Source organism: Schistocerca serialis, chromosome 1 (genome assembly GCF_023864345.2).
Source record: "Schistocerca serialis cubense isolate TAMUIC-IGC-003099 chromosome 1, iqSchSeri2.2, whole genome shotgun sequence".
Lineage (NCBI taxonomy): Eukaryota > Metazoa > Arthropoda > Insecta > Orthoptera > Acrididae > Schistocerca > Schistocerca serialis.
This window is the reverse complement of record NC_064638.1, coordinates 355,374,632-355,446,720: the sequence shown is the minus strand read 5'-3', so window position 1 is coordinate 355,446,720 and position 72,089 is coordinate 355,374,632.

Below are 72,089 nucleotides of genomic sequence, written 5' to 3'. Positions count from 1 at the left end.
CCGGCTGTACGTGGGGTCTGGACCCCTCCACCATCCTCCACACCTCTAAATCCCTCATCCGCCCTATCCTTTGTTATGCCCATCCGGCTTGGATCTCCGCCCCCCCTCCCTTTTATAAATCCCTCCAAATCCTTGAACGCCATGCTCTCCGCCTCGCCTATCGCATCCGTCTCCCCTCCCCCACGCGGATCCTGTATGATCTCATCCCCTTCACCCACCTCCTCCTTTTCCTTGAAAGGATACGGATCCTGTACACCTCCCGTAAACTCGACCCTCCTCACCCGCTCGTCTCCCCGATCCTCACCCACCCCCGCCCGCTGCCGCGCCTGTATTCCCATGTCCCACCCGGTCTCCATCTCTCAACACTCCTTACCCTCTCCCAAGGTGGCTTCCGCCAGCTCCCCCTCCCTGATGATGTCCTCCTCCCCTGCATCTACCCCTCCTATCAACTTTGATCCTCCCCCCCACCTCCTGTGTCCTTTCCTTTAGGCACCCTCCCTCCCCCCTTTCCCTTCCCTTCTCTTTCCTTTCCCCCCTCCCTCCTACCCTCTTCACCGGGCTTCCCCTTCCCCTTCCTCCCTCCCCCTCTCTCCTTTGCCCATGGCATCTCTGCTCTCCCCTCTCCCATTTCCCCTTCCTCCTCCTCCACCTCCTCTCTTGGCAGGTCCCCGGACTCGTACACGCTCAGTGAACATTCGCGTGCCGGAGATCATCGCCATCAGTGTGTAGTGTGTGTGCATCGTTTTGTGTTTCGTTCAGTTACAACTCAACTGTTCACATGTGCCGTCGCCGTTCTCCGTGTTTTGTGCGCCGTGTCTCGAAGTGTTAGTGTTTTTTTCGTCCAACGTGAACGGGTTCTTGTTTATTGTTTTTTTGTATCTCCATTTTTTGCCCGCCGTTTTTTGTATTGTATATATCACCTCTCTGTCATGTTTATTGTTCCACTTAAGGCTGAAGAGCAGCGTACTATGCTGCTGACAGCCCGCCTGTATAGGTGTTTAAAATTACAATAAAGGAAAAAAAAAAAGTCTTCGTCAGTCCTCGTTCGGCTCACCTGAAGATGGCTGGCAGTTGTCCAGCAGAAATATCGTGCAATGAAGCATACGACGACTGGCTGCAAGCCCGAAATCTTTTTGAACTATCTAGATATTGTTGCATCTATCGCCAAAACTGTGATATTTCAAAAAGTTTTAAGACAGAGCCCTGCAGTAGACGGCTACTGCTTTTATACAGTGACGAAACTGGTACACCTGCCTAATATCGTGTAGGACCCCCGCGAGCATGCAGAAATGCTGCAACACGCCGTGGATTGGACTCGACTAATGTCTGAAGTAGTTCTGGAGGGAATTGACACCATCAATCCTGTAGAGCTGTCCATAAATCCGTGAGAGTACGAGGGGGTGGAGATCTCTTCCGAACAGAACGTTGTAAAACATCCCAGATGAGCTCAATAATGTTCATAACTGACGAGTTTGGTGGCGAGCGGAAGTGTCTACTCATAAGAGTGTTCCTGGAGCCACTCTGTAGAAATTCTGCAAGTGTGGGGTGTCGCATTGTCCTGCTGGAATTCCCCAAGTGTGTGGGAATGCACAATGGACATGAATCGATTCACGTGATCAGACAGGATGCTTAGGTACGTGTCACCTGTCAGAACCGTATCTAGACGTATCAGGAGTCCAGTATCACTCTAACTGCACATCCCCCACACCATTACAGAGCCTCCACCAGCTTGAATAGTCACCTGCCGACATGCAGTCTCCTTGGATTCCTGAGGTTGTCTTCATACTCATACACGTCCATGCGTTCGATATACCGAGCGAGGTGGTGCAGTGGTTAGACACTGGACTCGCATTCGGGAGGACGACGGTTCAATCCCGCGTCCGGCCATCCTGATTTAGGTTTTCCGTGATTTCCCTAAATCGCTCCAGGCAAATGCCGGGATGGTTCCTTTCAAAGGGCACGGCCGACTTCCTTCCCCGTCCTTCCCTAATCCGATGAGACCGATGACCTCGCTGTCTGGTCTCCATCCCCAAACCAACCAACCAACCATGCGTTCGATACAGTTTGAAGCGAGACTCGGCTTGCCAGGCACATGTTTCCAGTCATCAACAGTCCAATGTCAGTGTTGACGGGCCCAGGCAAGGTGTAAAGCTTTGTGTCATGCAGTCATCGAGTGTACACGAGTGGGCCTTCGGCTCCTAAAGCCGATCTCGATGATGTTCCGTTGAATGGTTCGCACACTGACACTTGTTGATGGCCCATCATTGAAATCAGCAACAATTTGTGGCAGGGTTGTACCTCTGTTACGCTGAACGGTTCTCTTCAATCGTCGTTGGCCCTGTTCTTGCAGGATCTTTTTCCGGCCGCAACGATGGCGGAGATTCGATGTCGTACCGAATACCTGAAATTCAAGATACACTCGTGAAATGGTCGTACGGGGAAATCCCCACTTCATCGCTATCTCGGAGATGCTGTGTCCCATCGCTCGAGCGCCGACTATAACAGCACTTCCAAACTCACTTAAATGTTGATAACTTGCCATTGTAGCAGCAGTAACCGACCTAACAGCTGCGCGAGACACTTGTCTTATATAGGCGTTGCCAACTGCAGCGCCGTATTCTGCCTGTTTACATATCTCTGTATTTGAATACACATATACTAGTTTCTTTGGCGCTTCAGTATATAATGTATTTTAAATTATGTTTAAATGGATGACATGTACTAGACAGAGTCAACGCAGCCCACGATGGCTATAGATATGTGACTCTACGAGAGTAGGCTTCACTAAAAAAAATTTTGTAAACATTTCCTGTAATTCTGCTTCTTGTAATGTTACTATCCTTGTTCTGCACACAATGTGGTGATCTTGTTAATAATACATCTTCTGAAGAATGCGTCTTCTGAAGAAGACGTTTTTAAAACCGTGGAAACCATGATCAAGGTTCAATAAACCTATACTTTGCATTTGGTTGGCTGTTATTTCTAATCCATTGAAACGGAGATATAGAAATGTCACCACTTAAGAATGACAAGAGGAAACAGAAAAACTCTTTTAGAAGATAGTAAGTCTTCATTATACGAAAGCTGTGTCACCTTTTCTTGGTTACGTATAACCCATAGTGTAGAAATATATACTGAGTGAGCATCCCTGTAGGTGGTTAGGGGTTTTTACCCCCAGAGAAACATTCGTGGGCGTGCCCATAATAACTCGCTGGAAGTTTTATCGTAACAGGACGAATAGCATATGAGACGAAGAAGCAAACAAACAAGCACATATTCATTTTATGTACTAAATTCCTTGTGAGAAAAGGAAGAAGGCACAGTGAAAACAGCGCTAAGAAAGAAACTAACGCATTAGTTGATTGGGGAATCAGGACCAGTAAAAGGTAGTAAAAGCAAAAAGTGGGAAAATTTGTTTGTTAATCGAAAATTTGTTTTTATTAAAAAGGGTATCCAGTTTGTTATGAATAAAGTAAGAGGAGCAGCTAGGAAAAGATTGTGTTTTGCTGATTCGAGGCTTGCTGCTTCGGGATGGTAGATCCGCAACTGTATAATATGGAAGCAATTCGATATTTTTTTATTTTGTCCATCTCAGTTGCAAGAATATTCTATTTTTTGCTGCAGTGGTTACCGGTTAGGGGTTGACACAACCATTTTCGAACCACACACCGTAACTAGTCATACAACGTAGTGCCAAAAGGCACGAATATCTTACGTACAAAAATCAAACTGTGTGGAATGAGTACTGTGTTCTATTGTATTTTAATCGTCGGATAATGATCATGTGAAACAAAGTTAATGGACGATAACTGAAAAATGTCTAACGTCATTTGATCAAGGATTTTCAGTATATCTGGAAAGTCCACGCTTTTTCAGATGGGGTGGAATAAAAAGAAATGCGCTGGCTGGAAGAGGGCAAGGAAAGATAGTTCCGGATTAGTGGGCCACAGAGAGACATGAGGCTTCTCACAACGGTACTGGAAGCGAAGAGCCAATAGCAAACGCCACAAAGGAAGTTTGCAGCCGTATCGTCTGCAGCAGATATTGGGGAATGTAGGGGGAATAACCTTCACTGGCGGAATAAGCTTTGCTGGAGTGAGGAAAGGCAGATGGGGAAATGTAAAAATTAAACATTCAGGAAGGAAGGAAGGTTCAGTAAAGGATGAATCGATTGCCGTCTACAGTACTGAACTTGTAGTAGACTTACCACACGAGATATCTTCAAACGTTTTAATTTTCGTGTTTCAACTGCTGCAGTATTATACCTATTTTCCCAGTTGTCATGTCTCTACTGTCTCTATGACGATCATACTTTCAGATAGTTTTTGCTACCTTTCTGCTGTGCAAACTGTGAGCCAGACACGCACCGCCAGCACGCATGCGCTGTAAACGAAGCGGCCGCCCAAGGCCGGCGGCGCGGCACACATATCAGCCACTAGCTGACCGCACGTTGCGCAACCTCGCCGGCGTCGAGCGGTTGCCCAAGTCTGTCGATAAATCCGCTCCCGTCGCGACGATCTCAGATCTGCGTGACTCGCTTCTGACCACCCACTGCTCCGCTGCGCTCGACGAGTTACTTTCCCGTCACAGACCGAGTTGGCACAGTGGCTACGCCGATGCATCCGTATTCTGGTCCGACAACGATTTCGCTAAGCTGCTTCTGGCGAATGATACGGGGCGGTTATTTCGACGAGTCCTCTACTGGATGTGCCAGTGGACCGTCTCTCATCATATCATATCCTTCGATGAGATATTACGCAGAAAAGTACTTTCCGTATTTTTACTGTTTCAAAACATGCGTCTGATGTTTCAAACAACAAGAGAGTCATGAATACTCGGGAGCACACTGGACAAAAGTCATAACTCCAGGAGCCACCACCACAATACCGAGTAACGCAGCCTCTATAGCCCTGATAATGGCTTCATTTCCGCCAGATGCAGCTTCCACAAGGTTCTTCAGGTGTGCCACATGCAGCTGAAGTCACTGATGATTAGGTACCGTAGAGTTACCAAACTACGAACATGTCGATTGCTATGTTTCACTCGCTCTTCCAAATCGCCCCACAACTTTTCTTTGGGACGAAAATCGGATGAATTAGCGGGACAGTCGAGTTGTGATGCGGCGCCTGAATGTTCGTCAAACCACGGACAGATGAGTGATGCCCAGTGTACACGGTTGTTGTCATCATGAAGAAAGGCGTATTTATCACGAAGATGTTGTAGCTTTTAAGCCATTCCCTTTCAAATGCAAGCAGAAAATCGCACTAGAAATACTCCGAGCCAGAAATCGCACTTTAATTATGACATTTCTCTTCGAATGTGTGCTGGTACGCAAATGAAATGGACGGAAACACGTTTTGTAGTGCTTACTCTGCTATAACTAGAAAGTAGTGTCGAGTGCTGAAATGATGATCAGACACGCTACATTCAACTAAGATAAGGGACGCAGCTGTCTCTTTTCGACTGGCCATTCTACGATGTGGCACCATCCCTGCTGGCACAGGGTTTGCTACATTGCTCACAGCACCAGGTGTCCTAGTTAGCTAGTTAGTATTTTTCTTTGAATATGCGTGCAAAGTATTGTGCAAGCACAAGTATGAGGCATTTTAGAGGACCAGCTGACATCACTCATGAAAGACAAGATATCCTCAGCAATAACTGGAAAAGAGAAAAGTCATTGTCACTTATATATTTTATTTCAAGTTTTATAATAGCTATTGCTTGATAAATTCATTTAAAAAATGTGGTGAAGAGGACTAATTGGCAGTTTGTCAGGTCCAGTTTGACTCCCATATATATATATATATATATATATATATATATATATATATATATATATATATATATATATATTACTTTATTCATCATAGTGTCAAATTTTTTAGTCTTAATTAATATATTCAATTTAGTTACGATTACCACCCTTATAAGTCAAAAGGCTATATGTGGTGATAAGAAATCCCAGTATACGAGGCAATTTACTATGAAAGTATATGAAAAGAATTGGATCCATGAATATGATCTTCACAATGAACTCTTTTGCTTTCCATTTTTGTTATTCAGGAGCAGTGATGAATGGGGTACAGGAGGACTGAAACGTCTAGGATAATAATGCATTAATAAAATATTGGCCAGCTGTTCCAGACGAACTATGTACATTATGTTGTAGCTGAATTATATACATCAATGAGCCAAAACATCATGGCTACCTGTTTAATAGCGTGTTGCTCAACTTTTCAAATACAGTGCAACAGAGATTCTGCCTGGTATGGATTCTACAAGTCCTTGATAGGATTCTAGAAGTATGTGGCACCAGACGTCTAGGCACAGGTCAAACAATACTCGTAAATTACGGGATGGTGGTTTACGGGCACACAACTGGCGCCCGATATGTGTTCCAGTGGGTACAGATCAGGCACATTTGCAGGTCAAGACATCAAAGGGAGTTCGCTATAATGACCCTCAAACCACTGTAGCACGATTCTGACCTTGCAAAATGGACAGTTATCCTGCTGGAAGATGTCATCGCCATTGGGGGAGACTTCAAGCATGAAGCGATGCAGGTGGTCCACAATAACGTTTACATACGAGGTATGACAATAAAGTAATGAGACTGATTTTCTTTGCAAGATGTGGCAACCCTGCAGGCTTGCATAGGCACAACATCTTTGACCTTGGTCTATAAGCTGCTCCTAGTCCAAGCGGCACGTCGATGCAACTGCTCAGTCGTGAGTTGTGCTCTAATAAGTTAACATGTGTTGGTGTCTCTTGTCACGGAAATGGAACCGCATATGCCATTTCTTTTTGTGTTAAATAAGGTGAAAACGCGACGACAACTTACAGTAAGCTTCAGAAGGCTTTTGGAGAGGAGGTTGTGTCAAGAGCTTAAGTTTTTCGTTGGCATAAAATGTTTAGTGAAGGCAGAACGAATGTTGAATATGAAGACCGCAGTGGACGACCATCAACCTCGCGGACGGATGTCAACTTGGCCAGGCTGCGTGAACTCGTACGATCAGATCGAAGATTGTCCGTGAAAATGATTGCGGAAGAACTGAACATCAATCGAGAAACGATTCGTCTAATAATAACTGAAGATCTTGGTATGAGAAAGATTTGTGCAAAAATGGCCCCCAAAAATCTCACACCACAACAGTGAGAAACACGGAAAGATGTGGCAGCCGATCTGTTAGAACAAATGGAAGTCAGTCCTGAATTGTTGAGCCGAGTTATCACTGGTGTTGAAAGTTGGTTTTTTCAGTACGATCCGGAGACAAAACGACAAAGTTCGCAGTGGTGCTGAAAGGGTTCACCCAGACCAAAAAATGCTCGCATGTCAAAGTCAAAAGTGAAAAGCATGCTTGTGTGCTTCTTTGATTCCAAGGGAATTGTTCATAAAGAGTGGGTGCCTCCTGGACAAACAGTTAACCAATATTACTACAAATAAATTTTAGAAAATGGTTCAAATGGCTCTGAGCACTATGGGACTTAACTGCTGAGGTCATCAGTCCCCTAGAACTTAGAACTACTTAAACCTAACTAACCTAAGGACATCACACACATCCATGCCCGAGGCAGGATTCGAACCTGCGACCGTAGCGGTCGCGCGGTTCCGAACTGTACCGCTTAGAACCGTTTCGCCACTCCGAAATTTTAGAAAGACTTCGTAAAAGAGTTCTTCGTGTCCGTGCCAATATTGCTGATAATTGGACTCTGCATCACGATAATGCGCCATCCTATACTGCCCTGTCAGTACAGCAACTTTTAACCTCAAAACAAATTTCAGTACTACCACACCCACCTTATTCACCAGATATCGCTCCATGACACTTTTTTCTATTTCCAAGAGTCAAAACGGCGGTCAAGGTACACCATTTTCAAGCAACACAAGATGCCCAAAAAGCTGTGACGAAGGTCTTGGAGGATATTACAGAAGATGAGTTCCAGAAATGTTACCATCAATGGCAGAAGCGCTGGAAAAAGCGTGTGCAATCAGAAGGGAACTGCTTTGAAGGGTCCGCAGCTCGTGGTCGTGCGGTAGCGTTCTCGCTTCCCACGCCCGAGTTCCCGGGTTTGATTCCCGGCGGGGTCAGAGATTTTCTCTGCCTCGTGATGACTGGGTGTTGTGTGATGTCCTTAGGTTAGTTAGGTTTAAGTAGTTCTAAGTTCCAGGGGACTGATGACCATAGATGTTAAGTACCGTAGTGCTCAGAGCCATTTGAACCATTTCTTTTTATTTTATTTTATTTATTTATTTATTTTTTTTTTTTGAAGGAGACAACACTAAACTTGATTAAAACAGTAAGGAACATTTTTTTCACATCAGTCTCATTACTTTATTGTCACACCACGTAGTTCGCTACTGTCATGATGCCTTCGATTACCACCACAAGTCCTATGGAAGCCCAACTCAATGTCCCACATAGCATAACTCTGCCCTCACCGGCCTGCATCTGTGGCGCAGTGCATGTTTTGTGCAGCCATTCGCCTGGAGACAGCTTGTAAGGGCCCAACCATAGACCTGGCGTGACAAGAAATGCGATTCATTCAACAGGCGACACGTTTCTATTGATCCACAATAAAAACCAAGTGATGCTGTGCCCACTGCAGCCATATTATGTGGACAGCACATCGTGGCAATCGGCCGCACCGTAAACAAATGAGGACTTGACTTCCCGAGGGGCGAGGAGTGGTGGGGGAATAAGCCCCGCCTCCCTCTCGAAAGGGCTGCCATCCGCTTTCTGTGCTTCCACGAAACATAGGGACAGCTGATTCCTTTTGTTGCGGTGAGAGACGCATTCGAATCCCTTTATACACTAGGATTAGTCTCTCTACTCGTTTCAAAATAAGAAAAGAAAGCTAGCAATTCACAACACAAAATAAACTGGAGTGCACAAAGTTTTGGTAGTGGTTACAGCGCAATTGTTTTTGCTGTGGTTGGCATTGGTAGTTCAGACCCGAACTCTACCGTTATCTTACGTAACCGTAGTTCAAAACACTGTCTACCTAAAACGGTCACGATATCGTGTCCGCATCACAATTGAGATGTCGGTGCGTCAACACAGGAACAGGTAGGAATCGTGTAATATGGAGCTACACGTTCAACAACAGTCTCTGAACGGTGTGCTCCGAAACGCTTGGAACTGCACCAGCATTGTACTCTGTTGTCAGCTCTACCACAGGTCGCTGCCTACCTGGATTACAACGACTGAAGAGAATCATTCAGCGTGACAAAAGTGCAACCCTTCCGCAAATTGCTGCAGATTTCAGTGCTGGGTCATCAACAAGGGTCAGTGTGCAAATCATTCAACGAAACATCATCGATACGGGCTTTCGGAGCCGAAGGCCCACTCGTGCACTCTTGATGACTGCATGCCACAAAGCTTTACGCCTCGCCTCGGCCCGTCAACAACGACATTGGACTGTTGACGACTGGAAACGTGTTTCCTGGTCGGTCGAGTCCCGTTTCAAATTGTATCTAGCGGATGGACGTTAGGTATATGGAGACAACCTCATGAATCCATGGACCCTGCATGTCACCAAGTGACTACTCAAGCTGGTGGTGGCTCTGTAATGGTGTGGGGATGTGTAGTTGGAGTGATACGGGACCCGTGATACGTCTAGATACGACTTTGACAGGTGACACGTACGTAAGCATGCTGTCTGATCACCTGCATCCATTCGTGTACATTGTGCATTCAAACGGACTTGGGCAATTCCAGTAGGACAATGCGACACCCCACACTTCATCATTTCTACACAGTGGCTCCAGTAACACTCTTCTGAGTTTAAACATTTCCGCTGGCCACCAAACTCTCCAGACATGAACGTTATTGAACATATCTAGGATGCCCTACAACGTGCTGTTGAGAAGAAATCTTCACCCCCTTGTACTCTTATGGATCTATGGACAGTTCTGCAGGATTCATGATGTCAGTTCCCTCCGGCACTACTTTAGACATTAATTGAGTCCATGCCACTTCTCATTGTGGCACTTCTGCGGGGCCCTACACGATATTAGACAGGTGTACTAGTTTCTTTGGCTCTTCAGCGTATAATTAACTTTTTATTTTTCTGCCAAAGCAATAACTCTCATTATTTGAGTAAGTAAGTACATTAGATAGTGCTAATTCGGTGAGTAGAACTACAGAAAGTCTTTTAAAATGAAGATGAGATCCCTACAAGTTCACCAAGGTACTGTCGGTCCAGATTGTCATACTCCTCAACGGCGATTCGACGTAGATCCCTCAGAGTGGTTGGTGGCTCACGTCGTCCTTAAACAGCCCTTTTCAATCTATCCCAGGCATGTTCGATAGGGTTCATGTTTGGAGAACATGCTGGCCACTCTAGTTGAGCGATGACGATATCCTGAAGGAAGTAATTCACAAGATGTGCACGATGGGGGCGTGAATTGTCGTCCATGAAGACGAATGCCTCACCAGTGTGCTGCCGATATGGTTGCACTACCGGTCAGAGGATGGCATTCACGTATTGTACATCCGTTACGGCGCCTTCCATGATCACCAGCGGCCTACTTCGGCCCCACATACGTAATGCCACCCAAAAACATCAGGGCATCTCTACCTTGCTGCACTCACTGGACAGTGTGTTTAAGGTACTCAGCCTGACCGCGTTGCCTCCAAACACGTCTCCGACGATTATCTGATTGAAGGCATATGTGACGCTCATCGGTGAAGAGAACATGCTGCCAATCCTGAACGGTCCATTCGGCATATTGTTCGGCCCATCTGTGCCGCGCTTCACGATGTCGTGGTTGCAAAGATGGACCTCGCCAAGGACGTCGGGAACGAAGTTGCGCATCATGCAGCCTACTGCGCACTGTTTGAGTCGTAACACGACGTCCTGTGGTTCCACGAAAAGCATTATTCAACATGGTGGCGTTGCTGTCAGGGTTCCTCCCAGCCATAATCTGCAGGTAGCGGTCATTCACTGCAGTAGCAGCCCTTGGACGGCCTGAGCGAGGCATGTCATCGACAGTTCCTGTCTTTCTGTATCTCCTCCATGTCCGAATAACATCGTTTTGGTTCACTCCGAGATGCCTGGACACTTCCCTTGTTGAGAGCCCTTCTGGCACAAAGTAACAATGCGGACGCGATCGATCCGCGGTACTGACCGTCTAGGCATGGTTGAATTACAGACAACACGAGCCGTGTGCCTACTTCCTCGTGCAACGACGGGAACTGATCGGCTGTCGGAGCCCTTCCGTCTAATAAGCGCTGCTCATGCATGGTTGTTTACATCTTTGGGCGGGTTTAGTGACATCTCTGAACAATCAAAGGGGCTCTGTCTGTGATACAGTGTGACACACGGGAGACGGACGGTTTTTAATGAAATAATACTCAGCCAACTTTAAAATTAATGCATGTTTATTTATACAAAATCAAAGCTCATTATTTGCCATTTTAGTTAACAAAGTTCTTTGTGAAAAATAATGTCGTCAAGGTGATGTCCATCATTTCCAATGCAGGACTCAAGTCTCGTCTCAAAATCCTCCATCACACGGACTAAAATCTCTGTAGGGATGGCAGCAGTTTCTTGAATGGTTGCATTCTTCAACTCGTCCAAATTTCGTGGTTTGTGGTTATAGACACAGTTCTTAAGGTACCCCCCACAGAAAAAAGTCACATACCGACAGGTCGGGAGACCTGGGAGGTCAAGGAACATAGCCAAAACGTGAGATAACCCGGCCAGGAAACATGCGTCTAAGAACTGTCATTGAAGTGTTTGTAGTGTGCGATGTTTCCCCATCCTGCTGGAACCAAATGCGTTTTAAAGGGATTCGTCGTCTTCTTAGTTTCGGTTTCAAGAATGTTTCAAGCATACGAATGTAACGAACCGAATTAACGGTAACGGTAACTGTGGCGCCGTTCTCTTCAAAAAAATAAGGTCCAAACAGAGCCAAGAGCACACCATACTGTTACTTTTTCTGAGTGTAAAGGACTCTGGTGGATAAGGTGGGGATGCTCTGGAGCCCAGTAAAGTAGGTTTTGCTTATTCACGGTCCTGTTTAAATGAAAATGAGCTTAATCACTCACCAATAAAATTTCATTTTCATTTGATCCCAAAATCACTTACATTCTGTAAGCGAAGTCTTCTCGTGCAGCAAAACCAGTTTCCTTAAGTTGTTGGACAATGAGCATTTTGTAGGGATGGAATTTCAATTCTTTATGCAAAATTCGTCTAACCGATTCACGATTGATTCGTAACTCATTAGCATGACGTCTAGCTGACCGTCCTGGGCTTCTGACTGCCGCTTGCCTTACCCTTTCAACATTTTCTGATGTCGTTACTCTGCGTCTCGGGCCAGGATGCTTCTTATCCAGTATGTTTCCAGTTGATCTGAAGTTTTCCACCCATCTGAGGATTGTGTTACAGCTCGGAACAGCTCCATGTCGACCGACATGAAACTGCGCACGAAACAATTGCTGCGCAGCAATAATAGACTCAGAACTTTTCACGAAACTTCCATAGACAAACACTCGACGTTGCAAGTCCCACTGCTCCATAGTGACAGAGTAAATGAAATGCCGTCTTGTGTGGATCAGAACTATCCCCACCACGACCACCTCTCACCACCACGCCCTCAGTACTACGCAATTCAAAACCATCTGGCTCTCGTGTGTCACCTTTTATAATATCCACAGTCAACGTCTATCTTCAGGAGTTCTGGGAACCAGGGTAATGCAAAACTTTTTTTCATGTATGTAAATTAAGTGGCAGCAAGAAACGGAGGTTTTATTTACAAAACTAGTATTTTTGTGCTTACTGCGGAGGATGGCAACATAAACAAACTTTCCACCTTAGTCAGTTTACCTCCTAGTGTAACCAATGGCTCTTTAACATTAATCCCTCCAAAGCCCAGGCAATAATTATAGGATGCACCACCCACCTTCCGTTTCCACGCTTTCTACCTCGCTATTTATGACCGTCCCATGCCGTTAACTAACACACTAAAAATACCTTGGAATAACCATCGACTGGCAACTAACATGAAAGCCTTACTTACTCACAATCCAACAGAAAGCTCACAATAGACTAAAACTACTGAAACTACTAACTGGCTGAACTTGTGTATTACCATCTTCCACTGTCCTTCACATGTACAAATCCTTGATGCACCTCATCCGTTGCTATGTAAATACTACAAGGGTATCTGCCCATCCCAATTTCTGTAGGTCCCTTCATATTTTCGAACACCCACTCTGCCTCATGTTCCACATTCATTTACCTTCCTCTGCTAGAACTCTTTACCAACTCATCAAATTCCCGCCTCTCTTTACTCACATTGAACACTTCTGAGCTATCTACACTATTCACAAACTCGATTCAAGTAACCCTATCGTTTTCTCTCTACTTTCCAATCCTCATATGCTGCTACACCTTTACTGGCAACCCTACACCTACACACCCTACACCCACTATACCAAAGAAACGTCAACCATCTCCCCCTCCTATATCATGAACTTCGCTCTGACATTTACCTGTCCTAACAGCTATAAGTCCACCTCACCAATTCCACGAGGGCTTCCTCTCCCCACATTTCCTTACCACTTTTTTCCCTCCATCTACATTTCTTTCCCCACCTCCTTTCCCAAACAGCTATTAGCATCACTAATTCCCCCCTGTACTCCACCCTTTCTTTTGTCTGAAGAGCGACTCCTACCCCATTGCTGTTATGCACCAGTCCTTCTTTTTAGCACCACATTCCTACCTTCGTCACCAGCCAACAATTGCCCCTTCAACAACCGAGTCCCTATTCCAGGGCATGTCCTTCCAGTTTTAATCGCAGAAAAGTGCTTCTTTTAAATATCAGTGTTTCAGCATATGTTATAAATGTTTTTAAATGTGCACTTATTATGTTTCGATTTACCTTTTTTATTACTGTTTTTAACTAGCAATGCAAGGGTCATATATCTCATTTCTCCCCTATTTCTTTCTTTCTCATCTAATTAAATTTGTACTGTCAGTTGGCTAATGAATGGGTTGCTTGTACTGCTGACAGTCCCCACCCCCGCCCGTAAGGAGGGTGGGGGGATGAAATAACACTGAAGAAAGAAATGTCGTGAGCGTTAGTTACCTTTTAGACTGTACGTGATGAGTTGAGGTTAGTCAAGAATGCCCTTAAGGCGACAAAGACGCCATTATCAACACCTCACTGAGTTTGAACGACATTGTGTGACTGGGCAACGAGTAGACAGATGTTCCTCCGGTGACACTGCAGGAATACTTGGCAGGAATGTAGCCACTGTACATGATTCCTGGCAGCGGTGTCACGAGAATGAACGGTCGCAAGAAGACTGGACTCCAGACGACCACGTGGCACTACCGCGAAAGAAGACCATCATGTTCAGAGTATGGGTGCAGTGCATCGTACTGCATCTGCAGCAACAATTTGACCAGCAGTTGCCACTGCAATAACACAAAGATCTGTTACAAATCGGTTACTCCACCGACAGCTCCAAGCATTCCAGAGGGTGTTTTCCAATAGGATAAATGTTCGCCCACATACCGCTATTGTAACCGAACATGCCCTACAGAATGTCGACATGTTGCCTTGGCCTGTTCGATCAACAGATCTGTCTCCAATCGAACGCATAGGGAAGAACATCGGATGACAGCTCCGGCGTCATCCACAAACGGTATTAACCGTCTCTGTATTGGCCGACCACGTGTAACAGGCATCGAACCCCATCCCACAAACTGACATCTGGTACCTATACAATAAAATGCATGGACGTTCGCATACTTGCTATCAACACTGTGGCATTTACATCGGTCATTAATGTACCAGCATTTCGCATTTGCAGTGGCTTACCTCGCGCTTACATTTTCCTATTATCTTGCGTTGTTAATCACTTAAATATGTTACCTAAACAAATGTAGTCCCGCAATTTCATTTCTACATTAATTACTTTTTGGTGTTGTAGCTTTTCTCCCGTCAGTGTATTTTTAAAAAAACGATTAGGTGCACCAGCCATGAGATATTGGAATAGATATAGATTAGAACTAAATTTGTTGATACATTAATAATGTTGATTTGAACTTTCATGTTATAAAATTTAAGTTTTTATTGCGGTAGACATATTTTACAGCTAGTAACATAATGAGTACACTACCTTTAAATTATACGAAGGTCATGAAACTGCATTTAAAATAAATTAATATTTATTTAAATTGTCCACACTACTAAAGCTTCCTAGTGTAACACTGCCTAGGTTATTTATGCTTTCAGGCTTCGGAACATACAACTGCAACAACAAAAGGCTGATTGACTCACGTTTACGAGCGTACGTGACAGCTGCTGTCTGCGCAAGGCTGCCATTACAGCATCTTAGAGCCGGCCGCGGTGGCCGAGCGGTTCTAGGCGCTCCAGTCCGGAACCGCGCGACTGCTACGGTCGCAGGTTCGAATCCTGCCTCGGGCGTGGATGTGTGTGATGTCCTTAGGTTTAAGTAGTTCTAAGTTCTAGGGGACTGATGACCTCAGATGTTAAGTCCCATAGTGCTCAGAGCCAGAGCATCTTATGAAAGGACACGACGTCGTTTCGAAATGAATGTTTCGAAAAGAGGTGCTCAGAACAGATCCCAGTTGTCATCAACGGCAGAATTTGTCTCGGTCGAAGTCTTAAGCGAAAGGTTTGCAGAAGCGCGCACCCAGGAGCATTCGAAAAGTGGTCTTATACCCTTTCCAGCTAGACCCATCAAGCCTTGCACTGGATGTGTCTTGTTTAACTTAGCCAATACGTCTCTTTAGTTATGCAAACCAGTCATTTGTTGTAAAATGTCATTAGGTTGTGGGACTCCAAATGCCAACAGTGACTGTTTCCAACACATTTTCCTAACCCGTCCTTCAGCGACATTAATATTTTCATTTTGATCGTCATTGTAGTCAGAACTTGCGCATTGTAAACAGGTGGTCAGGGGCATAAAACATTTCAAAATACCTCATAGAAAACTTCCATGTATCTTCAAAGTCACTGTCCTCCCAATTTGTCATTTGTCATTGTTTAGACCCGATAACGATGAGCAGTCTCTGTTTCTTTTTCCAGGAAACTGTGATCTATCAAGCGTGTCACGCACGTATATGTAGCGATAGTGATTGACAGCCTTTCTATTGAGTCTACCTCAGTACAGAACCATTGCAGCTGTGTACGTCATACAACGAAAAAACAGTTTGCAGTACAGAGTCCAATTTGCATTCTGTCTACTACCTAGATTATTGATTGCTGTTCTTCCGTGACATAATGACAAATATTACTAAAAGAATGAAATTAATTTTAAAAATTCCTGTACACAATAAGAGAGAATTACAGTGAGTATCTTAGTTCAGGTGCACAAATGTTATGACCAGACAATCTAAAATGGATGATTCAGAATCATGTATCACTTTCTAGCAGAAGTATAGTTAAATAATGCATGCGCAGATTTATTTTATGACATGTGTGTTGTATTGAGGCTTTTCGTTTTTCTGAACTGGTTTTCCTGATTTCACAGTTAGAGGCTATTACACGGTTCACTGACGCTGCACGTTATTCTGATAGCAAATTACAGAGGGGAAAGCAGTGTATGATTTAAATGAGCTCCATTAGTGAAAGTCGCGTTAATAATGTTGAATATAGCGACTAGGAACATTGTGAGCTCATTTTTGGTATCGGCTGAATGTAAACCTTGACATCTGCTTTGTGATACTGCAATGGCAACAATACATTAGCATCTCCAATGACAAGGCACAAAAGTAGAAACTGCTCATAACGAGTTTTGATCCACCTTCCTGAGCCGCATAGCAGTTTATTCTTTGATCGGATGCCTCTTCCTCCGCACTCTTTTGAACACAGAGAATCGCTACCTGTGTAACAGAGGAGAGAGTGAAATTGCTTTCTCATAGCACATTAGTAGCGCCGCTGTGTTATCAAAGTCGGAAACGTGATGGTACGCATTTCTCCTCCTTACACGGGGCATCACAACAACGTTTCTCCAGGCAACGCCGATCAACTGCTGTTTGTGTATGAGAAATCGGTTTGAAACTTTCCTCATGTCAGCACGTTGTAGGTGTCGCCACCGGCGCCGACCTTGTGTGAATGCTCCGAAAAGCTAATCATTTGCATATCACAGCATCTTCCTCCTGTCGGTTAAATGTCGCGTCTGTAGCACGTCATCTTCGTGGTGTAGCAATTTTAATGGCCAGTAGTGGTAAATGTGACTCAGACGATCGCTTACTGAAAATATTCGTTCCTACACGACTAAGAAGTGATACGTTATAGCAATTCACTCTCAGTATGTTATGGAGAAAATAATGTAGAACATTCTGTATGTTTCTACAGTATTCAGATAAATTGCGAAACAACGTGACTATAGAAATAATAGACGGTGAAAGAAAATCTGAAAACCCATTATCTGAAGAAGAGACGTGTTAGGACCGCCGCGGAAGACTGGTGCAGGTTTCAGCAGCACAGCCTCTGCCTCGAGCATCTCGCTGAAAGCGCGCCAAAGCGGACTCAATCTTTGTACAATGCTGGGGGTGGAACAATGTGGTACTGAATGCTGCCCAGCAGAACGTTTTGATATCGCTTATGGGCAAAAATGCTGCCGTTGTTTTCTTGCGTTATATTTCACAGTGAAGTTATTTTTCAGTCTGATAAAACTTATTTTTTTATTCCCTACTCCACTTGAATTTAAGTCCACTAGTGTTCACAGATATGCAAGTGGTCCATCTTTTTTTTTAACAAAAAGAAAAAAAGCAGTTTATTTGCAGACAGTTTGTTTTAGTCAGCTTGGAGGGGCTACTACACATTTCTCCTTTTTTTCAGTGATCATATGAATACATGTAATAAAGAAACGCACACTACAAGATACAGATTGAGTTTACAAAATAACAGCAGATGAGCATTCTGTCAATAATTTTGACATCAGAGGACGTCTGATATCAACTTTTAATAGATGTACACTCCTGGAAATGGAAAAAAGAACACATTGACACCGGTGTGTCAGACCCACCATACTTGCTCCGGACACTGCGAGAGGGCTGTACAAGCAATGATCACACGCACGGCACAGCGGACACACCAGGAACCGCGGTGTTGGCCGTCGAATGGCGCTAGCTGCGCAGCATTTGTGCACCGCCGCCGTCAGTGTCAGCCAGTTTGCCGTGGCATACGGAGCTCCATCGCAGTCTTTAACACTGGTAGCATGCCGCGACAGCGTGGACGTGAACCGTATGTGCAGTTGACGGACTTTGAGCGAGGGCGTATAGTGGGCATGCGGGAGGCCGGGTGGACGTACCGCCGAATTGCTCAACACGTGGGGCGTCAAGTCTCCACAGTACATCGATGTTGTCGCCAGTGGTCGGCGGAAGGTGCACGTGCCCGTCGACCTGAGACCGGACCGCAGCGACGCACGGATACACGCCAAGACCGTAGGATCCTACGCAGTGCCGTAGGGGACCGCACCGCCACTTCCCAGCAAACTAGGGACACTGTTGCTCCTGGGGTATCGGCGAGGACCATTCGCAACCGTCTCCATGAAGCTGGGCTACGGTCCCGCACACCGTTAGGCCGTCTTCCGCTCACGCCCCAACATCGTACAGCCCGCCTCCAGTGGTGTCGCGACAGGCGTGAATGGAGGGACGAATGGAGACGTGTCGTCTTCAGCGATGAGAGTCGCTTCTGCCTTGGTGCCAATGATGATCGTATGCGTGTTTGGCGCCGTGCAGGTGAGCGCCACAATCAGGACTACATACGACCGAGGCACACAGGGCCAACACCCGGCATCATGGTGTGGGGAGCGGTCTCCTACACTGGCCGTACACCACTGGTGATCGTCGAGGGGACACTGAATAGTGCACGGTACATCCAAACCGTCATCGAACCCATCGTTCTACCATTCCTAGACCGGCAAGGGAACTTGCTGTTCCAACAGGACAATGCACGTCCGCATGTATCCCGTGCCACCCAACGTGCTCTAGAAGGTGTAAGTCAACTACCCTGGCCAGCAAGATCTCCGGATCTGTCCCCCATTGAGCATGTTTGGGACTGGATGAAGCGTCGTCTCACGCGGTCTGCACGTCCAGCACGAACGCTGGTCCAACTGAGGCGCCAGGTGGAAATGGCATGGTAAGCCGTTCCACAGGACTACATCCAGCATCTCTACGATCGTCTCCATGGGAGAATAGCAGCCTGCATTGCTGCGAAAGGTGGATATACACTGTACTAGTGCCGACACTGCGCATGCTCTGTTGCCTGTGTCTATGTGCCTGTGGTTCTGTCAGTGTGATCATGTGATGTATCTGACCCCAGGAATGTGTCATTAAAGTTTCCCCTTCCTGGGACAATGAATTCACGGTGTTCTTATTTCAATTTCCAGGAGTGTATATTAGTTATGTATCAAATGAAATATATGAAGCGTCTGGCTCACAATACCTTAATTGTATCATGTTCCAGACGTAAATCACGGTAAATCTAAATCGAAAAGGCCAGACTACGATGTGTATCCAGTTCTTGCCGAATATTTGTCCAGCGTTCCCACCCTGCACCACATTGAGAGTCTTGCGACTTAAAGAACATGTCAGATTGCGTTACCAATGCCGCGGGAAATATTAGAATATGGAAATGCCACTAGAGACACCAGTGTTGGCTACACGAATATCTTGCGCATGGAATGCGTATCTGAGATGGCCTGCTACTCCTGCATAAGTAGCGGGGAATTAGTCTAAAATGAGAATTAATAGACCGTTGGTCAGACGGACTTCCGTCAGTAGCAGATCAGGCAGATGTAGATTCTTCTTTTTTCTTGGCCTTATCCTGTCTCTTCACTGGGCGGCTTACTATTTGTTGGATTTGGCAATGTTGGTGGTAGAGGGTGGTCACATGCCCTGGCTGTCGCCACTCCTTATCCCCCGGAAAGGAATTTTGTGTGCCCCATCTGTTTGTGTCCAGTGTTGCCCCATTTGTCGAAATGTCTGTGTATCCTGTAAAGAGGCGGGTCGTGGGTATGAGCCCGGTATTCACATAGCCGGATGTGAGAAACCGCCTAAAAACCACATCCAGGCTAGCAGGCACACCGACTCTCGTCCCTAATCCGCCTGGCGAATTCGGTCTCCGGCCATCGCGGCACCCCGGATCCCTGAACTGGTGAGCTACTGCGCGCGACTATCCGCGCAGGTTAAAGCAGGCAGCTGCAAAGCAGGTGACGAATCACGAAAGCGAGATATGCAACTCTTAATCCCAGTCTTCCTCTCCGTTATCTTCCCAAGTTCTTGTATTTCTTTCGGACTTTGCTGACGTCTGTGTATAGCTGTGATCTCGCGATAGCCGGTTAGCAAAAGAACGGGTCGAATTACACCTCTCGGCGACTTTGTTATTTTGTTTCCAGCGGAAACTCTGTAGGTCATGGTGTTGAGAGATTTGTCCGATACCAGGCTAGCTCACCGTAATAACTCCTCGCTCACTCATTCGGGCTGTATCCATGTCCGATACGAATCTCCCGAGATTGCGGCCAAGGAAACTGATCAAGAAAATCGTTGAAAAGCTGGTTGCGATTTCTTTATGCATGAGTGGTGGCAATTAGAGAGTAGGAGCACATCGTATGTGGCCATAGATCATAGAAAGTATGTTACAGGACCATTTGACTTACGTCTGCGATCATTAACATAATGGTGTCTTGTTCCTTACTGCTGAGCAAACACGCTAAGACGAAGTAAACTGCGTCTGGCGACTACAGGAGAGGGACATCGAATCCGGTGAACAAAGAGTACTTAACGACATCTCACAGAACTTTAGATATAGAAATTATATTGAGATAATGACAACATAACGGAGAGCATGTCTACGTCTAATATAAGACGGTAATTTTAAAACAGTGACTGCACTACAAAAATGCAGCGTATTTGTGCAAACAGCACTGTGATGAGCGGTTATTTTGTGCTCAGATATATTCTACTAAACAAACTTCTGCGCACACTTTGCCCGCGAATGAAACGGAAATTATCCATAACACACGGAATAAAGAAAGGTACACTGCAAGATACATACTGAATTTACAAAATAACAGCCCAATCCTTACTCATACGAGCATTCTATTAATAATTTTGACATTAGAGAACGTCTGCTATCAATTTTTAATAGTTGTAGATTATTGTGTAGCAGATCAAATATATGAAGTGTCTGCACGTCAATACCTTAATTGTATCACGTTCCAGAATCCAGACTAATGAAGATGCGGACGTTCAACTCATCCACATAATTCATATGGGTTTGAAGTTTGTTTTCGGGACTAGAGTAATCCTTCAAGGTGGACTCCTTCGGTTGTTGAAGGATGCCCAGTCCGCATTCAATTTACAGTCACGTCGATTCCAAAAATTTGAGAGTGATAGTGCTGGTGGTGTCAACAGTCAGTCTTGGTGGTCTCGAAAAGCGAACAGTTTAGTGCTGTTAAGTGTGGTCCTTCACGCAGCCTCTGAAGAGGAAATAGAGAGTCGTGATTTCTAAGGAATAAAATGGCTACAGCAAGTTTCAACCATCCTGGAAGTATTTCTTCAAGAGCATCTCCTACTGTCAGCGTCCAGTGGCTTTTGGGACCACTATGCGAACCAAGTCCTCGCCTGTAGGTGTGTAAACTGTGGATCGGTAAAAATTTGTTTTTGGATAGGTTAGAAAAAACACAGTTTCTTCTTCCTTCGTTCCCAGATATGTTTTGCTGAACTTATAGTATCATCAGTGGGTTTCTTGTTTGCATTCTATTAAATATGAACAGTGGCAGGCCATTTGGCATCTCCATTTTCATTTAATATGAGAATCGCACTCTACTTAGAGGATAAAGAGAGAGCAGAACATGATAATAATGTTTTAGAAAAGCGAACTGGATTGCAATGGCTGTGAGTACTGACTTCTAACTAACTTTATTATCTCAACTACATTTAACATACTGCAGCTCTACTTTTTCTTTTAACTTTCTGAGAGTGAACGGGAAGAGAACACATGCTGGGTCTGGGAAGGAAAGGCAGTGTCTGACATAGCAAAAAGAGCAGGACCGAACAGCCAGCGGGGCCCCTGGCAGTCACAACAGTCAAAGTAAGGTGTTGTCTTCGTCGAACTAGCCTCGCCATGGGAGAGCTGGGAAACCGGTTCTGGTTCAAATGGTTCAAATGGCTCTGAGCACTATGGGACTTAACATCTATGGTCATCAGTCCCCTAGAACTTAGAACTACTTAAACCTAACTAACCTAAGGACAGCACACAACACCCAGTCATCACGAGGCAAAAGCGGTTCTATTGGACATTTACGACTGATCTCCAGCCTAGAGAACAAGCAGTGGTGACGGGAGGCATTTTATCAGTAGAGGCCCTGCGCTTTCCCGTGTTCTGGAGAGTGCCTTCAGCAGATATCAATATTACGCATTCCTAAAACAACACGGCATGCGAAATATAAGGCCTACCCTGGGAAGCAGTTTTTTACTTCCTGAGTACCTCTGATGTGATGTTCATTGCTGGGCGCAAAAATGAATGATTGGTAAAATGGCTAGTGATGTTAGGAAGTTGCACCATAAGCAGCAGTCTTTTTTTTTTTTTTTTTTTAAAAAAAAAAAGAGGGTGGATCTTTTTAAGTCATTGGATTTTGTCGTAATGCATTTTTCTTAGCTCGATACTTGTGGAAGAAGCTATTGGCCATTGGCCGACTAAGTGTCATTCAGTGATTGGAGGTCCTACCTTACATGAAGAAAGAGATGGCTGTATGATTCAGTTAAAAAATTTAGAGTTCGTCCAGATTGGGAGATGAGGGCAGACTGAAATCGTCTAGAGACAGAGAGGAGGGCAGATCGCGTGCATGTGGTGTGCCTCTTAGCAGCCAATCGGGAACCAGAGTTCATCTCAGCAGAACCATGACCCTCAACCAGTGCGTCAGAGACACAAACGCAATGGCAGCGCTCTGCGGGTCTTACGCTGATTAGTAATAGTGAGCATTATTAGCTGCACTAGCATCTTAGGATCGCATTTGATCGGCATTTAGTAAGATCATTGCAGTTATCTGTATCATGTCTAGCATTGCTTCAGTAGATGGAAGCGTTCCTCAGTCTAACTGTCAGGCCAACAGACACTGTATTCGTTAAATGAGATGCTTCTGAGTAATTTATTTTAACGTCTATTGTATCTAAAGGGTACATTTTCATTGAGCTTCAAGTAACTCTTGAAAACAAGGAGATTCACTTGGTGTAATTCATCTAGAGCATATTTGTATTATCAGTAGAAGTTCTCTCACAGTCAGATGCGTTTCATATTGTGTTTTAGTTGAATAAATTAATGCGTTCATTTAAGACCTGTTTCTGTTAACACCTTCACTTAATATGATATTTAGTATTATACAATTCACCAAATTAGGATCCACAGTGACCGCCATAAATTCTTCACATTAAACATTCCATTGTGCACAGTAATTTCAGTTTGGGTCTTAAAGGTCTGTATGGCTCTTAATCAATTTCCTGCGTTAGGGTAAGCATTTCAAACACACACGGGGTTTTGAATAAATTGACAGGCCCTGCCTTGATCGTCCCAGTATCAGAAATTCTGTAAAATAATCAGGTATTGCATTTTGCGTAAACTGTGAGTTGGCAAGGGTAAATACATAGAACCACAATAATTTATAGCACTTTGCTGGCGTGAATAATTAACATATGTAATTTTTTCAGCTTCATGTCTCTGCTTTCATGGGCTTTATTCCACGTCTGTCTACTGTCGTTGCAATATTTTGGATGGTTTCTATGTTGAGGGGCTACATGACGCTTTATGATGAGAATAGATATTAATTGTAATGAGGTTCTGTTAGCTGGGTTTCACATTGTACTCATTATCTAATTTTGAATGCCATATGAAGTAAAACTTTAATAAGATCTGTGTAAAAGTAAAAAAAAAAAAAAAAAATGTTCAAATGTGTGTGAGTTTCTTAGTGACCAAACTGCTGAGGTCATCGTTCCCTATACTTACACACTACTTATACTAACTTATGCTAAGAACAATACACACACCCATGCCCGAGGGAGGACTCGGACCTCCGGTGGGAGGGTAAAAGTAAAACAGATAGGGTTGTGGAACAGGTTAAAATTACAGCTGTTTATGATTCAGGAGAGAAACAGATACTTTATTCCATGGAACTGTCAAGTCCGATCGGTAGTGATAACGAAGGTAATGTGACAGATAGCAGGATAATACAGTGTTAATAAAAAAATTGGAAGACAAGGTAACACCACAACAGTACAGAATTTTTGAAAGCAATCCGGAAAGAAATCAAAGTTATGGGAAAAAAGATACAAGCAATGTGAAAAAAGGGAAGGACATGGCGGAAAAAATACAAAGTTAAGTTACCAAGGAAATTCGGAAACTGAGGGAAGAAACGAAGAAAATCTCTCAGGAGGCAAAGACCAAAGCACAAGAAGGAAAGAAGGTATCAATGAAAAGGAAAACTGTTCGTGAGAAAGCAGCTATGGAAAATCGCGAGGCGATCGCAAAAATTTGCAGTAGAGTAGAAAACATGGAGAATGGACTGGAGCAGCTTTTGGGTCTGCATCAGAACCAGTTGAACTTGCAGAAATGCAAGAAGAGGTAGAGAAAAGGGCTGATAGATAGAGGAGCGTATCGATAAAAGGACAGAAGATGCAAAAAATCACTTAGCAAATTAGAATCATGAGAAAAAGGAAGTTCAGAAACTTAGCATGGGATCCAATACTACGACACTGATACCAGTTGCAGAAGTCGAAGAAGTACAGACACTTCTCACATTCAAGAACCAATAAGAAAGTATTAATGCACAGCCGCAAAAGAGAAGCGAAGAAGCAGATAAAAATTACAACAAGCTGCTATGGAAAGCCTTAGGAGAGGAATCAAATTTGACTGAAACACACGAGTGTGTAACACTATGTAGTATTCACAGTCGCAGTGGAAGTGAGTGCGGCTATGCGATTAGCAGTAGTGGGACCTCTCACAGCGAACCTAGGCTGGAAGAAGTAACACAAATGGAAACAGTAGTCAGGATGACCAAAAGTGAGGAACTGCTGTTCAGTTTCATGCATTTCATCCAAGTACAGAAGTTCCAAAATTATACACTGAAGAGCTAAAGAAACAGGTACACCTGCCTAATACCGTGTAGCAGGCAGACGTGCCGTAACACGACGTCGCATGGACTCGACTATTGTCTGAAGTAGTGTTGGATGGACGTGAATGGATGAAGGTTATCATACAGGATGCTTACTTACGTGTCACCTGTCAGAGTCGTATCTAGACGTGTCACGGGTCCCATATCATTCCAAATGGACACACCCCACACCGTTACAGAGCCTCCACAAGGTGGAACTGTCCCCTTCTGACATGCAGCGTCCATGGATTCGTGAGGTTGTCTTCAGACCCGTACATATCCATCAGCTCGATACAATTTGAACGAGACTCATCCGACCAGGCAACATGTTTTCATTCGCCAACAGTCCAATGTCGTCGTTGACGGGCCCAGGCGAGGTGTAAATCTTTGTCTCGTGTAGTCATCAAGGGTACACGACGGGCCAGATTCAGCATTCAGCACTACGTCATGTCATCTGACATCGCGGTCCACCTGAGGGGATAACACAGGCAGTGATCTGGGAGGGGTAGAGGACTCCCTGTAATCAAACACATGCCGCACTCATCACCATCTCGAGGCAGAGCTAATGTTTGGACGTGCCCATCTCGGCAGCGGGCAGTAGACCGCCACAGTGGGGTGTCATCGACTTCTGCTCGGAGCTGATGAAACATCCTCGGCAGCCATTGGTCTGCTATTTAATTCAGCGGATTCCCCTTCGAATTACGCAGAGAAGTTGCAGAAGACATGGCACCAACTTCTATTCTAAGCAATAAATTGAATAATCTTGAATACTGTTTTTGTGGTGTCACCGCCAGACACCACACTTGCTAGGTGGTAGCCTTTAAATCGGCCGCGGTCCATTAGTATACGTCGGACCCGCATGTCGCCACTGTCAGTGATTGCAGACCGAGCGCCACCACACGACAGGTCTAGAGAGACGTACTAGCACTCGCCCCAGTTGTACAGCAGACTTAGCCAGAGATGGATCACTGACAAATACGCTCTCATTTGCCGAGACGATAGTTAGCATAGCCTTCAGCTACGTCATTGGCTACGACCTAGCAAGGCGCCATTACCAGTTTATATTGAGATTGTTATTAATGTATCAACAAGAGCGATGTTCTCCAATTATGGATTAAAGTTAAGTATTACATCAACTACGTACTTTATTTATTAGACTCCTTTAATTGTTCCAGACCTCACGCCAGTCTGCGTGAGCTTAAACGCGTGCATTTCGGCCTCCTCTAGCAACACGGTGTTGGCTCTTCTGCCAACACATTAGTTTTACTTTGTGTAACGACGCCACACAGGTACTTGGTCTGCATCCTGACAAAACAGTCATGTTAATAAGAGAAAGCATTGTCCGTTGTAGGCTGTATTGCGGTTTATTAAAATCGTGCTATTAGCTAATTTCGGTCGTGAACCATAACCAAGCACCTGAAATAAACCAACGTGGAACAACGTCACATGTCTGCGTAGGTCGTCATGTATAAATAAAGCGTTCCATAACTCAAATTCACGTAACCAGATTTAAAGTGCAGTGACATTACTTATATTTGCTATGTCATATATTACACAACGTGCTCATCACATTCTTTCATGTCACATACATGAAACTAGAAGTCGTACTTCATCGTAACATACTCTAAGTGCTGCAGCCTCACAACTCAATCAGCTGCTACGATGTCGTCCAAGACGCACTTACTTCCAAACATTGTAAACCTATCGATAGCTATGTGCAGTTATATTACATTTGTTGCTGGCGTGCCAGACTAAGTTGAATTATTGTGTACTCGGTAATCGGTGACCAAAGATCACTTAAGGGCATTTATATTCTTTGCAGTACATTAAAATCAAATAACAGAGCGTGCAGTCAAAGCATATTTGCAACAATTTGGTCCCTGTACGAGGATTCTGCTGTAAAGAATATATGTGCCCTTAAGTGATCTTTGGTCACCGATTACCGACTACGCAACAATTCAAGTAAGTTTGGCACGCCAGCAGTAAATGTAATGTAATTACACACAGCTATCGATAGCTTTACACCGTTTGGGCGTAAGTGCACCTGTGACAACACCGTAGCAGCTCTTTTAGTTGTGAGGCTGTAGCACTTAGTGTGTGTTACGATTAAGTACTACTCTGGTTTTATGTATGTGACATAAAAGAATGTGATGAATACGATATGTAGTACGTAACAAGCAGATGTAAGTAATGTTACTGCACCGCAAATCTGGTTACGTTAATTTGAGTTATGGAATGCTGTATTTGTACATGACGATCTATGCAGACATGTGAGGCTCTGCCACGCTGGTTTATTTCAGGTGCTTGATATTGGCTCACGGCCTAAGTTAGCTAAGAGCACGGTTTTAATAAAGCACAATACAGTCTACAACGGACAATGTATTTTTTTATTAAACATTTAGAGGCTACGGATCCCCTCGGAAGAAAATCTTGAAAACAGTAAGGGTTTCCAGCTCAGCAGTGGGCGACCCCTGCAGTGTGCCGCATCCGCTGTGACATGAGCACGGGATGGGTTAAGTCCACTGAATTGTTGACAGTCGCCATGGTGGAACAGCCCTACATGTCCTTAATGGCTACCTGGAACAATATGCATAGAATGGAAAAAGTTCTTTAAACCCCATCGCCAATTGATATCTCCCATCCCAATGGGAATATCACACGCAAATATAGTGTATGTCAAAAAAATTAAGGACGTGTGAACGCCTGCCACGACTTGTTTGAAATTCAAAATGTGGACAATTCTTTTCTAGAAAGAACCAGTTACAAAATGACAAAGTTCGTAAATTCGCGTGGAGGGACACTGCTTTGACGACATGATCGACATTCAAGTCAGTCTGGTGTGCGAGATGAACAACTTCCCAAAGAGGGACTTTTCTGACAGTTTTACATGGCTGTACGAACGTTCTATGTGTTGTACTCAAGTGGAGGGGGCCTATTTACAGCATCTCAAGCGTTAAAACCACCATCTCAACATTTGTCTATTTATTATTTATCCAGTCTCGAAACTTTTTGGACAAAATAGGTACAAAACTGACTGTATGTAGATGAAACCTTGCTCTATTTAACGGAGCTATTGTGCTTTCTGTATGTGTTATAGTTACCATGAAAGTAATTGGGAGGCATTAGTTTCGGACTGATTGTCGTAGGAATAAATCGACCTGCAGTAGGTCAGTGTAACAGGAGACTGACGTCTCTCTGCTTCGACTATATTAGTCAAGAGAAAGACGTCAGACACATCTGCAAATGTACGAAGGCTGGGCCTTCGAAGTGATTCGTCGCCCGTTAGGAGATTCCGACCAATAGCACCGCGAGAATGACGTCATGGATGCGCCTCATTGGTTGAGCATCGAGTATAACGCAACTACCCGCAGTTAGTGAAGGAGTTGCAGACATGCGGATAGGGCGAAGGGCGCAGTAAGGAAGAAACGCGAAGAAGAAGGGGATGAGAGAGCGAGAAGGGCGCCGCGAGAGGGAGAATACGAGGTGCGAGAACAGGCATTAGTTTCCCTCGATAAGTTACGTCTCGCGCAGGCACATTACGGAAAGTTCGCAGCACCGCGCTGCGGTCGGCGGCCGTATTTAGGTTGCACGTCATCCGGGGTTCTCGACCTTGGACGGCGAGCGAGCTATCGACCTCTGGGCGGGCGCGCGCGGCTGGCGGTGACAGACAGACAGGTGGGAGCGAGGGGCCGCAGTGAGGCAAGCGGCGCACAGTTGCGGCTGCTGGGGGCCGGGGGCTGGGGGCCGGGGGCGGAGCACGCGAGGCCGCCGTGTCAGGAGGCGGCGGCGCCGGCCGGCACGTAGCACGCTACAGCCCGCCCTGCCGCCTGCCGCACCGCGAAACCCGATCGCTGCGGGCGGCCCCTCTGCACGCACGCCGAAGGCCGCGGCACCGGCAAAGCGCAGTGCTGTAATAACTGTGTAGCCAATTAAAACTTCTGCTGGCCAATAAATATGTACGAGATGGAAATACGACGGGTGCTCAATGAGTAATGCAACACATTTTTTTTGAAAGCAGATTGGTTATACTCAGGATTCCAATATACTATATTATTTCCTACCTTTTGGGTGGAAAAACCTGTTTTCAACATAATCTCAGCGAGTCGGCCTTTCGGCGCCTTACTGGGAGAGACTGTATGCCCTCATGCTACCACTCTACTGGTCGACGTCGGAGCCAACGGTTTGCTGCATCATTATCCCCCCCCCATCTTCCACGTACTGCTTCTCACGGAGCGCGTCCTTCATTGGACCAAACACATGGAAGGGAAGGTGCGACATCCGGGCTGCAGGTTGGATGAGGAATGTTGTGTACATAGTTCCGCGTAGTCAGCGCGTACACAACTTTCCCACTAGAGCGCGCCCCGCTAAGCACAACAGCGCAGGCGCAGCGCTCGTCCGTCTCCGCACTAAGAAATGGCGCTGCCTTAGAGACAGACCAAATTCTGCTTCCGCCGATCCGCATATTAATATGTAATGCAGCCAATGAGATTGCTGCTAACGTAGAACCTTTTCTCCTCGCGGATCACACTCGCGCAGTGATACCTGGACGCGCGAGGTATTATAACGAGTGTACAGACCTCCGATTAGTCAATCTGCATTTGTCTGCCTTAGTCTGCATTAGTCTGTAGTCAAGTTTCAGTCTGCGCCTAATAAGATTATCATATTCCTGTACATAGCCAATGAAGATAAATGAACAGACACTTTGTCAAGTATCAGAGATATGTGAGAATATGATTAACGTACCAAGACCAAAGGAAGTTCAGATTGTCAATTGTAAACAGCATCCAGAATCAAGTTACGTAATGTCTACGCTTTTTATTATTTTAATAAATGTGTGTGAAAATTAATCAAGTTCTGTGTTAAGTTGGTCACCATCAATCTGCTACTCTAAGCGTGCAAGTGGCCTTTCTATTGTCTGACCTAACGGCAGAAGCTAAACACGCCACGATAAGACCACGAGACGTATTGCTGACACTCGCCTACTTCGTTAGAGCGACAAGTCAAATAATCTGATGGTGTGTGTACCGAAGGTCTTACAGTACGCACACCACAAGGAACAACAGTCCAATGAAGTTTCGTGTGCTCCTCTCGGGAGCGCAGGTTTGTGTGAGGCCATATGTTGTGACAGAGAAGGATAAGTTAGTTTGCATTTTTGTGGCGACGAACAGGCTGAAGAGGTTTCTTCAGTTTCCTGAGGGTAGCCCAACACCCTTCATAGTTGATCGTTGCACGATGAGGGAGCCATCAAACAGAATAACCCCTTCCAAATCCCAGAAAACCGTTGCCATGACTTTATCGGCTGTGGATGCGGCTTTGAACTTTTCCTTCATTGAGAGGTCACGTGGCGCCACTCGATTGATTGCCATTTTGTTTCCTGTTCGAAGTGATGAACACATGTTTCATGACCTGTAACGATGCTCGGCAAAAAATTCTCGCAATCAGCCGCGTAACGCGCAAGCAATACCACACAGATGATCTTAGGCAGCGAGGATCTTAGCGGGCACACACCATTGAGTACCCCATCGGACGAGTGTGTGAGCAATACCAACAGAGAAGTCCAGTTGAGGAGCAAGGCGTTTGATTGTTATCCATCCATCACCTCTAATTAGTGTGTCCACAATTCAGCATGGCAGGTGTGCGGCCGGCCGGCACGTGGGATAGATCGGGCAGGTTTGCGCGACCGTCTTGCGATGATGACTGACGCCTCGCCCAACGATTCACCGTGCTTTTGTTCACTGCCTGGTCTCCGTGGTCGTTCTGCAAGCGCCTATCAATATCTGCGATGCTCTGGTTTTCACCAAGACAACCTCTGTGATAGCTCTCTGCTTGAGATGCACCTCGGTTACAAAATGGTTGAAATGGCTCTGAAGACTATGGACTTCTGAGGTCATCAGTCCTCTAGAACTTAAAACTACTTAAACCTAACTAACCTAAGGACATCACACACATCCATGCCCGAGGCGGGATTTGAACCTGCGACCGTAGCGGTCGCGCGGTTCCAGACTGTAGCGCCTAGAACCGCTCGGCCACTCCGGCCGGCCCTCGGTTACAGACGCCATTTTGAAGTCTACGTATAGCGCCGTCACCTACCGGAACTTCATGAAACTGCAGTAAATGAAGCAGGAATATTCCACGATGTCTCGCAACAAATTCCGTATTTTTTAAATCGAAACTGACTGAGAAAATAAACGTATTGCGTTACTTATGGAACGCCTCTAGTAATTTTAATCGATGCAAGGCATTCCAAATCAGAAATAAATGAGTTCTGAGACGATTTCTGGCTTGTGTAAAACTGTTGAAGATCGAAAAAGATGCACCTTATAGAACATTTCCAAAACACCAAAATGAAAAAGCGTAAAATTTCACTTAGAAAGGCCTACTTAAAATTTAAAGTCAGAGCATCTGTTTACTCACAATCGATCGTCAGAAATCGGCAGTGTCTATCACATTGATGGAAAAGTCAGTTATTCTCGTGTTACAAGGCTTCTAACTGTAAAACGGTTACTCTATTGTAAGTTTTATGCTTTTAACTTCTGTGGAAGTTTTAATGTTTCTAGATAGTCTTTGTGTGGTATAAATGAAAAGTGTCATCAGTTCTAGAGCATTAAATTATGAGTTACGAGAGCTTCTAAATTTTAATATTCGTTCATCTCTGTGCAAAGACACAAACAAAAGCGAAAAAGTACTCGTAGCGCTAAAATCCTGTTAAGACTTTTTTGTGAAACAAATTACTTTTGAACCACAAATCATCCACATTCGTCCAAATATTCGATTTTAAGGACAATTTAATCACGAACCTACCTAATTAAGTGGGCGAAGTCTGTGTTGCTTGTGATTTTACTATTGACTAGATGGAACAGTTTAAAGAGGTCTGTTTTTATTGCGTTTCACAGTGTACCGTCGTCATCAAAAAGAGTTAATGGATATGGGATGAACGCAAAGGCAAAGTATGACTCGAGCTATTGTGGTGACTTCATACGGAAAGTGATTCGATGGAAAATTTTATCAGGAGTAACATCGACTCGTTCACTATTCATCTTGACTGTACACTTCACGGTTCGTAGGGTTACTACTCGGTTCTTCCCCAGGAAGAGGAAAGTTTTTCCCTTGAATATTTCCCACATTCCCCCCCCCCCTCTCCCCCGTCACCCCCTTAACACAAAACGCTAAATTACCTATTTGAATAATTAAATTAAGACATAGAGCTAACTATTTACGTAGATACCTAACCAAACTGCCCTTAAATTTGAATATTTGGACGAATAGGCGTGAGTTGGGTATCAAAAATAAGTTGACTTCACTAAAAAGTCTTAGCAGACATTTAACGCTACAAATACTTTCATGGCTTTTATTTGTATATTCGCAAAGAAATGAATAAATTTTAAAATTTAGGTGCTCTTTTATGCAGAATTTGATACTCAGCAACTTTCACGCATGACATTTTTCGTTTAGAGTAGCCGTTTTTTCAATTAAAGGCGTTTTAACATTGGCGTAACTCACTTTTCCTCCAAGTTGTAAAAATTGCCGAGTGTTGGCAATAGATTGTGGCTAAGCGGTTGTACAGATTTTAACTTTTAAATAAGTCTTCTACGCGAAACTTTATACTCTTTCGTTCTGGTGTTTTGGTCATTTTCTTTAGGATGTATCATTTTTCGAGATGTAAGCTCAAAACTGAAAAAAATCTAAAAATTTCTCGGTTTTTCACCCCTCGGAAGTCCATCACAAGCCAGAAAGCGTCACATACACATTTAACTCTTATTTGGGATGCCTAACGGCGATTAAAATTATGTCCAGCCGGAACATATGTAATGGCCAACGTGGCCTTTTTTCGGCTAATTTTCCTGGGCTATGAAGATAGGACAGTTGTTCCTACCAGGAAACAATTTACGATTCCGTAGCTGTCCAGAAAGGGGCAACACTCATTTCACAACACTCCTTGCAAATATGAGGCAACGGCTTTGCCGCAGTGGACACACCGGTACCCGTGAGATCACCGAAGTTGAGCGCTGTCGGGCGTGATCGGCACTTGGATGGGTGACCATCCAGGCCGCCATGCGCTGTTGCCATTTTTCGGGGTGCACTCAGCCTCGTGATGCTAATTGAGGAGCTACTCGGCCGAATAGTAGCGGCTTCGGTCAAGAATACCATCATAACGACCGGGAGAGCGGTGTGCTGACCCCACGCCCCTCCTATCCGCATCCTCCACTGAGGATGACACGGCGGTCGCATGGTCCCGGAGGCCACTCGTGGCCTGAAGACGGAGTGCTTGAGTGCTTGCAAATATGACGTCCTTTTGGCGTCACACGCAATATCAACAACTGCGGGAACTGCTATCGACTTTCGCTAGTGTCTGATGCGGCCCTCTCTCGCGGGGATGACGGCTCACACATGTTGTTAGCGGCACAAATACATTAATCAGAGGTGCCACTGGTTCGCAGAAAATCTTGTGAGAAGAGTGTTACCCGCGAAACATTTGTCACAAGACAATATGAATGCTATTGCTCCTCGTTTCACTTGCAGTTATGTAAGCTGTCACATTAGATTCCTTCATAACGACACACTCGGAAATCACCACATATTCGGAAATAAACAGCCAATATTTATAAATACTTCATCCTTCGTTCTGTAATCAGATTTAAATATTAAAAACACATCGATTATTGCATGACATACATGTATTACATTGATAAGAAAGTCCTAGAATGTATCAACAACGCTAAGATGGAAATAAAGCATGTAGCTATATGTGAACCTACACTAAACCACGACCTTATTCACTACAGTAGGACTTGAATGAAATTACAGTGATAACCAGACCTTTAGCTGCTTACAGAGGTTGATAAATACCAACGGGAACAGTTGAAAATGTGTACCCCGACCGGGACTCGAACTCGGGATCTCCTGCTTACATGGTAGACGCTCTATCCGTCTGAGTCACTGAGAACGCAGAGAACAGTGAGACTGCAAGGACTTATCTCTGGCACGCTTCCCGTGAGACCCACATTTCGAAATTACTGTCCACACACTACATTTGTAGTGCCCCTGCCCATTATAATCATTACTCGCGGCAGTCACTCTACCATTTCGCGTAAGAGTTCGAGCAATGTGAGTGCATCCGCGCTGAAGAAGATCATCGGCCGGTGAGCCTTATCTATGTAAAGATGGTATCTGTTCTTTCGGACATGTCCGAAAGCACAGATACCATCTTCACAGAGTAGGACTTGGTCGTTTGATTTTTGTCTAAAAAAATGTCTCAGTTATCACGGCATCTCTTCGAGGCTTATATCGTTGATGCGTTATTAACTGACGTTTAATGATAAGAGTGACGTGCTTGTGATATATTTTCAAGGCGCCGTTGCCTTGAAATGGCACACTACAAGTTTTGTCGGCCGCGGTGGCCGAGCGGTTCTAGGTGCTTCAGTCCGGAACCACGCGAGTGCTATGGTCGCAAGTGCGAATCCTGCCTCGGGCGTGGATGTGTGTGATGTCCTTAGGTTAGTTAGGTTTAAGTAGTTAACTACTTAAACCTAAGTAACCTAAGCACAAGTTCTAAGGGATGATGACCTCAGATGTTAAGTCCCACAGTGCTCAGAGCCATTTGAACCATTTTACTACAAGTTTTAATACTAAACAGCTAAATATGCCAAAATCAATATGGCGCCTGTCGCTTCGGTTGTCGATATTATCGCATAGATTGTCAAAAAAACGTCACGTTTGCAAGAAGGGTTCTAAGATGAGTGTTACCCGTCCAAAGAGTACCAGTCATTTTGAAATTAAACCTAGTACCGTACGGAGTGATCTATATACTGCCTGTTCAACTCTAGCTGTCTGAGCATGCCTGCCAAAGATGCTCGTATGCCTCTCTTTCGTCTAACAACAACAAGTTTGCACTAGATACAAAACGAAAATATTTTTTTCGATTTTGCTTCCACATCAGCTTGTTACATTACTTGTCAACATAAGGTTGAAAATTAGAAATAAGTAAATAGTTGCTTACAACGTTCAGGGCTGTGAAATAAACTTCACTGAGACAGAAAAGCTTCTGTCCGCAAATCAGCACAGATTCAGTAATCATCCTTGTGTGAAACTCGGCTTCCTCTCTTCTCGTACGATATCCTGCAAACCATGGACGGAGGGCAACAGGCAGATTCCGTATTTCCGGAAAGCGGCTAACACAGCGCCCCGCTACAGACTCTTAATGAAAGTCAGAGCTTACGGCATAGGTTCCCGGATACGAGTATGTGAGTGGCTCTCAGGCTTCTTAAGTGACAGAACCCAGTACGTTGTCTTGAACGGCAAGTATTCACCAGAGACAAGGGTATCGTCAGGAGTTCCCAAAGGAAACGTGATAGAACCGCTTTTGTTCTCTTTATACATAAACAAACTAACGGATAAGGGGAGCAGCAGCCTGCGACCGTTTGCTGATGACGCTGCAGTGGACGGGAGAGTGAGATCGTTGAGTCACTGCAGAAGGCTGCAGGATGACAGACGGAATTTCTATTTGGTGTAATGTATGACGGCTGCTGTAAATGGAGAAAAAATGAGTTAATGCGGATGAGTAGGAAAAACAATCCTGTAAGTTTAGAATACAGTATCAATAGCGTGCTTGACACAATAATGTCAACTAAATATCTAGACGTAGCGTTAGAAACCGGTACGAAATCGATGGAGCACGCACGGTCGGTAGTAAGGAAGGACTTGGGTTTAGTGGGAGAATTATATGAAAGGAGACCTTGTGTAAAACACCAATGCAACCCACTCTTGAGTACTGCTCCAGTGTTTCGGATCCCCATCAGATCGGATTACAGGATGAAATGATAATTAAATCAAGACCCTACACTGCAGACAGGTGTTGATATACATCAACGGGGACAGTTGAAAATGTGTGCCCCCACCAGGACTCGAACCCGGGATCTCCTACTTACATGGCAGATGCTCTATCCATCTGAGCCACCGAGGGCACAGATGATAGTGCGACTGCAGGGACTTATCCCTTCCACGCTCCCCGTGAGACCCACATTCCCAACTTAATGTTCACACACTACATTCGTAGTGCCACTGCCCATTACACTCATTACTCGCGGCAGATAATCTTGCCGATTCCTGCAAGAGTTCGGGCAATACGTGTGCATCCGCACAGAAGAAGGATGTCAATGGCCGGTTAGCCTTAACTATATGAAGATGGTATCTGTCCTTTCGGACGGATTACAGGGGGATATCGAAGCATTTTAATGACGTGCTCCTAAATCTGTTACCGGTTGGTTCGATCAGATACCTCACATAGGTATCAATGGAGGGAAGACGACGCTCTTTTCGCGAAGTATTATTGAGAAAATTTAGGGAAGTATCAGTTCCAACCGACTGCAGAATGATTCTACTACCAACAACTTGTATTTCACGTAAGGACCACGAAATAAAGATAAGATAAATTAGGGCTCGTACGGAGGCATACAGACAATCGTTTCTCCCTCGCTTCATTTGCGAGTGGAACAGGGAAACAAGTAACTACATAGTAGTGGTACAAGGTACCCTCCGCTGTGCAACGTATGGCGACATGTGGAGTATCTTTGTACACGTAGACGTATATGTAGATACTCTTTCCCATCTACAACACTGCAGGCGATACATATGGCAGGAATCCGCAGGGAAACCGAAGTTCTGTGTTTAGGGACCAACGCTCTACATCAAAGTAGTGTATAATTACAAGCTGTACATGTCTGAAACGACCAGCGTCACACTGAGACATAATTGCTTTTGTGCAAATAAGTCAAACTTCATATGTCACGACAAAGACGACACACATACGAGGCGTGTTTTTTAAGTAAGGTCTGTTTTGTTATAGACCTCAGTTCGCGCGGATACCGTAACGAGCGCGTGCGTCGTGTACCGGCATGCCTCGGGAACAAGTGTGCTCAGTTTCAGCTCTGCAGCTAACCTGTACGGTTCTGTTCTGTGCTTTCAAAATGTTTAAGACTATCAACTCGCCCACCACGTGTGAGGTTCGCTCAGTGATACGGTTTTTGTCAGCAAGGAACCTGTCTGCTGCAGAAATTCATCGACAGATTTGCGAAGTGTACGGTGATACTATTGTGAGTGAAAGCAAATTGCTTAAGTGGGTACTAGAAATCAAAGATGGCCGTGACAACGTCCATGGTGAGGTCCGCTCCGGTCGCCCTTCTTTGATTACAGACGATTTGGTGCCTTCAGTTGAAGCGATGATTCGTGAGCACAGGTGCTTCACAATAACAGGTTTCTCAAACGAATTTCCTGACGTATCGAGATCAGTGCTTTACAACATTGTTTCTGAACACATAAAGTTTAGGGAACTGTGCTCCCGTTGGGTCCCGTAACAGAGGACAACAAAAACCAATGATTTGAGTATGCGATGAAGTTCTTGACTCGTTATCACGGAAAAGGCAATGGCTTCTTGAGTCAGATCGTAACTGGAGACGAAATATGGGTTTCGCATATCACGCCCAAATCGAAGCAACAGAGCACATGGAATGGAGACACACATACTCGCCTGTAAAGGTGAAGGCAAAACAGGTTCTGTCCCAGCGCAAAATCATGGCCTGTTTTGGGATGGGCATGGTGTTTTGTTGGTCAACTTCATACAACGAGGCACCACTATCAATGCAGAAGCATACTGTCAAACCCTGAGAAAGCTACGCAGAGCGATTCAAAACAAAAGACGCGGTATGCTGACAAAGGGAATTATCCTTCTCCATGACAATGCTAGACCTCACACCGCCGGTCAGACCCGCGATTTATTGGACAGTTTTGGCAGGGAAGTTATAGACCACCCACCCTACAGTCCTGATCTTGCGCCGAGCGATTACCATTTGTTCTTCCACCTCAAACAACACCTCAGTGGCAACCATTGCAACAATGACGACGTGAAAACTGCAGTGAACTCTTGGTTATCAGAGCAGGTGGCAAGTTTTTATGAAGATGGTATTTTAAAATTGGTTGAGAAGTATGATAAGTGTATCAACAAACTTGGTAAATTTCGGAAAATAGAGTGAAGTATGTACTTTATGAAAATAAATTTACTTTTTCGAAATAACCTTTCGGTGTGTACTTATGTTCAAACGGACATTACTTAAGAAACATGCCTCATAGAACATCTACATTTCATCTGCCACCTAGTGACCGAGAGATCGTCTGTTCACAATGTTAAATTACAGTTGTAGTTAAAATGAAGCTTATTTGGTTTCTTGGTGTTTTACCAAAGTATTAACAGAGTTGCAACTATATATACTTCAAAACATAAATCTGCATAGGAAATTGAAACGCTTAAAACTAACGAAGATATAGCAAAGAGTTTATGTTTACAGATTACAACCAACGATGCTGCCCAGATGGGAGTACGTTCGATAGACATTGAGCCCCTCAGTCTGCGGCAGCCACCATCCTGCCATGCGAGAGCGAGGACCTCCGCTATAAATTTGAGACTCTCATCCTCAGATATTGTGCTCTATATCTAGACTAGAACCATGGATCCTGCTGTCGATGGGGTGGCTTGCGTGCCTCAGCGATGCCGACAGCCGTACTACAGGTGCAGTCACAATGGAGGTTATCTGTTGAGATTCCAGACAAACGTGTGGTCCCTGACGAGGGGCAGCAACCGTTTCAGTAGTGCGTGATTGACTGATATGACCTTGTAACAGCTACCAAAATGGCCTTGCTGTGCTGGCACTGTGAACAGCTGAAAGTAAGGGTACACTACAGCTGTAATTTTTCCTGATGGCCTGCACCTCTGCCTTTTGGTTAAATGGTGATGGCATCCTATAGGTGTGCAAGGTTGGGTTTGGCAACAGTAGAAGCTCTCGCCGTGTGTGGGCGGTCATTGCCTTTCTGAACTCTAAGCCCAGGACGGCTTTCCATGAAGGACAACAAAACGGAGCGTAGAGTATCGTCAAGGTACCTCTGTGCTACAAGGGTGCCGCGGATGACAAAAAAAAAAAAAAAAAAAAAAAAAAACATCCTGCTGCGAAAAGAATGGTGCCCCAGGCCGTCATTTTTGGTTGTCGGGCTGTGCTGTTGGCGACATCAAGTTGATGTCTCTATACATGTCTGGTCTGGAATCTCATTGACTGCAGAAGACTTGTCTTCAGTGGTGAGTCCTACTTCGAATTCAGCCCCAACGACCAGTGAAGATGCTACTGGAGATGCCCCGGACAATGGTGGGATACCAGCCTGACTGTCATCCACACCACCACCTGACAACCAAGAGTGATGGCCTGGTGTGTCATCACTTTTCTTAGCAGGACCCCTTTGGTTGTCACCTGTGGCATCCTTACGGCACAGAGGTATCTCGATGATATTCTACTTTGTGTTTTGTTAACCTTCATGGCAAGCTGGGCGTACATTTCAACAAGATAACACCGGCACGCACATGGCGAGAGTTTCTTCTGTTGCCAAACCCAGCCTTGCACAGCAAGGTGGTCGGATCTTTCTCCAGTTGAGAAAGTTTGGAACTTAATGAGCAGGGCCATCCAAGCACCTCGGGCTTTAGACGATATAATGCGCCAGTTGGGCAGAATTTGGCATGACATCCCTCAGGGGGGACATCGAAGAACTCTGTCAATCAATGCCAAGGCGAATATCTGCATTCATAAAGGTCAGACGTGGACAGACGCGCTGTTGGCTTGCTTAATATGTGAAGCTCTTTCTCTTGAAGGAATAATCCAAATTTTCTGAAATTAGTTTTTCTGTATATCACATCTACCGATTTCCATTCCATTTGGATAATTCCTTTGTGGCGCGTCGTTCTTTTTTTTCGTCTTAGAGTCTACATTTCAGGTAAGTGGCAACTATACATCTTTGGTGGCGCAAAGAGCTGTGAACAGTGCCGTAAACAAAAAATCTGAATAACTAAAATGAGTTCGACCAAGGGTTTAGCATAAGCGATAAATACAAGCCAACCGAAGATGACCATAACAATACCAGACTGACACAACTGAGGACAGGTTACCAGGAGAGTGTGAACGTAGAGTCATATAGAGAGCAGTCTGTTGTTTCATTGGGTGGTATGCTCACCTGAAGAATAACAAGGCTCTGTGCCCTCGCTGCTCTTGCAATGGTCTAGGCTGTTGTTCCTGGAGCTAGTTAACCATGTCGTTGCTGTAAAGGCTACAAAACTGCAGGTTCCACACTACAACCAGAAAACAACGCGTATGCTGTGGACTCATGTCGACCTCTTTGTTGAGATCCTGCCTAAAACGAATTTATTGAACTAAATACCAATACTGAGACCGACCTCTGCCTCAGGAAAACACTCACTAACTTGCTAAGCGGTCATAAATGGGGGCAAACAGTGCCAGATTCATAATACATTCAAGGTCAGATAACATTAGCAGATAAAATGTTATTGGCTCCTTTAAATAGCACGCTGGCCGCTTTGATGCGTTGTAGGCAGTGTAGTACTGGTATCAGGCGATACATCATGCCAGTGAAGTGGTGTGTATATGCTAGCCCATTCAATGGAATCAGTGTAGTAAGATGAATCGATTTGAGATGTGACAGAATAGCAGAAAGGAGGTATCGTATTTCTATATACTCACGACAACACCGTGATGAAGTTGCCCAAGTTCTTACTTTATCAATTCAGTCTGCCCAACATGGCTACAAGGGATGATCCACCATTAGCATCAATTTAACTCAGGGCGGCCAAGATTTTGGTTAGCAGGCTGTTCCCGGGTACGATTGACGAAGCTCTTGACCTCGCTTCACACTCCCCCCCCCCCCCCCCCCCCCCACTGCCACTCGGATCTGTCTGAGCGTGAAGAGAGGGAAGAGGGGAAAAATGCGAAAGTGCCGCATGTACGTGTGCATCTACATGGATACTCTGCAAATCACATTTAAGTGCCTGGCAGAGGGTTCATCGAACCACCTTCACAATTCTCTATTATTCCAATCTCGTGTAGTAAGGGGAAAAAACGAACACCTATATCTTCCCGTGTGAGCTCTGATTTCACTTATTTTATTGTGGTGATCGTTTCTCCATATGTAGATCGGTGTCAACAAAATATTTTCGCATTCTGAGCCGAAAGTTAGTGACTGAAATTTCTTGGGAAGATTCCTCCGCAACGAAAAATGCTTTTGTTTTCACGATGTCCACTCCTAATCATGTATCATTTCAGTGACTCTCTCTCCCCTATTTCGCGATAATACAAAACATGCTCACCTTCTCTGAACTTTTTCCATGTACTCCGTCAAACCTATCTGGTAAGGATCCCACAACGAGCAGCAGTATTCTAAAAGAGAATGGACAAGCGTCGGGTAGGCAGACTCCTCAGTAGATCTGTTACAGTTTCTAGATGTCCTGCCAATAAAACACAATATTTGTTTAGCCTTCCCCACAACATTTTACATGTGTTCCTTCCAATTTAAGTAGTCCGTAATTATAATTCACAGGTATTTAGTCGAATTTACGGCCTTTAGATTTGATTGATTTATCGTGTAATCGAAGTTTAACGGATTGCTTTAAGCACTCATGTGGATGACCTCGCAATTTTCGTTATTTAGGGTCACCTGCCAATTTTCGTACCATGTCTTTTCTAAATCACTTTGCAATTTGTTTTGATCTTCTGGTGACTTTACTAGTCGGTAAACGACAGCGGCATCTGCAAACAACCTAAGATGGACTTTCAGATTGTCTCTCAAATCGTTTATATAGATAAGGAACAGCAGAAGTCCTATAACACTACCTGGGGGAACGCCAGAAACCACTTCCGTTTTACTCGATGCCTTTCCGTCAGTTACTATGAACTTTGACCTCTCTGACAGGAAATCACGAATCCAGTTACATAACTGAGACGATATTCCATAAGCACGCAATTTCACCACAAATCGCTTGTGTGGTGCAGTGTCAAAAGCCTTCTGGAAATCCAGAAATACGGAATCATTTGAAATCCCTTGTCAATACCACTCCACACTTCGTGCAAGTAAAGAGTTAGTTGTGTTTCACAAAAACGATGTATTCTAAATCCGTGTTGATTGTGTGTCAATAGGCCGTTTTCGTCAAAGTAATTCATAATTTTCGAACACAGCATGCGTTCCAAAATCCTGTTGCATATCGACGTTACTGATAAGGGCCTGTAATTTACTACCTTTCTTGAATATTGGTGTGACCTACGAAACTTTCTAGTCTTTGGGTACGGGTCGTTCACCGAGGGAACGGTTGTAGATCGTTAAGTATGGAGCTATTGCATCAGCATACTCTGAAAGTATCCTAACTGCTATGCTACTTGGGCCGGAAGACTTGCTTTTGTTGAGTGATTTAAGTTGCTTCACTAGTCCGGGGATATGTACTTCTACATGTTATCTACTTCTACATTACTCACGTTGGCAGCTGTTTTTGATTCGAATTCTGGAATATTTACTTCGCCTTCTTTGGTGAAGGAATTTTGGAAGGCTGTCTTTAATAACTGTGCTTTGACAGCACCGTCTTGGATAGTATCTCAATTACTATCGCACATTGCTTGTGTCTTGCTGCTAGCATACTTCATATATGACCATACTCTCTTTTGATTTTCTGCCAGGTTTCAAGACAAAGTTTCGTTGTGGAAACTGTTATAAGCATCTGGCATTGAAAAAAATGGCTTTGAGCACTGTGTGACTTAACTTCTGAGGTCATCAGTCCCCTAGAACTTAGAACTACTTAAACCTAACTAACCTAAGGACATCACACACATCCATGCCCGAGGCAGGATTTGAACCCGCGACCGTAGCGGTCGCGCGGTTCCAGGCTGAAACGCCTAGAACCGCTCGGCCACTCCGGCCGGCTCTCGCATTGAAGTCTGCTCTAAATTTCGAGCTTCTGTAAAAGATCGCCAATGTTGGAGATTTTGCGTCCGTTTAAATTTGGCACATTTTTTCGCCGTTTCTGCAACAGTGTTATGGCCCGTCTTGTGTATCAAGGAGGATCAGCTCCGTCGTTTGTTAATTTATTTGATATAAATCACTCAATTGCTGCCGATATTATTTCTTTGAATTCAAGTCCCATATGGTCTACACTTACATTGTTAATTTGGAAGGAGTGAAGATTGTCTCTCAGAAAGGCGTCAAGTAAATTATTTTGCTTTTTTGGATAGGTATATTTTTCGTTTACTTTTGGACGATTTCGAGGCAACAATATTCAGTCTCGCTACGACAACCCTGTGTTGACTAATCCTTGTATCCGTTTTGGTTGTCGTTATTAGCTCAGGATTGTTTGTTGCTAAGGGTCAAGTGTGTTTTCACAACCGTTTACTATTCATGTGGGCTCATGAACTAATTGCTCGAAATAATTTTCAGAGAATGCGTTTAGCACAATTTCGGTTGATGTTTCATACGTAACTCCGGATTTAAACACTTATTTTTGTCAAAATATCGAGGGTAAATTAAAATTCCCACCAACGATAATTGTATAAGTCGGGTACGCGTTTGAAATCAAACTCAAGTTTTCTTTGAACCTTTCATCAGTTGTATCCTCTGAATTAGGAGGTAGGTAGAATGATCCAATTTTTAGTTCACTCCGGTTGCCAAGAATGACCTCTGCCCATACGAACTCACAGGGACTATCTATTTCAATCTCGCGACAAGGTAAACTACTTCTAACAGCAACAAACACGCCAACACCGACTGTGTTTAGCCTATCCTTTCGGAAGAGTGTTGAGTTTGTCGCAAAAATTTCGGCTGGATTTATCTCCGGCTTTAGCCAGCTTTCAGTGCCTATAACGATTTGAGCATCAGTACTTTCTATTAGCACTTGGGGCTCTGGTAGTTTCCTAATATAGCTACGGCAATTTGCTGCTGTTATACCGACGGTTCTTGTATCTACGTTCTTCCTGTGTTCAGCCTGTACCCTTTGTGACTGAAACCCGTTTAGTGTTTTCGCGAGACCTTCTAACCTAAAAAACCACCCAGTCCACGCCACACAGCCCCTGCTACCCGTTTAGCCGCCTCCTGAGTGTAGTGGATTCATGATCTTTTCAGCGGAACCCGAAACCCAACCATCCTATGCCGCAGGTCGAGGAATCTGCAGCCTACACGGTCGCAGAACCGTCTGAGCCTCTGATTCAGACCCTCTACCCGGCTCTGTACCAGAAGTCCGCAATCGGTCCTGTCGACTATGCTGCAAATGCTCAGCTCTGCTTTCATCTAGGAAGCAAGAGTGGCAGCCTTTACCATTTCTGATAGCCGCTCGAAACCAGAGAGAATCTCTTCTGATCCAAAGTGACACACATCATTTGTACCAACGTGAGCCACCACCTGCAGTTGGCTGCACCCTGAGCTCTTCATGGCATCCGGGAGGACCTAGTCCACGTCTGGAATGACTCCACTCAGTATGCACACGGAGTGGGCATTGGCTTTCTTCCCCTTCTTGGCAGTCATGTCCCTATGGGTCCCCACAACGCGCCTGACATTGGAGCTGCAACTATCAACAATTTCACCCTCTGTGATAGCCCGGATTTTGCAGGCTGAGAGGCTTCTTTTGAAACAGGACAGGCTACTGCATCTGGCTGAGCGACAGTGTCAAGCACAGACAGCACCTGGAACCTGTTTGTCAGACTAACCGGGGAGGCCCGCCACCTGCCACGCCCCAAGACGACCTCCCACTCGACCATAGGTTCGAGCAGTAACAGGTCTGGCCACCTGTGAGGACCGATCGGAGGCCACTGACGTGCTGGACGTCCGTTGGATCCCCACAGCTGGCCCACATCGACTGCAGCTTCAAGCTGTGCAACCGAAGCCGTCACAGCCTGGAGTTGAGAGCTAAGTGTCACCAGTTTGGCTGGCATCGCACACAGTAATCACAATCCCTATCCATACTAAGGACCATGGAAAACTACGCTACCTAGATAAACGGACTATCGGCACATGCTGTGGAACTGTACTGTAGATGCTGACGAAAATGCAGGAACTGTGTCTGATAAGTTAGATTAACACGCAGAGATTCAAAAACCGAATTACCGAAGCACACAGGTGAGACTAAATAATCCTCCCTTGATTAGGAACTTTTAATTCGTCACGAAATCGCATACGAAAATGCTCCCGTTTTCTCTTGGTTAGAACCTCGTAACAATCACAAAATCGCTTACTTCCCTGTTGCTGCGTCTGTCTCGGCCGGTTGTGCAGTGGCACTGGACAATAATTAGTTTTATACTTCACATTTCTCAACAACGTAGGTCACAAACAAAATAAATGTTCAGTATTATTTAATTACTTTTGGCGCTCTGAAGACATAATATAATTTTTATCTGGTACAAGCTGACGGCATAGACAGACGCTGACAATTTCTGAGAGTTTCGCACTCAAGTTGCGACGTAATCCTGATTTATTTATTTTCATAATTGAAAGAAGGGCATTCACACAAATATTTCGATCGAAATATTGTAACACGGTTGCAGCCTCATTATGGAGTCTTGAAAACTCTACCTTAGGGAAGCAATGTAGACGCCCTGGGCAGTCTCAACGTAAAAAAGATTTGTCATTAAGACTGGAATTACCTTACAGGTCAATTTAGTTACATCTGCACATGCACAGTGGCGCTTTAAACTGAAACGCCAAACGGCCTCTAAAGCTGCTCGGAAACAGATGTAGGATTGACAGAGTACTCAAAATCCTCATAAAACTATTCCTGTAATTCTTTCAAGGCCACGGTGAATTCTTCAAACCTCGCGTTTCTTTAACGCCAGTGGGCTTATGGAAATGGATCGCCTTTGTCAGAATGTGTGCCTTCTACAACCCGATTCGCTTTTTAATGTCTCCCCATCAAATCAGAAAGAAGTTATCCTGCAATGTTTTCCTGTGAGGACAAGTCCAGTTAAAATGCGAACTGTATACTCCATTCCAGATCTTCTAATTTTTGTTCTTGCAGTCCTTTGTCCTTCATAGTTTTAAATCGAAAAATCGTTCCCTTAACCAACATACTTTGCAGTAATATGTGAAGAATCCGTACTCTTCGCACAGTTCGCTTGAAAACTGTTGCAACTGACAATGGAATAATGTATGCAACTTCAGAAATTTTAGTTTTCGTACCGCCAATTTCATCACGTGCTCCTGGCATGTAAATTTTTAATGTACAGAACAATGAATCCCATCTGTCGATCATTGTAATATTTTGCTCTTTCATTGTCAACTAAATCTTAAAATTCCTTTTGCATGGTATTGTGATGTCGCAAATGTGCAGTACCTGTCGCTTAAGCGAACTGAGAATCCTCCTCCCGCTCGTGTATCATTCCCATTCATTTTAAAGGATTCGGAAGACAGATCGCTAGACTTCCTCTTTTTGTGCAGCCACTGGACCTGTGAAAGTCCTTCACATCATGACCAAGTAGCGAAGGGTAAACAGTGTTGACAGTACGCTTCTGCCGAACCCAGAGAGTTGTGCCGACTGAAAAATACCACACCGCAATGCTAAATGAAACATCGTGCTGTTCCGAGCAGGACCGAGCGAAGCTGACTGGTTGGGCCCTGGCCCGCCCGCGGTCTGCACGCGCTGCATTCGTGAAGTTTGCCACGCTTGGCCGGCCCTTATGTAACACGTCGTAAGAACAGTGGTTGTAAATGGATCGTAACAGTCAGGGACTGCAGACGTGTGTCACACGTTGTCTGTAACAATCGGTTTCAAATCTGATATGAATTAGAGCTCTCGGTGAATGCGAGTCTGTCTCAACTAGTTTCTGAGTGAGCTTGGTGAAGAGAACTGCATACGAATCACATTTGGAGTCGAGTACGTCGCAGAAGACCACTGCTCACACCAGCGCATGAATCTGATCGTCTTCAGTGGGCCAAACAACACAGAAAACGGACAGTAGGCCTAATTGACTGGAGGCATGTAGTCTGATCCGGCCACTTTGCAAATGATGCGAAGTGTTTAGTACAGCAACAGCCCAACGCGGAGTTGGTATGCTCAGGGTATAGTTCAGGCTGGAAGCGGTTCTCTCGTGTTTGGGGGGTAGTTTTCGTACTATGACTTGGGCGGTGTTTCACGATGCTGTCCGCTCCGATAGTTCAGACACTCATGCGGTGGACCTCTCTGACGAGGCTTCCCCCATGACAGGACCTGCCGTAGGGCAGAACACGAAGTTTTTTTTTTTTTATTTCAGGGTGCTAATTTCAAAATTCTTTGTGACCGAGCGTTGTGTTTTCTTTTCATCTTCAGAACGAGTATGCTGTGAAGCCTCCCGTTTTCTTCGAGGACAACAGCTGTATTCACTGGGCGGCATGCAGACGTCCCGGTTTGACGAACACTCGTATCGCACTTCGACTGACCCGCTAAATCACACAATTTTAATCCCACGGAACACTTTTTGGACTATTTGAAAGAGCAAATAGGATGTAGCAACCATCATCTTCGCAGTTTGGTAGCTCTGTGGCATCTAATCATCAATGAGTGGCTTCAGCTAGGTACGGTATAACTGAAGGAACTTGTGGATTCTCTTTCGAATCGAATATAGGCCATTTGATGGCTAGAGACGATGTTACTCGGTATGAGGGTGGTGTCTCCTGGAGATGACGAATTTCTTGCCGGTGTGCTTACAATTTATAGGTTCGTAATGAAGCGAGGAAAGTCCATGTAAGCGACACGGTAAGAAGCCCAGTCTACAGTAAGTTCCCAAAGACTGGCATGCCAGTATCTGAGGCCCTGTTCTACTGCACAGTCCTTTTACCCGTCACAGGGCTGCGCCACGAGGCCTTAGACTGTCGTGTATGGTAAGTGGCTTGTAGCTGTCAAGGCTCTGGCTGCAGCTCTTGTGGAGTTTGCCTTGAAATAACATATCGAGAGCTACAACATATTTTCTTGATAAGCTGTTCATTATTAGTTTCAGTGGTCGCAGCCATTCGTCAAAGGGTTCCTATAAAAAGTAGTTCAGGTTATACTCAGCTGTGTAATCTCCAAAGAAAACAGGCTATACTTATGCAGAGAAATGAAACACATATGATGCACGTGAAAGTAGTGAAACAGTTAAGAAGGTATAATGATAGTAACACATACAACCTAAATAAAATTTATAATCAACATTTACTGTTCAGAGCAGGACTTATCTCATGGATTTCTATTTGATCTAACTGTAAAAATAATAGAATGGATTGTACATTCAAACTCAACATCAAGTAATATTCGGGACAGTATGGAAAGCGGGAAGGTTAATATGTTACCAGTATTTACCCCTTGCAATATTTGTAGTCTTCTGGATCCGCTGTGTTGTATATGTCTTTTAAGGGCAGCCGCGCGGGATTAGCCGAGCGGTCTCAGGCGCTGCAGTCATGGGCTGTGCGGCTGGTCCCGGCGGAGGTTCGAGTCCTCCCTCGGGCATGGGTGTGTGTGTTTGTCCTTAGGATAATTTAGGTTAAGTAGCGTGTAAGCTTACGGACTGATGACCTTAGCAGTTAAGTTCCATAAGATTTCATATACATTAGAACATTTTTTAAGGACATTATGTAATTAATAATTAAGATTCCGAAAACGCTGCTAACTCAATTCGTCTTATTCGTTATAATAGGCCTGTCTCAGTAAAATAGCCACCATCAGATTATCTGTAAGTACGCAGTATATAATTTTGGCACCATATTTCTAATGTTATACGTAAATATTAATTAGAAAACATTATGATAAAATTTGTTACATACGTTAGATGAGTTTCACATCGATACGTTACCGTGGCTCTGTCGCTGTCTCTTTGTTTTAATTACAATTCATTACTCTAAGAACATTAATGGAGTGTAATTAAAACAAAGAGACAGCAGCAGAACCACGATAAACTAAGTAAGCCAAACCCATCTAACGTACGTAACAAATTTTATAAGAATGTTTTCTAATTAATATTTACCTATAACGTGAGAAATATTGTACCAAAATTACATGCCATATACTTGCACATAAACTGACGACGGTTATTTTGCCATATAGGCCCATAGTAACAAATAAAATGATATGATTTAGCTACAGTTTGGAACCGTAATTACGTAACCTCGCAATATTTTAACCACGCCGCTCTCACGAGGCCTTTCTGTGGTCAGTCATATGTTTTCATAAAACTGAGATGTCAATGTAGGCCATTCAGCGAGAAGTTTTTCAACGACATGGGGTTATTTTTGATTGTAGTGCCATTTTAGGGAAAGATAGTACGTACTAACAATTAGAAAGGAATTGTAGGTATTATATAGTAGGATTAAATGGTAGAACAGTAACATAGGGAAGCAATATGACACAGCAAACTCGTTTGGATGATGTAAGTATTGGCCGGATCGCTGGTAGATTAGTCTACCACAATGAGTGTGAGGTTGGTAAGGGGCTGAATATCGCCTACAACATCATTTCGCGATTGAGGGAATAGTAGTTCATTCATGGTAATACAGGAAAGGTCTGCTAATCCTACAACCCAGCATCGGGATTCTTACAGAAAGGGCCTCAATATGTAGAACCTGCACAACAGGTATGTACCGTGGCCAGACAAACAAAATCCTCCGGCTCAGCCGTCCCTTGTCAGATTGTGTATTTGTCACCCTAAGAGTTTACTCTATGTGGTTGTTGAGCGGCCATATCCATTTTCCCTATACAAAGGCACCGCATAATTCAGTAAATGCTATGTCTTGGCCACCGGCACCAGACCCAGGAACAGTAGGAAGTGTTCTGTCTATGAAGGAATCGCGATGTAGCACGGGGAATGTTGCTCATCTACCGTTCCTTTCGTGCACTCCTGGGGCGTGTTAGAATCCTGCCTTCTTTGCTGAAAGCTAACAACATAGCGACCACAGTTTCCTCGTATGGGGTGGCATCTTGTTAACAGTACGAAAGTTATTGTGTTTCCAACTAATACTCCTCCAGTCAAAGCTGCGCTATGCGGGGATGACGCCCTGCAATGATATTCTCGTATTATGCTGACGGAAATGGAAGGTATCACAACGTGAAGCACCAGTCCGATATTTATCCAATTTTGTGGGTACATTCATTACATAACGGGTATTGAGTGATTAAACTTCCATTCGATCAGGAAATGATGTCTATCGTCGACATCGGTATGAGATGCGGCCCCCGCAGAGACAAGTACACTCTTGTGTTCATTGTGGCATGAAAGAAAACACCCTCCCACTGTAACGTTGAGGAATTCTTTTCTGCGAAACACGTACTGAGTCAATTCATGAAGATTTCTGGATGGAGGCGTGTATGAGGGTGTGCATCTGCAAGATGCCTCCCAGACACGCTCTGTGGGTACCAAATCGTGGGACCGGGCAGGCCAGTCGATGATGCTTACAATGCTCAAGGTACCTTTGCAGTGAACTGAAGACTGATGGCTTGCCTTACCCTACTGGAATATGTCACTAGGGTCCCTGCTCATGAAATGTATGACAACAGAGTTCAGCATTCTTCTCATACACTGACGAGCTTTCAGTGGAGACTTTTTATCATATTCAGTATCTCCTCACACCAGTTTTCGAGGAGATGGAGACGTGTGGGACTCGAGAATCACTTCTTCCTGTGATATTCCACCAGGTCGTCTATAGACACGTTGGTGTCGATCTGACCGCCACAACCAGAATCAGGACCCACCGCTGAACACCACAGAATGCCACTCACCGACCCAGGTGATTGGCTCTCCACCACGCAACAGTTGTGCATCTGCCTGATGCATCCCAGACACGCTCTATGGGTGACAAATCGAGGGACCGGGCAGGCCAGTCAATGATGCCTACATTGCTCAACTTCTTTAATCTGTTCCCACCTTTCGAGGTGACACCTCCTTGTAACCTCTGCGCGGATTCAGCTGTTGGGATCCATCTATTCGTCAGAGCCAGTCTACCAATCCCACAGTTTTCTCGTGGTTTAGCCATTCACGAAGGACCCGTGTCTACTCTTTCTGCCGCACTGTCATCCTGAGTCCATCTTGTCACCATTTGTTTGCAGTCGTTGCGCTACAGTCAACTGCCTGTGCGATATGTAACTCATACCACACGACTAATGTTACAAAATTATTGTCTGTGTCCTAGCAAATTTTAGTTAGGAAGTGACACGTTTTTGGTACAACCGCATCGTGGCGATGACTTTTAGGTAACTGCCTATCTTTTATACTATTAGATTGGTGCATGAGTTCGTAGCGTTTTTGGTTTGCATGTTGGTCTTCAGACTACTACGGGTTTGTTTATGGATTTTCATTTTTTTGGTAGCTCACTGTTGCTATTTGAGTTCACATGATGTCATTTAGTCATTTAGAGATAGTGAGTGGAGCTGTGGACGCTAGAAAATGGAGTCGAGAAGTCGTAACATTCCCGACACACTCGTCTGATTTAGTTAAATAGGGGGATGACAGCTGCGGAGGCAGCCAAAAACATTTGCACTGTGTGTGGGGATAATGCCACGGGACAGAGCTCGGCAAGAATCAGTATCTCTTTTTAAAGAGGAACGTTGACATTAGTGACTCTCCACGTTCAGGAAGGCCTTCGGGGTTTAATGAAGATCGTTTAAATGCATTAATCCACAAGTATCCATGTCAGTGTACTCGATGACTGGCAAATGTAATAAATTGCGATCATTCCACCATCGTGCTACATTTGCATGCATTGGGGAAGGTTCAAAAATCGGTTGTATGGGTACCATATGCTCTAAGACAAAATCACAGAAATCATTGGGATGCCACATGTGCATCATCAATTGGCTCGTGAACAACACAAACCATTCCTATCTGTACCGTTACTGGTGACGAGAATGGTATCTTTATGCTAACATAAGGAAAAGAAAGGAATGGTTGAGTCCAGACAAAGCAGAAACTCCCTGTACAAAGACCTACGTGTATCCACAACAGACAACGTTATGCTTCAAGAGGAATAGTGATGATATGATGTACTTCGAATTGCGTCCCCGAGATGTAACCATCACTGCCGAAATTTATTGTCAACAACTGATACGTCTTGTAGACGCAATAGAAGAACAACGACCAGGAAGACTGCGTGAAGTGGTCTTACTCCACGATAACGGCTGCCCGCATTCTGCTCGACTGACAGAAAACACTATATAGGTGTTGGGTTGGGAAGTCATTCCGCACCCACCTTATTCAGCTGATCTCACGCCTCAGATTTTCACCTTTGCCGCCCTCTGTCAAACAACATTCAAGGAACTTCCCTTCCGGGTGAAAATGTGCTCCTAACGTGGCTCGATGTGTACTTCTCCTCAAAAACAAATGATTTCTGCAGCTGTGGAATCGAAAAGTTACCCCAGCGTTGGCAGACTGTAAATAGCAAATGAGGATATGTTACCGATGAGTAAAGTCGCTGTTATGTGTATCTGCTTTGTTTGTCAAACTTACGGAAAAACGCTACGAACATACGCACCAACCAAATATGTGCCACTTTCATAATAATTCCGAAGGAGAAACGTGGTTTTTATATTATTATTCAATCCGCCAGTAACTAACATTTTAAGGAAGAAAGTGATAAATGTCGTCATAAAATAAATATTTTATACTGAAACTAACTTCCTCTTGCATTTATATCGTGAAATGAACTCAAGTATGGGTTGCTTTGTAATTCTTCTGATGACTCGTGTGCCGCAACCTGACGTATTCTCTTTTGCACGTTCACCAAGACTCCTTTATATTTTGCTGATCGGGTGAATGAAGGAGTTAGCGAATATTTTTGACTATTCTCGTATTTCCAGAACAGAATTGTAGCCTTTGAGTACCTCTGGGCATACATAATAATGTCAAAGCAGATTATCCTGAAGAACTTATATTCGTACATAATAGATGTAGCAATTGTCTCAGACTTCAACCAATATCAGAGATACGTCAGTCCATGCAAAATCTCGACAGTTCCTTGACTAAAAAACATAATTTTCTGCTTAACACTGACTTCATCTTTTCTGGGAACAACATGCAACGCTTCCTTGTGACACAGGAAACATTTTGCGGTGGAAGTCTCTCTGTGACCAATTACAAGATTGCATTGGCAGTTTTGTGGTTACCTTCCGCGGTGTTATTTCATGACGAAATATGTGGTCGTCTCGAAGTACATCTAGAAGAAGTGGGTTGTGATAGTGTTTCTTCTTAAACCAGCAATAGATCTGACAATAATAGGAGTGTACGTGACTTCTCACACTGGATGATTTACCTGTCGTCGCTGTCATTAGTTATCCAAGTGGGCAGAAGTCATGAGCGCAGTCTGTCTGTGAATTATGTAGAATCTGTATCATGCGAATTTTAATTTTAACACCTTGTCTGTTATGGGCAGTCAGACCATATTTCCCTAGACAAGAGTGGAAAACCACGTAAAAACTACACGCACACACAGTGTATCAGACCATGGTCTGCGGATGTAATCCGGGTCTAATTCACTTTCCAGTCTCAAAGAATGGAAGCAAGATTAGAACTTAATTTTTCATCGACAGAAAGTTTATTAGAGATAGAATACAAGCTCTGATTGGTCGGGGTGGGGTCAGGTATTTGGTATCGATGCCAATAGGCTACCTTAAACTGTTTTGATACTTCGATAGGGTCAGAACAAAAGTGGTGATACTGACAGTTTCGCCAGTTGTTGATTGTTTCCTATGTATTTTTAAGTTCTTATAGAAGGACACCTGTAACAGAAAATGAAAATGAGTCGAATTTTGTTTCTCATTTCATTAAAATGTATGTAATTTCCATAATATTTTGATATATTTATTACTGTAAGTAAACAACTCCTTTGTTTGTTTTATCAACCTTTTCTTATATACATACCTGATCGATTTCCCTGCGTATGACTTACATGTAGGGGAGAGTTAGGTTAACTGGGCCACATTTTTAAAAATTGGTCTGAATCATTTTCTGTACAACTTATCAGTCGTTAATTTTATCGGAAGCCTAGGATACATGTTTTCTTTGTAATGTAGTGTTCAAGGACACTGTATTACTTCCAGTTTGTGTGAAATCTGAGGTAATAAATTTCTTCGCAAAATGACCACTTAACCTAACTGGTAAGGTTAACTGGTCCGAGGTGGTATGGTTAACTGGTCCAGGTAGTAAAATCAATAGAAATACAGTAAATAAACTTAATTTTGAGTTTTACAATGTTTTAAAGTATTTTCACCAACATTTAGTTTTTATTACATTACATGTCAAACATACTGATTGAAATTTTAAATAAAAGCAGTCTTAGCGAAGGCTGTATTCATATAAATCGACATTAAAATATGTCTTCAATGAAATCTTTGACGGAAGTCTTTAAGGGGCTGGGGTAGTTTCATAATAATGTCTGCAGTAGTAACAAATGCATTTTCATCTGTTGTGGAAAATCTGTTAGACGGTTTGTGCCGCTTGTAGAAGATCACTTCAGCCCCAGAACTAAGAGATTTTTTCGCAACAGCTACGTAATTGTAACCTGAGTCTTTTTTAATTCCATGGACTTTAACAATTAAGAAGTCACCAGCTTTAATTTCTGAAATATCCTCATCTGCTTCAATGTCTTCATCCCATGAACAATCGGATTCCTCTAAAACCAAGTGAGTGCTGTCTTCTGATGATGAATCTGGTTCTTGTGGGGTAGGTTTCTTTTTTTTATTCTTTTTAATCTTCTTTTCATCTCTGGCAGAGGCTTCTTCTTCCAGGCGAGCCTTCACTGGTGAACTTGTAAGAATAAGAGATTCTCCTTTCTTTCGGCGACGATTATCTCTTTTTCGGGGACCACACTTTGGAAATGGAAGCAAGGCTTCTGGAGCCACAAACAGTTCTGCTTTGAATTCTTGTTCATGAGGACAATGAGGAATGAGATTATCAGCAGAAGTTGAAGGAACTGCATGAGAAGCAGATGCAGGAGGAACTGTATTAGCAACACTACTTTCTGAAACAACTTCATTCTCAGTTGGCTCAAATGGTCGGTATGTCACAGATGAACACGAAAAATTTGCGTCACTAAATGTTTCATCATTGAAAGGCATTATTCCTGTAACTTTGAAACCTTTGCTGATATTAGACGGAGTGAAAGCAGATGGAAATGCTTCACCTACTAGTCCTGCTACATCATAGATACGCAGTATCTGACCAGGATGATTTAGTAGCCATCTGTCACAAGCTTTGTTGTAAAAGGACTTGAAAGGCCCAAAAACGGCAACATCCAGAGGCTGCAGCTTATGCCTGCAGTGTGGTGGTATTTCTTTGGCAAATGTTATTGCCCTTATGGACAAGTGGCTTTCACGATTGTTAGTGATAAGAAGTTTTTGGCTTTTCTTTGCTTTGTCATTCATGTTTGAAAAAATGTGCCAATACGTCCATAAATATGTCCCCAGTCATTCATCCTGAGGTGTGAGCCGCCCCTGCATTTCCAGGTGGTGCACTGTGGAGCATGTGATGATGAAAATGGACACGTGGGAACACAAAAAATGGAGAAACAGCTTTTCCAGTGCTCCCAATTATGCCACACATGGTTACAAGCGTGCCTCTCTCTGCAGAAGTTATCTTCCCCACTTGCTTCTGGCCACATGGAGACACTACCGTTCCAGGCTACTGTACTGTTGTGAGCCCAGTCTCATCAAGGTTGTAGACGTCTTCTGGACCAAATTTGAAGTTTCTATAAGCTTCCTTCAAATTGGTATAAAATTTACCAACATTTGACTTATTGAAACTAGTAGCACGAGTCAGACTAGTAGCTTCAGGTTGTCTAAGAGAGAGCTGATGCCTCTTCATAAAAGAACGAAGCCACTCCTTCCCAGCCATATTTTGTTGCTGCCGGTTTGCTAGAAGTTCCTTCTTCTTAGCTGCAGCAAATTCATATGCTAACTTCCTCGTATCTGTGAATGATAAACCGTAATGCATACCAGCAAGAAAGCTCCTCTGCTGGTGTAAACACCCTTTTGTGCTCATTTGATGGCCTGAATTTTACTTCACGGTCATCAGCAGATTTGCAGACATAACGTTTTGGCGTTGTTCGAGGAATCTGAAAGCGATTAGATGCTGCATGAATACTAGTTCCTTCTTTGATAGCTGTCACTGCTAGTTTAAGATCTTCAGCTGAATACGACCGGTGGTTAGTTGTACAAATACGAACTCGTGGCATCTGGAAGAAAAACTTATACCTCAGCTAAAACAGGCCTTAAGTACAGTTCATCACTATTCTAATTAAATATTATGTGAAATATTTTGAAATTAAAAGCTGTGTAAGTTACAAAAGTAAATAGTTATGTTGGGGTTAACTGGACCGGTCCACATAACCTAACTGCCTTGGTGTCCAGTTAACCTAACCACACATTTTTCTTTTAATGTCGCTAAAACAACTTCTAAACTAACGTTAGTCAAAAACAGAACCATCTGCTATAAAGGGTAAACACTTACAATTGCTATGGTGTATTTGACTTCTCCAAAACTGTTCCTGAAGTCACAAATAAACAACAAACAATATGAGCGAGAAAAAAATGTGGGACCTCGGAAACAAAGAAAGCCACACAAAATAGTTGTTTATTGCTTTTCAACTGTTACTGGTAGCTGAAGATCTTTGATCTGAGTAGTTACTTGAGCCATCTGCTGGAAGACACAGAAAACAGATTCTAATACAATTTACAAGCAAGGACCAGTTGATCTGACCTGTCCAGTTAACCCAACTCCCCCCAACTCATTTCACCTAGCAATTGTTTCGAAACGAATTACACTAGAAGGTTGCAGTTTTTATTGTTTTGTAGACAACAGCCTGCTCTATGAAATATTTTTTTTCTCGTAGATCTTTGTTGGGTTGACGTGACATTTCCGTAAAGAATCTTAATTTTTTGTTTTTGCATAAATGAACTTTTTTTTCAGAGGAATAGTGACAAAACCAAGCGGAACTCCAAGGCGCTTGCAAACAGACGTAATGGGGTTTACTACAAATTTGGATTTGTCGTCAAAATTGCGTGCCTAGCATAACGCAAAAAACTACAAATGAAAGCTATAACAATACGAGTGCAGTGTGAACGCTCGCCAGTGTATCAAATAAGAAAGTATATTTTGGTGTTTACGAGGAACTCAGTGTAGAAAATCGCAAGTATTAACAACAAAATTGCAGGATTCGGCAGTTTCGCATATATTGTAAGTTAAACAATGAGTTGATCTCTCTATAGTGGCGTAGTGACACTGTCTGATGATTTACTAGTAAGTACATGAGTTATATCCCAACTACACTCCTGGAAATGGAAAAAAGAACACATTGACACCGGTGTGTCAGACCCACCATACTTGCTCCGGACACTGCGAGAGGGCTGTACAAGCAATGATCACACGCACGGCACAGCGGACACACCAGGAACCGCGGTGTTGGCCGTCGAATGGCGCTAGCTGCGCAGCATTTGTGCACCGCCGCCGTCAGTGTCAGCCAGATTGCCGTGGCATACGGAGCTCCATCGCAGTCTTTAACACTGGTAGCATGCCGCGACAGCGTGGACGTGAACCGTATGTGCAGTCGACGGACTTTGAGCGAGGGCGTATAGTGGGCATGCGGGAGGCCGGGTGGACGTACCGCCGAATTGCTCAACACGTAGGGCGTGAGGTCTCCACAGTACATCGATGTTGTCGCCAGTGGTCGGCGGAAGGTGCACGTGCCCGTCGACCTGAGACCGGACCGCAGCGACGCACGGATGCACGCCAAGACCGTAGGATCCTACGCAGTGCCGTAGGGGACCGCACCGCCACTTCCCAGCAAATTAGGGACACTGTTGCTCCTGTGGTAAGGCGAGGACCATTCGCAACCGTCTCCATGAAGCTGGGCTACGGTCCCGCACACCGTTAGGCCGTCTTCCGCTCACGCCCCAACATCGTGCAGCCCGCCTCCAGTGGTGTCGCGACAGGCGTGAATGGAGGGACGAATGGAGACGTGTCGTCTTCAGCGATGAGAGTCGCTTCTGCCTTGGTGCCAATGATGGTCGTATGCGTGTTTGGCGCCGTGCAGGTGAGCGCCACAATCAGGACTGCATACGACCGAGGCACACAGGGCCAACACCCGGCATCATGGTGTGGGGAGCGATCTCCTACACTGGCCGTACACCACTGGTGATCGTCGAGGGGACACTGAATAGTGCACGGTACATCCAAACCGTTATCGAACCCATCGTTCTACCATTCCTAGACCGGCAAGGGAACTTGCTGTTCCAACAGGACAATGCACGTCCGCATGTATCCCGTGCCACCCAACGTGCTCTAGAAGGTGTAAGTCAACTACCCTGGCCAGCAAGATCTCCGGATCTGTCCCCCATTGAGCATGTTTGGGACTGGATGAAGCGTCGTCTCACGCGGTCTGCACGTCCAGCACGAACGCTGGTCCAACTGAGGCGCCAGGTGGAAATGGCATGGCAAGCCGTTCCACAGGACTACATCCAGCATCTCTACGATCGTCTCCATGGGAGAATAGCAGCCTGCATTGCTGCGAAAGGTGGATATACACTGTACTAGTGCCGACATTGTGCATGCTCTGTTGCCTGTGTCTATGTGCCTGTGGTTCTGTCAGTGTGATCATGTGATGTATCTGACCCCAGGAATGTGTCAATAAAGTTTCCCCTTCCTGGGACAATGAATTCACGGTGTTCTTATTTCAATTTCCAGGAGTGTATTTAGATTTATGTATTTGTATATTTATTACGATAGCGCAGTAAAATTCGGGACCTATTATGTTGCAATTACACTTAATAACTGATTCACTGGTAGAAAGCGTGCTTGATAACCTACCATTAAGTTTGAGGAAGCACACAGAGAAACGTCTTAGCAGAGTGGGCAAAGGAGGAAAAGTGTAGATTTCAGCAACAAAAATAGCAAAAGGAGAATCTACATCTACATCTACATCTACATTTATACTCCGCAAGCCACCCAACGGTGTGTGGCGGAGGGCACTTTACGTGCCACTGTCATTACCTCCCTTTCCTGTTCCAGTCACGTATGGTTCGCGGGAAGAACGACTGCCGGAAAGCCTCCGTGCGCGCTCTAATCTCTCTAATTTTACATTCGTGATCTCCTCGGGAGGTATAAGTAGGAGGAAGCAATATATTCGATACCTCATCCAGAAACGCACCCTCTCGAAACCTGGCGAGCAAGCTACACCGCGATGCAGAGCGCCTCTCTTGCAGAGTCTGCCACTTGAGTTTATTAAACATCTCCGTAACGCTATCACGGTTACCAAATAACCCTGTGACGAAATGCGCCGCTCTTCTTTGGATCTTCTCTATCTCCTCCGTCAGACCGATCTGGTACGGATCCCACACTGATGAGCAATACTCAAGTATAGGTCGAACGAGTGTTTTGTAAGCCACCTCCTTTGTTGATGGACTACATTTTCTAAGCACTCTCCCAATGAATCTCAACCTGGTACCCGCCTTACCAACAATTAATTTTATATGATCATTCCACTTCAAATTGTTCCGCACGCATACTCCCAGATATTTTACAGAAGTAACTGCTACCAGTGTTTGTTCCGCTATCATATAATCATACAATAAAGGATCCTTCTTTCTATGTATTCGCAATACATTACATTTGTCTATGTTAAGGGACAGTTGCCACTCCCTGCACCAAGTGCCTATCCGCTGCAGATCTTCCTGCATTTCGCTACAATTTTCTAATGCTGCAACTTCTCTGTATACTACAGCATCATCCGCGAAAAGCCGCATGGAACTTCCGACACCATCTACTAGGTCATTTATATATCATGTGAAAAGCAATGGTCCCATAACACTCCCCTGTGGCACGCCAGAGGTTACTTTAACGTCTGTAGACGTCTCTCCATTGATAACAACATGCTGTGTTCTGTTTGCTAAAAACTCTTCAATCCAGCCACACAGCTGGTCTGATATTCCGTAGGCTCTTACTTTGTTTATCAGGCGACAGTGCGGAACTGTATCGAACGCCTTCCGGAAGTCAAGAAAAATAGCATCTACCTGGGAGCCTGTATCTAATATTTTCTGGGTCTCATGAACAAATAAAGCGAGTTGGGTCTCATACGATCGCTGTTTCCGGAATCCATGTTGATTCCTACATAGTAGATTCTGGGTTTCCAAAAACGACATGATACTCGAGCAAAAAACATGTTCTAAAATTCTACAACAGATCGACGTCAGAGATATAGGTCTATAGTTTTGCGCATCTGCTCGACGACCCTTCTTGAAGACTGGGACTACCTGTGCTCTTTTCCAATCATTTGGAAACTTCCGTTCCTCTAGAGACTTGCGGTACACGGCTGTTAGAAAGGGGGCAAGTTCTTTCGCGTACTCTGTGTAGAATCGAATTGGTATCCCGTCATGTCCAGTGGACTTTCCTCTATTGAGTGATTCCAGTTGCTTCTCTATTCCTTGGACACTTATTTCGATGTCAGCCATTTTTTCGTTTGTGCGAGGATTTAGAGAAGGAACTGCAGTGCGGTCTTCCTCTGTGAAACAGCTTTGGAAAAAGGTGTTTAGTATTTCAGCTTTACGCGTGTCATCCTCTGTTTCAATGCCATCATCATCCCGGAGTGTCTGGATATGCTGTTTCGAGCCACTTACTGATTTAACGTAAGACCAGAACGTCCTAGGATTTTGTGTCAAGTAGGTACATAGAATTTTACTTTCGAATTCACTGAACGCTTCACGCATAGCCCTCCTTACGCTAACTTTGACATCGTTTAGCTTCTGTTTGTCTGAGAGGTTTTGGCTGCGTTTAAACTTGGAGTGAAGCTCTTTTTGCTTTCGCAGTAGTTTCCTAACTTTGTTGTTGTACCACGGTGGGTTTTTCCCGTCCCTCACAGTTTTACTCGGCACGTACCTGTCTAAAACGCATTTTACGATTGCCTTGAACTTTTTCCATAAACACTCAACATTGTCAGTGTCGGAACAGAAATTTTCGTTTTGATCTGTTAGGTAGTCTGAAATCTGCCTTCTATTACTCTTGCTAAACAGATAAACCTTCCTCCCTTTTTTTATATTCCTATTAACTTCCATATTCAGGGATGCTGCAACGGCCTTATGATCACTGATTCTCTGTTCTGTACATACAGAGTCGAAAAGTTCGGGTCTGTTTGTTATCAGTAGGTCCAAGATGTTATCTCCACGAGTCGGTTCTCTGTTTACTTGCTCGAGGTAATTTTCGGATAGTGCACTCAGTATAATGTCACTCGATGCTCTGTCCCTACCACCCGTCCTAAACATCTGAGTGTCCCAGTCTATATCTGGTAAATTGAAATCTCCACCTAAGACTATAACATGCTGAGAAAATTTATGTGTAATGTATTCCAAATTTTCTCTCAGTTGTTCTGCCACTAATGCTGCTGAGTCGGGAGGTCGGTAAAAGGAGCCAATTATTAACCTAGCTCGGTTGTTGAGTGTAACCTCCACCCATAACAATTCACAGGTACTATCCACTTATACTTCACTACAGGATAAACTACTACTAACAGCGACGAACACTCCACCACCGGTTGCATGCAATCTATCCTTTCTGAACACCGTCTGTACCTTTGTAAAAATTTCGGCAGAATTTATCTCTGGCTTAAGCCAGCTTTCTGTACCTATAACGATTTCAGCTTCGGTGCTTTCTATCAGCGCTTGAAGTTCCGGTACTTTACCAACGCAGCTTCGACAGTTGACAATTACAATACCGATTGCTGCTTGGTCCCCGCATGTCCTGACTTTGCCCCGCACCCGTTGAGGCTGTTGCCCTGTCTGTACTTGCCCAAGGCCATCTAACCTAAAAAACCGCCCAGCCCACGCCACACAACCCCTGCTACCCGTGTAGCCGCTTGTTGCGTGTAGTGGACTCCTGACCTATCCAGCGGAACCCGAAACCCCACCACCCTATGGCGCAAGTCGAGGAATCTGCAGCCCACACGGTCGCAGAACCGTCTCAGCCTCTGATTCAGACCCTCCACTCGGCTCTGTACCAAGTGTCCGCAGTCAGTCCTGTCGACGATGCTGCAGATGGTGAGCTCTGCTTTCATCCCGCTAGCGAGACTGGCAGTCTTCACCAAATCAGATAGCCGCCGGAAGCCAGAGAGGATTTCCTCCGATCCATAGCGACACACGTCATTGGTGCCGACATGAGCGACCACCTGCAGATGGGTGCACCCTGTACCCTTCATGGCATCCGGAAGGACCCTTTCCACATCTGGAATGACTCCCCCCGGTATGCACAAGGAGTGCACATTGGTTTTCTTCCCCTCTCTTGCTGCCATTTCCCTAAGGGGCCCCATTACGCGCCTGACGTTGGAGCTCCCAACTACCAGTAAGCCCACCCTCTGCGACCGCCCGGATCTTGCAGACTGAGGGGCAACCTCTGGAACAGGACAAGCAGCCATGTCAGAATACAGTTGTTATTTGATAAAAGTGGTCACGAAGATTACTTACAATATGGGTGACTGTGTTTAACGTTGTTACGAACATTTTAAATGTCTTTCTCTCATAGCATAAAATTTCCTCTACAGATACCGCAATTTCTCAGAAAACATTCACCCTGTTGCCCTGCAAGTTTTACCGGTTCCTCCATAGCCATATACAAAGCCAGTTATGAAATTATTCGTACTGCTTCAGTCGCTTTTTTACTAATATTTAATTAACATGACATGTTTCCGCAGCATTGGTGCCATCATCAGATGCATTCCAGTTACATGTACGTTATTTTAATATTCAGATTGACGTAATGTACATGTAACTGGAATGCATCTGATGATGGCAGCATGCTGTGGAAACATGTCATGTTAATTAAATACTAGTGCAAAAATGAATGGAGCAGTATAAATTATTGAATAAGTTTACAATAGAGTCACTGTCCTCAAAATATATGATATAACATGGATAAATTTAAGTTCTACACTCGTTACACGTTCTGGTTGTTTTACCTCATGTGTATTTACACTGGTGAAATTGTAACGAAAATATGTAAACAGTTGAAGTAGATTTCATTTTAATGCAAAATCCTTCGGAGTCGATCTACATCTACATACGTAATTCGCAAGCCGTTGAACAGTGCATGGCGGAGGGTACCACATACCGCTACTAGTCATTTTTCTTTCCCTTCCAGTCGTAAATAGAGCGATGGCAAAAAGACTATGTACAAGCATCTATACGAGCCATAATATGAAGCATCACTGTATTACGTGCGTGCTGATCAAACCTAGCAGTCCGCCCTTGAATTGCTTCGATGTCTTCTTTTGATCTGACTTGGTGGGGTCCGAAACACTCGCGCAGTACTCAAGACGGGGTGCACTGGCGTTCTATACGCTACACTTTCCCAAAATTCTCCCAATAAACAAAGTCAAGCATTCGCCTTTCCTACTATCAACCTGACGTGCTCATTCAATTTCATACTGCTTTGCAACATTACGCCTCCATATTTAATCTAAGTGTCTGAGTCAAGCACCATGCTGCTAATGCTTTATTTGAACATTACAGGATTGTTTTTCCTACTCATCCGTATTAACTAACAATTTTATAGATTTAGGCAAGCTGACAATCGTCGCACCAACTAGAAATTCTGTCTAAGTTATTTTATATCCCCCTAGAGTCACTCAACGATGACACCTTCTTTCATGCCACCGCGTCATCAGTAAACAGCCGTAAATTGTTGTTCATCCTGTCCATCAGATCATTTACGTATATAGAGAATTCGAGAAGTCTTATCACGCTTCCCTGGGGCACTCCTGACGATACCCTTGTCTCTGATGAACACTTGCTGTCGAGGTCAATGTGTTGGGTTCTGTCACTGAAAGTCTTTGAGCCTCTCACATATTTCGGAACCTAATTTGTACACTTGGGCCTTTGTCAACCGTCTGCAGGTGGGGCACTACGTTAAACGCTATTTGGAACTCTAGGAATATGGAAATTGTCTGTTGGCCTTCGTCCATGATTTCTAGGATATCATGTAAGAAAAGGGTAAGCTGATATCCGCACGAGCAATGCTTTTTAAATCCGTGCTCATTTGTGGACAGAAGCTTTTCTGTCTCAAGTAAATTTATTATATTCGAACTCAGTATGTATTGAAGAATTCTGCCGGAAACCGAAGTTAAGGATATTGGTCTGTCATTACGTGGGTCAGTTCTTTTACTTTTCTTGTATACAGGAGTCACCTGCAATTTTTTCAGTCGCTTGTGGCTTGGCGGTGGCAGACAGATTCCCAATAAATGGAAGCTCAGTTAGGAGTCAACGCACGCCGATTTAGGATTCCGTCTGGATCTGGCGACTTACTTGTTTTCAACTCTTTCAATTGCTTCTCTACGCAGGGATGCGTGTTTCATTGTCGTCCATGCAGGTGTCTGTGCTGACAACCAAACGACGTTGTGTTTGTACGATCCTCCTAGGTGAACGATTTCTTAAAAGTGAAATTTAAAATTTCCTTTCCTTTTGCAATCTTTTTTTGCCACCCCAGACTGGTCAAGGAGTGACTAGATAGAAATCTTCATCATGCTTAGGATTTCACCTACCGCCAGAATTTTCTCGAGTGTCGGCAAGACCGCTTTTGGTTAGTGGGATAGCTCATTTTTGTTTTTCCTCCACGTATGTTTAATACACAACTTAAACAGCAGATATAGTGAACTGCAGATCTATGTTACACTCTCTTCTATTTTGACTTTTCACTTCGCTTGTTGACAACTGTTTCTTTCATCCTTTTCTTCTTTCTTGGGTACTGTAAATAACCTGTTTATCTCTTACTGCAATATCCTTGTACTTCTAATTCGAAACACCCGCTCACTTTCTCCAGAACCAGGATTATCACGAAAGTCTTTGGGTTCCTCTGGCCTTCAGTTAATCATTCAATTATCAAGCTTTAAGTCAGAATCACTTGCTTGAATCTTCATTTTGGACATAATGCGTTTCCTTCTATAGTTTTGTGTTTTGTTCTAATAACTTACGTTAGAAAGAACCATTCGAAATAAAAGGTAAAAAGAAAAAAGGAATTCAAACAAACTAAAGACGTAAGAGTTCACAATTCAAAATATGTGAGTGTGTCTGAACTATTTTACACCTAGGAATTTACAGAACTGTGCATATGAAACTGATACTTGCAACAGACCGGTACTAATGGTCTTTATTAAAACAATTCCTGAGACGAGATTAGGCACTAGAAGTAACTGGGCGATGCATGGCTCTATTTGGAATATTGGTTTGATATCGTGATAGGCTCGACCCGTACATATTTGCTTTCAAGCCCAGCAGCTAAACTCGCTGCAGAAATAGTTGTAACCTGCGATCCTTTGGTCAAATTTGCCAAAGAATCGGCAACGAATGCGAATTTAGAGAATACCAATTGCAATGCAGCGAATAATAATAAAATCATGAAAAAAGACTATGTACATTCTATTGAATAATTGATTTATTCAGTGAGTTAAGCACGAAAATAAGTTAAAATGGTGGTCCTACTGATATTGGTTAACCATGAAATAAAATTACAATAATATTCAAATGCAATAAAGCTTATATGATTGAGTAGTATTTAAAGTGGGTACAAATTCTCCAAATTACTATTTAAACATCACTGGTCCACAAAAAAAAACGGTATGTTATTTTGTTAATTAACCACAAAATATTCGCCAGTTCATAATTACATAAATTCCAAGCTAACGATCAAATTTCAAATCCTTGTAACCACAAATAAGTTTCTACAGCATATTCAAGAATTCTTGTACATCTGCAGTCAAAAATAATCAATACTGGACACTGCATATCGCCTATCATTTGTAAAATATTAAAATTCCAGCTGGCTTACTTATTCTAAGTCCCATTTGACACCCTGTCTCCAAGACCGATGTGCACAGTCTGGCCAGTCGACACAGAAAGACCAGGACCTACCATTTGTGCGCCCTTATAAGATTTTCGTTCACCTGCCGAAATTCACAACGAAAATACAATGCAGACAATAGACTACCATTTAAAATATACAAAATTTACAAATACAAGACACATATGAGCTTCGACAATTTCCCATTTGAGATGTTGATCAAGCAATTTCGCATATCCGTGAGTTGCTAAGGAATCTATCCCCTGGTGCCTGGTGACATACAGCGATAGATAATTCCCCATAAAGACATACAAGGTAAATGAAAACAATGTCTCTTAACGGATAATGGTTTGTCTAATTAAATGAACAGGAGTAGTCCAATTAAGCAAGAAAATTGGGTACTGCACCTCACATGAGTATATTGATAAGGGAATCTGTCAAACTATGAAAAGGAACTAAGAGTCACTATAACCATAAGATTTACTAAAACTTTTATCCATTATGGATGAGGAGCAATGGGACTGTGGTGAAAAAAGTCGCCTTTTGTTTTGCTCTTCAATTCTTTTGTTTTCCCATTACCGGGTATAGAAACATACTTACTGATGCCAGTGTGCATTACAACGGCTGAAGAAAGGGTCTCTTTGTCCTAACACGAACTCTTTGACACAACTTTAGCCATACTCTTTGCTTTATTTACGTTTTGTAAAGCATATGAAACGTGTTAATTGTGGTTAAGTGTGTAAAGTGGAGTACAGTAAAGGTCTAATTAATACCGAGTACAGCAACATCCAAACAACGGACACCAATAACAGTAAGTAAATCAACGAAATCTATCTCATTACGTGAAAAACTCTCGCCACACTCAGTGCTTACATGTTTCGTTTATACATCTTGCCACAGGTACACGACTCCCACACTGCTGCACACAATCAGCAAACATGTACCATCTGATGATGAGTTGCTAGTTGGTTCGATATCGTGAAAACGAAAGAATTGAAGAACAAAACATAAGGCGACTGGTTGCAGTAATTTTCAAGAAAGCTTTATAACATTTATTGCTAAAAATACCAATATGTTTTATCCACTGAATCAAGAATACAATTACTTATCAATCCAACAAGGGATTAAAAATACACACAATACCCTTGGCAAAGGTTGGTGTATATGAGATGGAAATGATATAAACTGAGATATATGACCAATAATTACAGAATAAGTGAAAGAGTTAAACAAAAGTCCCAGAAAGTATGAACAACCACCAGGACTTGCGCCTAAAAGCATAGTGTGTGCTGCCAGCTGGCTGTGAAAATTTGATCAGCAAACAGCAACTTCGATGCAAAATAAATGACTCCGAAATCGCCTCATCTCAGTGAATGTAAATATGGCCTATGCTTCCCACCCTAATGATGAAAGAGAGCAGAAAGTGGCTGCAGTAATGGCTGAGAATTCTAAGTTAAGCTCCAGCATCGAAGTTCTGCACTAAAACGGAAACATCTCTCTCTCCAGTTCTAAGACGAAGCATACCATCTCTATGACGTCCTCTGGAGAAGTGTTCTCTATAATGTCTCTTGGGTAAACAATAACTTAGCTGACTCTGCCAGCATCAGAATCTTGTTGGTCAGTTGCAACAGATTTTGTGAGTTCTGACCAATGATAATTTAATAAATATGCTAACTGATTCCCTACTTTTACAGATTATGCTGTAGTTAATCAATTAAGTATATATCCCCCTTGGAGTTATAGCGTCCCCAGTGCCATATTACGAAAAGACAATATTTATAAAGAAGACATCCATAATTTGTAAGAGATTTTTTTTTCGTGTAGCCGTAAAATAATAATTTCTCTGTGTAGGTTTAGATTGCAAAGAAATAATTTATGACAGAATGATCTAAAGAGACGCCCAGTTACACTCTTTTTTTTAATTTTTTAGTCGACCTTCACTTCCTCTTTTGTCTTGAATGTGTCTAGAGGGACATCTTGTGTGTGCTGACGAATGTAAGCATATTTGTATGAGTTAAGCATATAATATACTGATTTAATATTATTGTTCACTTTTAATTTGTAAGAGGTGATCCCGATTTCATGTCCGCCTTCCTTGAATTAACCTGCATTCAAGTAATTTACAGCTCAACAATCGCAGCGGCCGATGCAGCCAACGACGCCATTACGTGGCGATATTAACTTATGAAAAATTAGCGGAAGCGGAAAACTCGCCCGCTATTAGCATAATATTAATTTTTCTCCACAGCCGCACGAAGTTGCAGAAATACTTAGGTTTAAGATTCTTATTTTCAGTAGCATAGCCGAGACCCAGAGCCAGGACTCTGACTACAATACAATGGTTAACGGAGGTAAGAAAAATACTCTCGCGCGTGTGTGGGCCGCAATTGTAATTAATAACTAAAGCTCTTTTGCTTTAACGTCAACTGACTAGCCGAGGAAATTTATATGAAAAGTTTATTACATTGTTCAACTTAAATATCATTTTTATGAAGGCCCGCCACGTAAGTCGGCAACAATCAAAAAATAATAATAACAATAATAATATATTAAATTACGACGGCCGACGGACGCGAGAGAGTGGAGTCGAAAGCAGAAAATACGCCGAAAACAAAAAATAGCCCTCACTATGTAACAGATTTCTCGTTACGGCCAGTGAGAAGGCACTGACATAGAAGCACAGGAACTCTCCTCCTCTATCAAAATAATTGATTTGAACTGATCAGTGACCTCCTTACTAAATATGAGCGAAAATTACAGCTAGCCTGCCTTGGGGCTGGGCGTCACATTAGCAGCGCCATGTTTTCTCCTGCCCTTTACGTCTTGTCTTTACTCAAATGGATTCTTTTCACTTTGTGCACAATGAAACTTTACAAAGAACTGAGCTGCCTTCACTAGTTGCTCCTGCTGTGATCGGTCAGCACAGAGGTCTTCTCTTTGTTTATCAATCTGGGCTGACACTTTCTGTGCGGCTAATCCCGGCGGAGGTTCGAGTCCTCCCTCGGGCGTGGGTGTGTGTGTGTTTGTCCTTAGGATAATTTAGGTTAAGTAGTGTGTAAGCTTCGGGACTGATCACCTTAGCAGTTAAGTCCCATAAGATTTCACACACATTTGGACATTTTTTTGCTGGGACTTTGGCTTCGGCAGAAACCTTTTCATAATCAACATGGTTCCACTAGTGACTCTCGCCTTATGCCAGCCAGCTACAAGCATCAAGCAGCAACACATTACAAAAGTACTTCTCTAGTACGCCAAAAGGAAAAGACACAGAGCTCATAAGAATTGCAACCATTGGTATTCGTGCAACCTTAGTGATTTGATAAATTCTTTTGTAACAATATTGCAGTCCAGAATTTTCGGGAAGTAGTTTGGCTGATAAAGGTGCCTTGTTATTGACATTGGAGTACTGAGAAGCTCAACCGTGTGTCGCGGGTTGAAACATGGTTGATTATCCTTATCTGGACTTATTTTACGTGTGTTGCAGCATAGAGTTAATTGGGATCTGCCAATAAACGTTTCCAATTAAATATGTGGAGCAGTACATCGTATAATTGATCTCGCTCACACTATGTAGCCAAGACTGTGTATATTCTGTCCATGGGCGTGGCTGTAATTCTGCATGAAAGGACGCTGCCAGTCTAGGAGTATTTCAGGGATTTGGTACAAAATTTTAATCTGTTTTTTTCTGTTCGTATAGTGTTGAACCAAGCGTCCAGCATGAGTTCCCTCAGAGCTTACGTACCTGACAAAATCGTGGCAACAGCAGATGACAGTTCCCAGTGTTTTGTTGACAAAACTGCCAAACACGCTACCTTGGCTAACCAAAGGGATTCATCAGAAAGGAGTCCCGTTTCTGTTAGTGGCTGCGTCTTGGAGTGTAGAGCCCAGTCTGACTTCAACTCGGAGACAGATTTGGACGGCTTTATGCTGTCTGCTCTGTCTCTCTTGCGTTCTATCCTTCCTACAGAGTGGGTGGTTTAGGCCTCCTGGTTCCGTCTCTGTTCTTTCATATCGGCCACCAGTCTGTTCAGACGTGTATCGTCTTCTTTTTCTCTTCCTATTCCCTTGTTCTACAATCACCTAGACTGGCAGACGCCCTCGCAGTCCTGCTTACACAAGCCGTTATGCATTTAGAGCGCCTAGGATGTAACCAAGGTTCAGCTTGTTTCACTCTATTTCAAAACTCATTTCAGACGCCATTCCTTATCTGTCGTGGCCAAGCTACACTTCTACGCCTGTACAACTTCACGGACGGAATGTTTCAATTCAGTAATTATTTATTCCCTGGGAAAACAGTAGCCACTGGTGTACGATAATAAGTGCTGACAATACGAAATCTGCATGAATATTGAACATTTTGCTAAATACATCATGGTAAATGGGACAATATTTTTGAGATGTCTAAATAATGAATCCCGTGGTGGTAAGCGTGGTGATATTATCGGACTTATCGTGGCAAGGTCCCCCTCGAAGTGGTCCGCCATGTCTTTTTCCAAGCTGTGTGTATCTAAATCGTGTGTGCATCATGTGTGTTTGTGTGCTGTGCTGGTGTTGTGGGTGACTGTTTAAATGGAAATAAGGGAGAAAGTGCCTCCAGAAAGAATACACTGAGTTTTAGGTCCGTATTCGGTCTGAGGGTCCCCAAAAGAGTGGTACAGCCCCTCTCTTGTAGCATACAGCACACAGTTTTGGGAATTAATTCAGTGTAATGATGCACAGCCTGGTGTTCAGGAAATATACACCGCTACTACTACTCGCCTAGCTGGTCAAATTTGGCGATGAAAATTTCCTCAAGTGGGACTGAAACCGAGTTCCTCCGCTTAAATTTGCGATTGCAAATTTTTGATATGGAGGTGTATACTTATATGTCCCATCTTAAGTAGAAAGTAATATATTAAGCCCATTTGGAGGTAGGAAGATTTTAAGTCTAGCGATTTATATCAATAGCGTCGTGAAACAGTAGATTTTCTGGTCACTGTTACTCTGAGTGGATAGTGAGTGCATACTTAATTTTTCAACATGGATGTCTATCTGTGGCGAAGCCAGTACCGCGTTCCTCTGTTTGTTTTGATTCTCGCGCGTGTGAAGGACACAGCATGAGATCATGGCGGATTCTGGATGCTTGAAGTTGTGATTGTGGTATCCAATGAAGGAAAAGGCTTTACACACTATCAGCAAATGTCATGTATCTTAAAGTGTCTGAAATTTTAGCCGCAGAACTAATCCATGGCAAATGCTGCGTTGTAGCTACGCGTATTCTTCCTATTACTTTCTCTACGCAAAAACTGTGTGTGATATCCTTAGGTTAATTATGTTTAAGTAGTTCTGAATCTAGGGGACTGATGACCTCAGATGTTAAGTCCCATAGTGCTTAGAGCCATTTGAACCATAAATAGAGGCACAAATACGTACACGAAGAGATAACACTCTGAAAACATCCCTAACAATTTCGGTACGTTAGAGTTCGTGAACAGTTCAAAAAGGGTAACTATACATTTAGCATGAGTAATTGATCGTGCAGTCGCAAATATAGCCAGGGACCACTGTGATGTATTAGCAAAAGATGAACTCTTTCATCAATTCGCTCAAACAACAAAATAAGAAGAAAGTTTTGGAAAAGTTCAGTAAACGTCAGGCCCATAAAAGCCCGCTTTCATAACATAAAATGCAGGAAACAGCCGTTGTTCGATATCACTTTCCATCGAGTCGAGTACCTCACGCCTGTGGCCAGTGCACCACTATTGACACCTAGAGGGTGGTCAGAAACAGTCTGAAAAGCTTGTAATGATGTTGCTGGAGAAGTTGTGCTGAGAAATAACTGTTAAGGGAAGAAATCAATACGTTGCGCCGTTTCCGAATTAATTTGCATTGAAGTTAGCCGATGAGGTCGTCGGCGCGAAAATTCAAGCAGCTTGCCAGAGACAGTGTCGGCTAAAATGTTCTTCGTTTGGTTTCCTCAAATCGAACAAACGTAGTTTTTGTTCATGAAGCTTAAAATTATCACTCCCGAAAAAGGCACATTTTAACTGGTAACGAGCATTTCAACAAGTGGTAATTCACAGAACGACAGGTGTCTGTGCATTACCGCAGTTTAGCGTGTGCAAGTGCTTGAATTTCACTTGTCGACTGATTTTTACGTTAAACTAGTATAAGGAGGGAAGCTCTCGACTACGACACACGCTTGGACAGATTTAAAATTGGAGAGACGCCACTCTGATCGAAATTTCTTTATATCTGCGCCATCGACCAATTCCTAGAAAAGAACTTCTTTGAGCAAAAAGTAACTTTTCAGCACTGGAGTGCA